At 34.6% G+C, this 71,181-nt stretch overlaps 8 protein-coding genes across 8 annotated transcripts; 1 reads left to right on the top strand and 7 right to left on the bottom strand.

The window, feature by feature from the left end:
- Window positions 1-7,344: 7,344 nt before the first annotated feature.
- Window positions 7,345-7,887, bottom strand: LOC110725416 (protein FAR1-RELATED SEQUENCE 8-like). The gene has a single exon (XM_021904897.1). It carries the CDS (start codon window positions 7,885-7,887, stop codon window positions 7,345-7,347), a length of 543 nt encoding a protein of 180 aa, XP_021760589.1.
- A 986-nt stretch (window positions 7,888-8,873) lies between these two features.
- LOC110725415 lies at window positions 8,874-10,434 on the top strand. Its single transcript, XM_021904896.1, has 2 exons — window positions 8,874-9,069; window positions 9,548-10,434. Exons 1-2 carry the CDS (start codon window positions 8,874-8,876, stop codon window positions 10,432-10,434), a joined length of 1,083 nt encoding a protein of 360 aa, XP_021760588.1.
- Window positions 10,435-16,053: 5,619 nt separating this feature from the next.
- LOC110725736 (O-acyltransferase WSD1-like) lies at window positions 16,054-19,752 on the bottom strand. The gene is made up of 5 exons (XM_021905203.1): window positions 19,184-19,752; window positions 18,512-19,087; window positions 17,541-17,891; window positions 16,799-16,936; window positions 16,054-16,555 (listed from the first exon to the last, which is right to left on the bottom strand). The coding sequence occupies exons 1-5, from the start codon at window positions 19,400-19,402 to the stop codon at window positions 16,409-16,411; spliced, it is 1,431 nt and encodes a 476-aa protein (XP_021760895.1). The 5' UTR covers window positions 19,403-19,752; the 3' UTR covers window positions 16,054-16,408.
- A 9,724-nt stretch (window positions 19,753-29,476) lies between these two features.
- LOC110725735 (O-acyltransferase WSD1-like) lies at window positions 29,477-33,017 on the bottom strand. The gene is made up of 5 exons (XM_021905202.1): window positions 32,802-33,017; window positions 32,125-32,703; window positions 30,998-31,342; window positions 30,293-30,430; window positions 29,477-29,866 (listed from the first exon to the last, which is right to left on the bottom strand). Exons 1-5 carry the CDS (start codon window positions 33,015-33,017, stop codon window positions 29,720-29,722), a joined length of 1,425 nt encoding a protein of 474 aa, XP_021760894.1. The 3' UTR covers window positions 29,477-29,719.
- Window positions 33,018-35,850: 2,833 nt separating this feature from the next.
- On the bottom strand, window positions 35,851-37,361 carry LOC110725414. Its single transcript, XM_021904895.1, has 3 exons — window positions 37,107-37,361; window positions 36,759-36,896; window positions 35,851-35,997 (listed from the first exon to the last, which is right to left on the bottom strand). The coding sequence occupies exons 1-3, from the start codon at window positions 37,359-37,361 to the stop codon at window positions 35,851-35,853; spliced, it is 540 nt and encodes a 179-aa protein (XP_021760587.1).
- LOC110725413 (O-acyltransferase WSD1-like) lies at window positions 36,620-38,715 on the bottom strand. Its single transcript, XM_021904894.1, has 2 exons — window positions 38,500-38,715; window positions 36,620-38,416 (listed from the first exon to the last, which is right to left on the bottom strand). Exons 1-2 carry the CDS (start codon window positions 38,713-38,715, stop codon window positions 37,730-37,732), a joined length of 903 nt encoding a protein of 300 aa, XP_021760586.1. The 3' UTR covers window positions 36,620-37,729.
- Window positions 38,716-40,224: 1,509 nt separating this feature from the next.
- On the bottom strand, window positions 40,225-60,620 carry LOC110725733 (histone-lysine N-methyltransferase ASHH2-like). Its single transcript, XM_021905201.1, has 19 exons — window positions 60,011-60,620; window positions 59,801-59,843; window positions 57,366-59,579; window positions 57,025-57,232; window positions 53,753-53,910; window positions 53,574-53,653; window positions 53,055-53,186; window positions 52,849-52,965; window positions 52,590-52,682; window positions 51,374-51,451; window positions 50,791-50,847; window positions 47,224-48,010; window positions 47,073-47,128; window positions 46,822-46,901; window positions 45,941-46,023; window positions 45,783-45,862; window positions 43,404-43,483; window positions 42,384-42,429; window positions 40,225-41,661 (listed from the first exon to the last, which is right to left on the bottom strand). Exons 3-19 carry the CDS (start codon window positions 59,551-59,553, stop codon window positions 40,558-40,560), a joined length of 5,427 nt encoding a protein of 1,808 aa, XP_021760893.1. The 5' UTR covers window positions 59,554-59,579; window positions 59,801-59,843; window positions 60,011-60,620; the 3' UTR covers window positions 40,225-40,557.
- Window positions 60,621-64,679: 4,059 nt separating this feature from the next.
- Window positions 64,680-70,467, bottom strand: LOC110725732 (floral homeotic protein PMADS 2-like). Its single transcript, XM_021905200.1, has 7 exons — window positions 69,975-70,467; window positions 69,789-69,855; window positions 68,820-68,881; window positions 68,550-68,649; window positions 68,339-68,368; window positions 68,101-68,145; window positions 64,680-66,712 (listed from the first exon to the last, which is right to left on the bottom strand). Exons 1-7 carry the CDS (start codon window positions 70,160-70,162, stop codon window positions 66,566-66,568), a joined length of 639 nt encoding a protein of 212 aa, XP_021760892.1. The 5' UTR covers window positions 70,163-70,467; the 3' UTR covers window positions 64,680-66,565.
- Between the last annotated feature and the right edge of the window lie 714 nt (window positions 70,468-71,181).

The following is a 71,181-nucleotide window of genomic DNA, read 5'->3' as shown; positions in this document are numbered from 1 at the left end:
ACCGAATTAAATCAAAATCAAGCACAAAAATCATATTTTAGGGCTAGGATTTTCTAAAAATTCAAAATTTAGGGTTAGGGGGTTCGAAATTTTCGAACATATTAGGGCTAAAAACGGTCATCTTCATGGCTATTTGAGCATAATTAAATCACATTTAATTGATTCCAAAAGTTTAATCACATTAAAAATAATAATTGAACCATAATTAAATTAATCTCCCTCTTAATTGAATTAAAATTGTGGACTATCAAAGAATTATAGTCAATATGCGTAAATGCACTAGGCTAACTGATACCACTGTAGGGGTTTATAGGTACTACGCAGCGGAAATAAACATGAATCATATTCATATAGTACCTAATCCCAAGATCTAATGCATAACACATAAAGAACATATAATCGTACATTTGAAGCGTGATTCCACGTGCGATTGAGCAAGAACAATAGGAGATAAAGAACCCCAAGCGTGATTCCTCTACTTAGTCCACGAGCATGGATTAAACCTCCACTAATGCTAGTTAGTTATGACTGAACACTTCAATCAATCTTCAACAGATATTTGAGCCACGAACACACCACAACACCACCCACGAGCCACCACACGCGCCACCCGAGGAGGAGGGCGTGGACAGCGAGGAGAGAGAGGTCCGAGTAGAGAGAGAAAGAGTTAGGGTTTTTGGGGAACTTGGTTGCTTGTGTGACAATTGATTGTATGTCAATTGTTCTGTCATGCAACCCTAGGCATGGTTTATATTTATAGATCATATCTAGAAATAAAACCATGTCAAGTCCAAAACCCATTAGACTCTTCTAATTATCCAAGCCCAATTATCAATATGGTATGTCATGAACTCATGAGGCCCAATAATGGGCCTCTAACTTGTTTAACCCAATACTCTTATGTGTGTCCTTGTAGGATCCATTCTATAAGGCTTTGGGCCATTAAGCTAGCCCAAAGATCAATTGTCATATCTAGCACCAAACATTGACGACCCTATAGAATGAACTTATTATCTCCATAATAGTGATCCTTGATATATCTAGTAATTGCACTTATCGAAGACATAACTCCTTCACGTATTCGATAGTCAATACACAGTTTGACTCGATCTAACCCGATCTAAATAAATATTAGACCTGAAATGACCTAATCTACACTCAACTCAAAAATGTCCAGTCTACATGGACTCATGTAAACATGTAACACCCCAATAATTCTCCCTTTTCCAAACCAATTACTTTAAATAAAAATAGAGGAGAACCATTGGCATGTTACCGCCACGTGTTAAAACGTTAAGGCTTTATCAAAGTATTGCAGCGGAAATCCAACTTAAATCTTAAAATAATATAATTTAGAAAACCAATAAGTCAAAGCTTACAAATTGGAACCATAAAGGCCCTTATTTAAAACCAAACCAATAATCAAAGTCCCAAAACATAATTAAAGTAGTAAAACATAAATAAGTTCAACGAATACTCTCAATCACACCTATTCCTTGACAATGCGTATGTCAAATCCCCGAACTTCACATCATCAAGCTAACCTGTGTAATACTGCTCCCCAATAATACAAGTGTAATAATTGGATCATCACAGGGTCATTGAAAGGCGAAGGCCATGACCAAAAGAAAACACACACAAAAGCACGCAATCAGCAAAGCTGAGTACATACAAGCTACAACGCACAAAACCTAGCATGCTCAACTAATTAAGGTAAATAAACACACAACTCGAATTCATTAATCAAGACTCCACACTTAAACAATTTAATTGACTCAACATACTTTCTGATCAATTCTAAACACTTGACTCTTTATATTTAATTAATTAATTTAATCTGGAGTAAGCAATAGACGAGGTTGTCCAATCCACCAAATCATTTTGGTCCCAAATGACCATTTGAAATAAAAGTTTAGCGCGATGCAAGAATGGGCGCGACTCCATCCTCACAAAGTTAGTCTAGGATCCCATCTAACTTTCATTATAAAATAAAATGTAAATACCAAAAGAAAAGATGACATGTTGATCAAACAAGGCTCGGAAATCCACAGGCTACCACCGTGTACCCCAACCCATAATTGTCAATACTCTAGAAGTGCACGCTTTCTAGAGTTTTATTGCTCATCCATGTTTCACTTTACGTGATTACAATTTTAATTAATAGCCGACTCAATCCAATAGACCATACATAAAAATCATACATCAATTTATTTTTAATCTTATTTAGGACAAGGGTGATCACATCACAAATTGACCTTTAATTTCATTAAACTTCCAAATTATCCAAATTGTTGAACATAGTCAACCCACCTAGCCATTTCGGCTTAGTCCACTTTTACTCAACATACTAACAAGTCATACTTGATTAATAAATAAAATAAATAACAACCTTGTGGAATAATTAATAAATTCATTCCACTTAAACCATTCAATTCCAATCCTTTAATAATCCAACCAATCCAATAAAATTATGCTTGTATCAACATTCCATACAAACAATTACTCCAATATAATTCAACATGTTTGCATCCATAATTCCATACAAATATAATCAATTCACCAAAACATGTCTCATAAACATAAGCACATGAATTAATTAAATGTATAACCAAACAATTTTCATCCAAGTGTTCTCTAATCATGAAACTAAGTTCTTTTCTTTGGTACCTAAACATGATACTACTTACAACGAAGTAGACATGTACGTACCTCGTATAAACAATCCTTTGTGCCACTTTTAATCACTTAAAGTCTCCCAGGGAATAATCACCTCCTAGAAAACAACCAATAATCACAAATTAATACTTAAACAAATTTCCAGCAATATAAATTTGATTAAAAGTCCTTAAAACTCCATTAAAACATGTTTTTATGGTTAATTAATCATTATAAATACAATAGGAACAAAAGCCCCAAATTAATTGTTCATTAGAACCCTAAAATCCCAATTTGATTAAATTAAAACCCTAGGTTTATAAATTATAAAATCTGAAAATATATAACACAATTAAAATCTGAAATTATAGGCTTAAGCTATCAAAAACATGATTTTGATACTAAAAATATAATCTTTATACTAAAAAATCAAAACCCCAAAACAATTAAATCAATTCTAAGCAAAACTAAAAAAAATAAAACAAAGGAGGAGGGAAGGAAGGCCACGGCGGTGGCTGGGCTGGTGGGTCGCCGACGGCGGGCGACGGTGTGGCAGCAGCCAGCAGGCGGCAGCAGCACTTTGTGGGCGGCAGTGAGGTCTTTCTCACGTGAAGGAGGAAGGAAAGAAAGAAAAAGAAAGAAAAAAAAAGAAAAAAAAAGGAAAAATAAAGGAAAAAAATAAAGAGAAAAGAATTTACTAACCTTTTTGTGTGGGGAAAAATTTGGGGATGTATGGGGTATTTATAGGAGAGAGAGTGGTGTAGGGCAAGTTGTAAGATTGAGCCTCATAAAATTAATGGGCCAATCAAGTATATAAAGTGGGTTAGGTTTGTTAGTTGGTCATAAATTATAGAATGATGGTCCATAAAAATCATATTGTAATAAAAATAATTTTCCACCCAAAATAATTTGAAACTTTTGAAATTAAATTCCGGAAAAATACAAATAAATATTATAAATAAAATATAATTTCATTTATAATATATTTAAAAATGCGGGGGATTACAAAACAAGTCCAACAACTTATAAAGAGTTACAATAACATTTGATATATATTCCCTCCGTTTATATTTAAGTGTTCCACTTTGACATTGACACTATTCATATGCATCACTTTGACCATTGTTTGTGCTTTACACGTAACATAAAACGTAATCAATAAATATTCATTAGAATCGTATCAAAGCATAGTTTTCAAATATCAATTTTTTTATAATTCATACTTATTGATAGTTAAATATTCCAATATATCATTAGTTAAAGACTTAAAGCTACATACTACATAGTCTACATTGACAAGTGAGCCAATCAACGAATCAAAGTGACGCACTTAAGGGCATGTTCACATTTACTTAAATTTAGTTCAGTTCAACTCCAATTAGTTCAGTTCAACACTTAATTTTCCTCTTTCATAAAATATTCATTTCACCTCAGCTCAGTTCAATAAATGTGAATAGACCCTAAATAAAAACTGGAGGGAGTCTCAATACTTCAAATCTCCGATACTCTCGTAGTACAATAAACGACAATAACACAAGTGAGTAAAAAATTTGGGAGAAAACTTAATTCACCCACTAGGTAGTCTACCCATGTGAGTTGGCAAACAATGTGGCATTGCTTATAATATGTGGCATGTACATGTCATTGAAAGGAATCAAAACACAATTAATGCTTTGTTGGAGGAAAGAGGATAATATTTTGGTATTTGTGGCTTTTGTTGTTCCTTCTCTCCCAATGACTGATTTTACCTCATCAAGCTACTAAACTAATGATTCAACAGGTTGCATGGTGAATAACTGAGAATCCCTTGGCACCATTAATTTTCATTCTTAATTTTATATATATATATATATATATATATATATATATATATATTTGAGAAAGATTAATTGGTAGACTTGGTCTACCCCTTTATCGTACTAGTGGAGACAACTCTATTTATATGACCATGACTTAGAAAGGTATTTCTTATACGATCAACTTTGTTTCCTATGATAATATTAATTTCTATTATTAGTTGATACATAATTGAAGTATATTCAAGAATGAAGTTCTATCAATTGTTCTTCGGGTGCTTTTGGGAGGAACATTTGTTATATTAATTCTTATCAAGATACATTTGTTAATATTAATTCTTATAAAGATACATTTGTTAAGGAACAGTGCTTCGGGTTCTTCACATCTTCAAAAGATTTGAATAGAGAGTACCTCCTCCGGAGTTTTTAAAATAGAGGATACGAGTACAACGTATAATATATTCTTAAAATTATATCTTATTAAATTTTCAATAAAATTTGTTATGAAATGTAATAGTAAAAAAATGTTAAAAATTTAATAATTACTTTACTCATAAGAGTATGATTGTACGAATGCATATTACGCGAAATAACCAAGCATTAAGATAAGGTATAACATCCAATAACATACGATTATAAAAAACGGTGTATACTAGTATGCTACTACTCCGTACCTTATTTAAGGAAAAAAGGGTGAACCTTCATAGCAAAGAAAACTTTATGTCATGATTGCTTATGTTATGAATATGAAAAATTGTTTATATTTCATCATACATAAAGTTGTTTCATGCATAATTATTAAAACATAGGGCATGTTCACATTAACTGAACTGAGCTGAATTGAACTTATTGGAGTTGAACTTGAATTGATTGGAGCTGAAGTGCTAAACTGAACTGAGCTAAAATGAATATTTTATGCGAGAAGGAAATACGGAGCTGAACTGAACTAAACTGAACTAAATTGATTGATTGGAGATGAACTAAACTGAACTGAAATTAAGTAACTGTGAACAGACCCATAATTTTGTTAGATACATTAAATATACTAACATTTAGGTTTAACAGAAATATAACAAAATTGAATTAGAAGGGGACGTGATGATGAAGTTTAACAGAGGGAGTACGACAATATAACAAGCAATTAACTTAACCAAGATTTTGGGTGTGTTCTATTTTCTTTAATTTCACTTATTTGGATTTATCTGAACTTAACTGAACTTATTTGAAATGAATTGAATTGATTTCATCTGAACTTTTTTGAATTTAGGGCATGTTCACTTAAGGTTAATTTCAGTTCAGCTCCAATCAGTTCAGTTCAGTATAGTTCAATTTAACTTATATCCTAATTTCCTTTTCTCATAAACTATTCATTTCAACTCTATTCAGTTTAGTTCATCTCCAAACAGTTCAATTCAGCTGCATATGATCCAAATTTATCATGTTTGTTAGAATCTGAATTTGAATATTGTTACAATCGAATGTTTTTATCGAAGGTTCTTATGAATCCATGACACCTATATATGATCTGTCTTTCAATAGCATCAAAATTTTAGATCATGCAAAACTCGAATTGCCAAATTGAAGCTTCAGTTAAGTTTGACTTGAGCTCGAATAATCCTAATCAAACCTAGGTCAAAGAACTTAACATGTGCTTGGTTAGAAGTCAATCTAGCTAAATTATGTCATGGGATGCAATCATATGATTGACTTGGTAATTAAATACCAAAATCCAAAAGTATGATACAAATCTAAACTAAATACAGATCCAATTAGTAATTTTGATGAGTAGATCCAAATCGGATTATCAGATGAACTGTTTTCAAAATTAGGATCCGATTAGACTCGATTTTTCCAAATCCAATCATTATTCAGGTAAGATTGGAATTGGTTTAAATAAAAACCGAACGATTTCAAACCTAAATGCATTTTATATCTCGTGTTGTTATCTAGATTATATATTCTAATGTTACATTTTACTATTTTTTTTTAAACTAACCTTTATGTATTTTCCCAGATTTATATCAATGAATTTCATCGGTATACTACTAATTTCATCTTTTAGTTTGAACAAATTTAAACGCAGTTTGTTTCATTATTTATGTTATAATCACTTTAACTTAACATGTATTGATAAACTATTACATTTTTCCAAAATCCCAGTTCATATGCTAAATTTTATTTTTTCTCATTTCTATTATCTTCATTTTTCAGTTAGAACAAATCTACCTGTAAAAAAAAAAAGTTAGAACAAACTAAAAGCATTTTCTTTCATTATTTAAAAAAATCACTTTTTTTCAAAGCAATTAAAAAATAATCACTTTACCTTAATATTTAATGTGAATTTTTTTTTTCCATTTCATGTGCTTAATTTCCCCCCCCCCCATTTTTATTAGTTTCATCTTCCATTTTGAACAAATTTAAACACACTTGATAAAATTTTTGTTTCCCAATTGATATGTTATTTTTTTTTAACGACCTGTATATGTTATTATTTAGTATTTTGTTTATTTTTTTTAAAGGGTGTATATAGTTTAATTTCCTAAAAAAGGCAAACCTTGTATTTAAAAAAAAAACGAAAAAAAAATTTTAAAAAATCCATTCATGTAATTATGTCGCAACCATATAGAAAAGAAAACCAAAATTACACTACATATTTTTTTTAGAGTAAAACGGTTATACCCCATTTATTCAAAATTTATCTCAAAAAAAAATTATAAATATAATAATAAAAAAACAAACAGACGATTGACCCCTTCCCAATGTTTCTTAGAAATAATGGAGTTTTTTGGAAAACTTGAAAAAACTTTTGGTATCCACCTCTGTACAATTCCCAGATGAAATCAAATATTGAAAAACAAGAGAAGACACTTCATATTCCACTCTTACTTTGAATCTAATCTTTGATAATTTCCTCTAACACTACCGTGGTGAGTTTCCATTCCCCGCTACTTTTGTCAAATGTAGCTATAACTTTAGCTTTACAACCGGTAACTTCACTTCGTGTAGGCTTTGATAGATCCTTCCCCCTAGGAACAAACTTTCCTTCTTTCTTACATACTAGCCTCAACCTTGTGCAATCATACTTATTACCACATTCAGTACCTTTGACATTTTCTCTACTTCTGATTTTCATTTGGAACCCATTTTGTTTTCCAAATTCATGATAATACCCAATGACATCTTCATAAGACGCAAAAATCATCCCTACATTTGGAGGAGCAAGTTTTTCTAGCATAGGATGACTTTCATTAGTTGCATTTGTATCATCATCATCTCTCAACACATCAATATTTTCATTCACTTCGTCACAAATAAAATCCGGTTCCGAATTAATATCAAAGTCCATATCGGAACTATCGTATTCACTGTCTTCACCTTGATACTCCATATTAAGATCTATTGTGGATGGTACTACTTTAATACCACTCTCATCCATTTTCAAATTTCTGCATACAATATATATTATAATTAGTCAATCATTATTAAAGGGAGAAATTGAAAAAAAAAATTCATATATTTTTTTTAAAAAATAATGAATCTGTTTACTTGAATAATATTTCAACAGTCAAAGACTTTTCTTTTTGGTAAAAAATTCTAAGCTACACGTTATTATTCTTATAATTTTTTTTTGTTTGTTTTTTTTTTTTGGCAAATGAGGGATACATCCAAAAATAAAAGAAAACAAAATAGAACAACCTAAAAGTCTAAGCAGGGGGTTTGACGTATGAGACAAGGGAATTGAAAGTTATTCTTATAATATTTAGTTTTCATGATAATACTTATCTCCTATTATTTGCTTTTATCATGTACTACCTCCGTTAAATATTATCTGCAACTTTGGAGCAGATTACGGTTCACGATGCAAAATTTGAGGGGTGAAAACTAGTGGAAGTTTAGATGATTTAATTAAAGTAGAGGAGAGAGAAAGGCTGACCCCCCACTTGCATTTGAGTGGGGAAATCTGTCAGTTTTTTTAGGGAAATAGATTTCCCTCTTAAAATTTCCCCAAAATTTCAAACAATTTGAAATTTTTGGAGATTCAAAACTCCCACCAAAATCTAAAAAAAAACAGATTTCTGCATTAAAGATGAGCATTTAAGAGGCATATAAAAGGAGCCTCATTCATTACAGAAGCATTCAATGTTTCTCCCAAAAGACAAGCCATGAAATTTTTAAGATTACACCATTAGTTTTCCAAAAGTTAGCACTAATCACAGTCATTAAGTCCCTAAATATCCAAAAAATTATCCTAACTAAAGTCAGTGCTGCACATGATCTTCACAAATCAGACGCTTCATTGGCTTGGCACCTCCATCATCCTTTTACCCTAACAGGAACGCCCCTTCTTCACAAAAAAAAAAACCAGCAGGGACTCCTGTTTTATCAATCTTGAGCTGGAAAAATTCACGTGTAGTAAATGTCATGGCAGAGTTAGAAGAAGGGGTGTTTTTGGAGGTTGATCAACTGTTAACTGAAGAAGAACTAGCAGAGCTTTACTATGACTATGAAGAACACATGCAAGATTATGGCTTGTATGATGATTCTGATGATGAAGTAATGGATGAACAGGGGCAGCAAGACAATGATCAACAAGCACAACAACAAACAGAAGATCAAGGCAACATTCAAGCAGCAACAAGCAGAAAATAACTTGATTTGCACAAGAAGAGGGAGATTGTAGATGCAATCTTACTTAAAATGCATAATGGCAACTTACCAAGAGGGTACATGCAAGAATTATCACACAAATTCAATGTACACAAATCAACAATCACAAGGGTTTTCAAGGACATTCAAAAACAGTTGGAACAAGGTGATGTGATTGATGTCAGGTCCAAGAAGTATGGCAGAACAGGGCCTAAACCAAGGGAATTTACTGATGAATTCCTACAGTCAGTGCCTCTGCACCTTAGGCAGACAGAGAGGAGTTATGCAGCAGCATTGAAGATATCTCATGTTACTCTTCACAACTTTAAAAAAAAAAGGAAGGCTCAGAACACATACAAGCAGCAACAAGCCAACTCTCACAAGTGACCACAAAGTTGCAAGACTGAAATGGATTCTGTCTTACATTAATCCTATCATTGGGAATGAAGACCCTACATTTGATGATATAGACCATGTCATCCACATAGCTGAGAAATGGTTTTATCTTAATCCAGATAAAAGGAGATTTTATCTCCTTCCAAGTGAGGAAGACCCACACAGAGTTCAACAGTCAAGAAGATTCAAACTAAAGGCAATGTTTATGGCAGTAGTGGGAAAGCCATTGTATGGGAGAAATGGGGAGCTACTACATGATGGGAAATATGGCATGTTTCCTTTCACAGTCAAAGAGCAAGCAAAAAAATCAAGCAAAAACAGGCCTGTAGGAACATGGGAGACCAAGGCAATACAAAATGTGAACAGGGAGGTCATTAGAGAAATGTTGCTCACAAAAGTAATACCACCAGTCATCTCAAAATGGCCACAAAGTCTAAGAAAAAATGTCACAATACAATGGGACAATGCAAGAACACACCAGATACCCAAAGATCAAGAATTCATTGAAGCTACTACAGCAAATGGGTTCAACATTCAACTGGTGTTTCAGCCACCTCAGTCACCAGACTTGAATGTGCTAGACTTAGGATTGTTCAGGTCTATTCAGTCACTGCAGTACCAACCATTTCCTAGCAACTTGGATGAGCTAGTGGACAAGGTCATTGAGTCTTATGACACATTCAAACCAGAGGTGAACAAGTACATTTGGATCACTTTGCAAAAATGCATGATCATGATACTGCAAGCAGAGGGGGGTAACAAGTACAAAATTCCTCATATGAACAAAAAAAAGCTTGAGAATTTGGGCATTTTGCCAGACAAGGTGGAGGTGCAAAGGGACATAGTGCTGGGAAGTGTAGAGTACCTAAACACAATGTTTAGGCCAACCACTCAAGGGACTCAAGATGCAGCAGAAGATATGGAAGTGGATGCAGATTAGGGGACTCAAGCCACAAACCAGGTTTTGTACACTGACAACATTGACTGCCACACATAACCACTTAACCTTTTTTTTTTCCCCTTATGCTATGGTTAATGAATAGGTGGTTAGGTGTATTTTGGTGATTTAGATTAAACTAACATGTTAGGCAGTCAAATGTGAAGTCTTTTGTTTATGTGCATCAACTTTTGTAATCACTGTATGAATGAAATGACAAAGACAAGTTTTTGAAGTGTTATGGCAATACATGTCCATCATAAAGGTTATCAATGGTATTGAATACTACACTTCACAACATTGTTACCTCAACAACAATCTCAAACAAGAGATTGTTGGAGCAACTCAAATGTGTTAAGTGAAATTCAATGGAGTCCCTTCATCATTTGAACCATACAAGTCACTAAGGGTGGAATTTCATACAGACAAGGGGGACTCCACACATTCACGGGGAAAATAACAGAAGGGGGGGACTCATTGAAGCACTGCTATAACAAGAACACCAACCCATAGACATTGTTCTCTACAAAACATGATCATTGAGAACATTGTATATACCACACAACAAAACAAACAAACCAAACTGAACTCAGCATTCATCATTCATCAATCACAATCCCTTATTCCATCTTTCTTAGTACACAAACAGAGAGATCAAGGCAACACTCTTTCAATCAGACAACCAGCATAAGGCAACATTATCACAGCCAAAAATACAGAGTACACCATATCATTCATGAGTATTACTCACAATATCACCATCATTATTACTAAAACATAATATGAACAACATTCCAGCCACACATGGTCTATAATTAAGCCACATGCATGCTCATCCAACAGATCCACCCAAAAAAAAACAATCCACCAGCATATGGGCAACATGACTCATATAATTCACCCACTAACAATATAATCCAGTAAAAAACAATCAAAGTAGCCCAGAACACATGCAAAAAATCAAAGCAAACCAACCAAGATATATGAGGGACTCAGGAATATAAATGAAAGAGATTAGGGTTAGGAATCGTTACGAAAGCAGTCACTCAGAGGGTTGAACCGAACGGTTCATCCGCCTCACATAGCAGTTGACCACAGGGACTGAAGAACATCCAGATTCAGGCTGCTTGGCAGGAGAAGAAGAAGCCTCCTCCATATCCTCATCCTCATCAGAAGAAAGGATGATGTACTCATGGTCTGGAAGCCCACGCATCCTCCGAAGAGCAACACGCGCCGCCTTCCTGGTAGATCTGACCTTGGGGGGTGACCTAGGCCTCTTAGTTCTGGCCTTTTTTCGGAGCTACAACAACCCCCAAAGCAGATTCAGCCACCAGATCTGCAAGAAGAGGACAAACAGAACCCAGATCTGCAGGAGCAGGAGCAGCAGAGCCAGATTCAACCACCATAGGAAGAGGATCTTCCTCCCTCTTCAACTTCCCCTCCTCCCTCTTCAACCGTTCCTCCTCATCAATACTCTTTAGGACTTGACCCAAAGCTCTGTATGTGTACAGAGTACAGTAGCCACCAGTTTCAGCGGATTCGTAGAAATCACGAGGAAAAGGGTTGCCAGTTTCAAAGCAATGGAGGAAGTGGTTGATCAGATTCTCCTCACCCTTATCATTTGTTTCTATGTACGCATCTTTCAAAGGATCAAGGTTAGGCATTTTCGTAGGGGACTCTTTTTTCTCAGAAAATGGTGTGGTGAAGAGTAGATCTGGAAAGAAGGAGAGGAAGAATCGAGGTAAAAGAGGAGAGAGAAGGTGGGAAACGATGAACTAGGGTTCATCTTCTAAAGAAGATTCATGAACATAAAGGGAAACCCAACCATCAGAAATTAATTTTTGGTGGTTGGGGAAGTCAGTAAATGAGGAGAGAAGGAGGGAGATGGGGAAATAAAGGGAGGGAATCATTAGGTTAGAGTAGATCTGATTAATTTTAGGTTTGTGAAATAAGATTAGTTTAGGAGATAATAAGGTAGTAATTAAAAAAAAATAAAACATAAGTAAGGGTAAAATGGTAATTTCATGCTTTTTTGTTTACTAAAAACGGAAAAAAATGGAAAGTTGCAGATAACCCTGATCATCCCGAAATGGCAAAAGTTGCAGATAATATTTAACGGAGGTAGTAGATATTTTAAGAATTTGTTTCCTATTATCTTGTTCAATAATATAGCTATATGTTTATTCCCTCAAAAAAAAAAAATTGTAGTTATATGTTTTTTTATTGTTTGATTAAAAAAAATCGTTTCACATAAAAATATCGTGTAAAAAAAATCGTTTACAATGTTTTCAAATATCATAAATAAAATGTTATAGAATAACTATCAAATAAAAAAAATAACTATCAAATAACTGATTTTTTAAACTAGTATTATTTTGATTAAAATTAAAATATTGACTATAAAAAAAATCGTTCTTAATAATTTAAGTTATCACATAAGTATATGATTAAATATAAACTATATCTGCTTTCAAGAAGATTATTTCATACCACAACAAATTGATAGATTATGACATAAAAAATAGTTTACTAACCTGTGATAAACTCCTTTAATATTGTTATCGGAAGGACATCATCACTTGAAGCCAAATTACAGAATAATAATTGTTTTGATTGAAGCTTGTATAATTATGGAGTATATTTTTTTGATAACGAAAATCATGCAAGACTTTATCAATAAAGAGGAATAGTTAGCACCTTCTTGTTGTACTCATGAAGAATGCAAATGGTCTTTTTTTAAAAAATAAAAAATAAAAAAAAAATTATTTAGTGTTGTACAGTAAATTAAAACTTCACTTTAATGATTTAGATTTAGAAAATTGGAATGCATTAAATATGTTGTCTAGTTCCCTGTATTATGCTTATTGGAAAATTAAATTGCATTATTAATGATTTTATGGTGTTAAGAGCACTCCCGGCAGTGAGGAAAAAAACCCTCACGAGTAAAAATAAAGGTGTAAAAAAAATACCCGAGCATTACGTTAGTGAGGGAAAAAACCCTCACCGTTGAGAGCTATGGAAAACGCACAAGAGTTGAGGGGAAATACTCGTGAACAGTAACCGGTGGGCCCCACATGTACACGCTGCTTTCCCTTTTTTTTTTTCCTTTCTGGCTTGCAAAACGACGTCGTTTTGCCTTAAAGAAGGGCGAAACGACGCCGTTTTGAGGGGCAAAAAGGGAAAAAAAATAAGGGGGCAGCTGGCCTGACGCGCGTCAGACCCAGCCAATGGGGATGCGACACGCGTCAGGCTTTGTCCTTCCAACCAATCAGATTTTTTTGCTTTTATTACAACGGTTATATTTTTGTAAGGTAAATATAACCGTTGTAATTATAAAAAAAAAAAAACAAAATTCACCAACGGATAGATTTTTTTTTTCTCTATAAATAGACATGCATTTTGATATATTTTGATATACCGTTATTGAAGTTCCCATGTGACTATTTAATGTGTTCATTACAAAAATGTGCTACTAATTCAAATGTTAAATTATAAATAAAACGTAATTGAAAAATAAAAAAAATATTATTAATTATAATTAAAACGTAATTGACAAATAAATAACAATCTTATTAAGTTATAATTGAAACGTAATTGAAAAATAAATATAAAAATTATAAATTTTTATTATATTATTTTTAAACGTAATTGAAAAGTAAATATAAAACTTATAAATTGTTATTAAATTATACATTTTTATTAAATTATTTTTAAACGTAATTAAAAAATAAATTATTTTCACATATTTTAATTGTATTGGAAAATTAAATATGTAGTATAAACATTATTTCAAAATAAAGATAAAATAAAAAGATGATGTGTATTATGGTGGGGTATAGTAAATAGTGGAGGAAAAAGTGATGAGAGGTTTTTTTTTCTCCTCATTGATGTAGTGAAAAAAACATTTGATGAGAGAAATTGTATGGGAGGAGTGAGAAAGTGGGTAGAGAGAGATTGAGAGGTTTTTTTTTCCTCACTGCTGATAGTGGTCTAAAAGTGGGTCAAATAAACAGTTTTTATTACACATCATTGCCACGTCAGTTCCACATCAACAGGGTAAACTACCCAGTGGGTAGGTGTATCCATGCCCAAAAATTTGTACCAAATACACAAGAACCTTTCCAAAAAAATATGAATTTGTTGAAAGAATTTGAGCATAGGAGATTACAAGTACGTAAAAAACCCTAAATTTCCCCAATTTTAGTGAAAACGAGAGCATTTCAGACCAATGTTATCTGGGCAGAGGCTAATTGTTGGCGAATTTGGTATGGAGATTTTAAACCTTAACTTCCGGAATTCAGAAAAAATTATTGTGAGCATGCAAATTCTTTATTTATTTACATGAATTTATTGGAATTATTTGCGACATTGATGTTAGGTTCTTAAGTTCTTAACTAATTACCTAACTAATTGTAATTGTACATGTTAAATTTTTTTGGTGAAGTAATTGTGCATGTTAATAGCTTAATGCTGAAATTAATATCTATATTAATGCTAATTGTAATGCTGGAAGTCCAATTCTAGAACTTGTACCTTTTTTTTAAAGGTAAGATAAAGGACTTTACTGAGCTGGTACCTCTCACAAGTTTGGCCACTGCAGCTTCGCAGGACTTTACTGAGCTGGTACCTCTCACAAGTTTGGCCACTGCAGCTTCGCAGGTCATCACGGGAGAGTAGAGGGGGAGGTGAGGGAATTCCCCTACGGCCCTACTCCAAAGCATTTGTAGTTGGTGGGGCTGGAACTTATGACCGGGTGAGTTTCCCACTAACTCCACCAAGCATGCTTGGTTAGAAGATGGACAATTGTATTACCCCATAGTTTTATGTAGACAAATATACAAGATTGAGAGTGTACAAATTATATGGCTCAAACTCTTAATATGCAAGGAGACTCAACTGCATAATTCTTTCACTCTATCTGTTGCTCTGTAACTCATAGTAAAACGGTAACCCTTTTGTGTTTTACAAGTTTGATTGCAAGATTTGATATAGTTGGTTGAGGATTCATCTTGTAATCTTGATGTCCACGAGTTCGAGTCCTCCCAACTGTAGGTGCTTAAGGGTGTAAGTATCTTTGACCCTTCTATGATTGGGGTTTAGAAGTCAATAGGCGGAGTTAATGAAATATGCTTTATGCCCTTAAAGTCATATATGAGCTACCAATGTTGAAAGGCTTCAACCTTGTGAGAAATAACATGCAGGGGTGTTAAATACCATAATTAAACTTCAAGCAAAACTATACTTTAATTTGTTGAGTTATTTTTCTTCCTGTGACAGCTCTATGCTTCTAGAAGAGATCGGAAGATTTGGGCTTTTGTCTGTAATGCCAAATTGTCATAGAGAATTTAAGGCATAACACAACACATTTCTTATCAGTATAGTATGTTAAAATTCCTAGATTTTAATTGGAATTTTAACAGTAGTGCTACTTTCTTTTAAGGGTAGTTGAGCCACATTTGACATTGATCAGTTGTCCAAACTTTGTAACCTTACACAAATTGGATCATAGTATGAAGTTAGCACCACTAGATATCGCCTTAAGATATTTTCATGTGATGAGGGATAATATTGCTCTAAGTTGACAATGTTTGAGCACAATAGTATAGAAGAACAAGGTCCTAATAGCATATAACATTGAGGATTTCATGTAATTATCGATTATGCTATTACAGTTCCTCTTCCAAAATGTCATTCATGACAATGAATTACGCATAATGCCACACTGATACAAGGAGAAGTGTACATATATATAGGCATATAGCCATGAACCACTTTTTTTTTTTTTTTTTTTTTTTTCTTAAAAGTTTCTTAGAAAAGGATCCAAATGCACTCCTCTTACTAGACTAGACATGACATAGTAATTGCTGATGAATAGAGCAAAGAATTGCAAGGCCTGAAATGTCATATATATGAGGTGAGTTGCATCATTCCCAAATCAGCACCTTGAGGATAAACTTTATGCTGTTTGAAGTTCTTTTTATTGGCTCTTTGAAGCTGCCTCGTACGCCAGATCAAAAGCATTCTTGATGCATGAGGTCAGCTTCTGTGAGTCTATGAGGCCCTTTTCAACTCCTACTCCAATCCTCACAGTTTGCATGTAACTCATGATTGTTATTACTAGGCTCTGCAAATCCGCAGAGTAATTGTTAGTGGTGGATGAGGGGTCAAGAGTTAACTAAAGCATTAAATCAGTACTGATTCTGAAAACTGTTAATCTACATGAAGGAATAAGCAATTTGTAGTTAAATTGAGGATGACATAGATCGATCAAGCAACATATATAACTGACAAATGTTTAGGAAATGATGTTTAAGGTTTGCATTATCAATCACTTAAACTGATGGACAGAAGTATTATGAACCCTTACCTTAGGAGTGCCGCAAACCATGAAGTATATGCCTTTGACAGGATGGTTAACCAAGGCCACTTTTTCAATTGGACCTATCATATTTGTCATTCCCATGCTTGATTTATTCATTGTATTGTAGATAAGTTCAGCTGCTGCCTGAAACAGAATTTATTTTGTTTTGTTTATTAGTCTTTCTTTTTATTAGTATAGTTAATCAACAAACTACCATTCTAATATACAAGCTTGATTGATTAAGTATACAAAGGGAAGTTATCGGACTGGTTCTGTTTAGTTTTGGAAACCTGTAATAAGTCTAGTGTCCTCAAATTTTATACTGTACACGCCAATATTCAGAACTGCTTAGTTTCAGTAAGTATGATAATAAGATTGTTTTTTATGCTATTTGCTTACATAAGACTAATTAAAGATATTTATGTCAGTATTTTAAGATAAGCCAATATCACTTGTGTATAAATTTCTGATCGTCAATAACGTGCATTTAATCTGGACTTCTTTTCAAATATAGGTAAATGGAGACGGAGATAAACGTTCCACTTCACATGTGTTGATAAAAAAAATTCATTGATGTGGAAACGTCTCTGAATCATATTCACTTGTGACTGAAGTTTGTTTGCCCACCAAGAGAATTTCTACTAAGGCAAGTACACTTTTATCTTGATCTAAGGCATCCTGAAGTCTAATGAAAGCTTAAAAAAAGACAGCATGTGCATAAAGAAATATGATCATTAAATTCATGTACCTCAGGTCCTTTGCATTTCCTTTCAATCTCTAGGCACTGAGCTGTGAGATAAACTGCTGGTGAATTTCTGAGCCTCGTAATCTGTTGCTGTGTTTTATAGACAAAATCAAGGGGGTTGGAGGAGTTATCATCAATTAGTTCAGGAATCGCTACATGCAAAAATGCAAATTGGTTCCCCCACATCTTGGTACTTGCTGTTTTCATTTCCTTAACTGAAATATATCTTGTGATGTTCCTAGTGTTGAGCAGCACCAAAGCTGTAGATTGTGAAATGCTGGATTCTGGGTCAATTTCTTGCATGTATACTCGAATTCCATGGAAAACTATGCCTGCAAGAATGTCATTGATTGTCTGCAGGAGTAAACAGAACAGTCAGTACCAAAGTTTTTCAGTTCTCTTAGCAAATCCTATGCCAATCATTATTGGGTGATCTTGCTTTTATGAAACATTGATGAATACTAGATTGAAATAAATAGAGGGAGCACAACAAGTACTACTTTTTTTTAAAAGAATTGTTTGTCTGCAACTACTTTAGTACTACATCAATTAGAATTCATGTTTTCTAAGGCTGTTTTATGGGATTATATGCCTTTATGGTTGGATTATAAATTTTTGTTATAAAGTTTAGGATGCATCATCCAATTTTTGGAAAGAATTTATGCCTCCGTATTATAATGCTAATTAGGCGTCAGAAAAATCAGCTAAAATACGGCCTTTACCATCTTTTCTGGACTGAAACTATTTGTATTTATTACAAACATTTTTACTGATTAAAAGTTATTTCTTGCGATATAAGTATATTTATTTGATTTATTGCTGTATTAGTTTTGTCATATTGATACGAGTAATTTTTACTGATTTGATTTGCACTTACTAAATAAAACTAATAATTACTACGGAGGAATATTATTTCTTAAACTGTTTTAATTAAACTATACAAAAAGCAAAAAGAAATAGAAAGAACAACGTACCGTTCCTACTCTTGCTTTGATTAGTTTAATGTGGTCTAGGGATAGTTCAATAGTAGAGATTTTGGTTGGTTGGAAACCCTGACTCTTTCCGGACCTGATGGGTGTCTTATCATCAGGATTGTAAGTGCTTTTCAGAATACTCCATCCAAAATCATAGGCTCCTTTGAAGATTGCAGATATAGTTTGTGGCACCCATTCGATAATCCTTGTCGAATTGCTGCTCTTGTTTGCTGAGCTTGATCGAGTAGTAGGAAAAGTTAACGGAAGAGAAGGATTATCTGCTCTTTTTACGCAGGAAAGAAGTGCTCCCATCAGAGAGTAGCCGTCACCAAGTGCATGGTGAAGCTTGAAGATTATATGCCCAGCTGCTTTGCTTGTTGGGTACTTGAATATGTGAACTTCCCATAAAGGTCTATTTTGTGGCAATAAGTCTGAACTAGTTTTTGTCAGATATTCGTCGAAGTATTCGTTGTATGATTCAACTGATACGCCCTCTGGGAATCTGGGAATTATAAGGTGATCTTGAAGGTTCACTTGTACTTTTTTCCATTGCTTTACACCTTTCTTGTCATTTATCTGCTTGAAGTAATTTTGCTAGTCAGTAACATTGTAACACTACTATTTTAAAGTAGAAGTGAAAAACTAAAGGAAGATATGAAATGTATTTATTACCATAATAGAAGAAAATCTCGGGTTAATTGGAAGGAAAACATCTCGTAGTTGTGGAATTGCACAGGAGTCATCGACGGGAACTTCTGATTCCAGAACTGCAAGGATGCAAACTGACAGTGATTTGCTGTTGAAGTATTGTCCGGTAGGAGATACTGGTTCTGATGCATCCTTTTCCTGCAGGTTGATTTTTTCCGTTTTTATTTGCAACTTAGACTTCATTTTCTCTTATATGGATGTATTACAACTATCAATGAACAAGTTTTTTTTTTTCCTTTCGTTTGTAGGTTGTGAAGGTGAGAAGTGGAACAACGTTAGCGGAATTTATAGGACGAACGTTTGGAAGGAATGTAGAAAAGGTGCTTATTTCACTGGTTATGGTCATGTTATTTAATATTATCTCAATCAATCATCGAGTGCATAATTTTCTTTGAATTCAACATCATGCATGTAAATACGAGTATTAATTTCAACACCTAACTGCCATGATTAATTTGTTATATTTGTCAATTGTTACAATTTTTCTTAGTACTCCTTGGCACATGACACTGCATCATTATTAGTCATACTGCTTGTGAGGTTCATATTAGCTAATCAAAATATTACCTTTTAAGTAATTCCTCATATGCTAAGGATTACTTGCTGAATTTAGTAAAATGGCTTAGGTATTGACCGAAAAATGATAGCTGTTCTAATAATTACTCTGCAATGCTGCAGTATTGTTGCCTGAGAGGCTATGAAACTGCATTACCTGCAATACATTCAAGTGTGTATGTATAGAGTGTCTAGACTGTCAACTATGAATTAACACGGCCATATTTGCTGTCTGTCTTCATGGCACCGTTTTATCCCTGCAGTTTTGCTGTCGGTACCATTATAGCATGATTAGCATCGCCGTGCATGTAAAAGTTACGTTAAGTCGTTAAGCAAGCTGTTTGTGATGTAAATTGTGTCGCTTATCTATAGCTCGGTTCATTGTGTCTTCTGGCCGGCTAGGAGTGTTCAATTGGACAAGCTCTTGATGAGAAAACTGTAGTCTACGTTGAGGGCACTAACGGCATTTCACCCCCTTGCTACGTGTCCAACTGTTAGACAATTAGCCGGATATTGATTTTTACCTGGAGATGGTGATTATTTGTAGACTAGTAATAAATAGTCCATTAGTCGGTGTAGTAGTAATTGCTGAAAAAAGGGCACGGGTTCCAGCACATGTAATGCTTTAATGTTATGTGTTGAATGATCAATTGATCACAGTTTTGTGCTGAATATTGACTATTGAAGCAGGCCATGACAATTGAAAATTAATGTACTGGGTTCATTGACTTCATTCTATGTAGAAATTAAGGGGATAAGATTGAAGTACAGTGAAATCTGAACCAGTTACTGCTGTACTATTTTTTGGAGGTCAAAAACATGAATGTTCTGAGAAGTAATCTGAACAATTGCCAAGATTGTGAAAATCACGGTTTCAGTTGGGTGAAAAAAAGTTGGGCATTTACTGATATTGATTGTTGTCTTGTTGCAATTCAATTTTTTTTTTTATTATCACCTTTCATACTTGTTATGTGGATGTCATTTGCCATCTTGTTTGGTTGATTAAAGTCTTAAGGGGTAATTTCAAAGACTTGAGATTGAATCCTGTTGGAAAAAAATACATGTTGATTCCATGAATGATAATAGACAAACCCAAAACTTCCTTGGAACAAACTCTACCGCCATACTCGAATCAAAGACATGTCCTGCTTCGGTTGTGCTATGGTTTGGAACCCACTGCCTTAGAAGCGAAATACGCCATCACCGGTATAGGTTTTCCGGTGACGCGCCCTCCCCCCCCCCCCCCCCCCCCCTCCCAAGTTTTACACAACAACCTCCACAATTCGTTACTCAAGAACGGTTCAGATGTCAAAAGGATAGGTTTGTGTTTATATTTTAGAGTTCAGTATATTATTAAATTTCAGAAAAAAAAAGGAAAGAAGACAATACTCGTATTTATATTTATCCCAAGAATAAAACTCAACCAAATTAGGTGGGCCTGGTCGGGTGACGGCCCACCTAGTCAACCGCGAGTAGAGACATTTAATCCCCAACGAGTGCGGATCGTCAGGCTTTGTAATTATCCAATTGCATTACCATTTCCAACAAATCCCGACTATAATAATATTGTCTAATGTGACTTTCTCACTAGTTTCTCTATTTCAATCTGCAAATCGAGATCATAGTTATGAATTCTCCAACCATGGATACTAGTTTGCCGTTCTATTTGCAATTGTGTGTTGGTGTTAGTACAAGCACAACAAATAATTTTGAGCAAATCATGTAAGCTTTGGTTGCATGCCTTCATACCAAGCAACAAAGTCATAATATAAGAATACAAGTGCGCTAGATACCATTAGTAATACCATTGCATTTTATTTAGTTTGTTCTACATGAACAAGAATAAGCATATTACATAATTATTGGTGAAGACGAGGAGAGCTAACTGATAACTTGAGCAGAGCCATATCAATCCCATACCAACACCGCAACCTCCACAGAGATCTATAGACCGATAGTACATATACGAAGTATTTTGTTACTCAACTCCCTTATTTGGATAGACCGATAGTACATTTCTATTAGGACAGAAAAGGGCCAAAAGGCTGGCTCACGTATTTGGACTGTCAAAACAGAAAGATAGAGAACAGTATGTACGTAGTAATTAGTAACCCATTGGTTGTACGTTTTTTCTTGGTATAAAAGACTCGCAACAAATGTTATCTACTTTGTATATATGATTTGCAGGTCTTAGAGATCAATTCTAAATATTTTAACCAGCTAAGTTAATTGACATTTTTAAAGCTACTAGTAACAACCAAGATCAAGTAGAGGAGAGTTCTTTCCATATGAAATGGTTAGACTTTTAGACGTCTTGACATAAGATACACATAATTGTCGTAGCCTCGTAGGTGACAGTGCATTAATCTACTTCGTATTATGACTTCTTGGTCCAAACTAAGCCTAGGCAAAACGTTTATTAGGATTGGGCCTACATTTTTTAAGATAAATTGGTACTGGCCTAGACCAAAGCCCATATTGATTAGGTTGCAAATCTGTACAGTATTTATTTCCTTCCCCCCACACCCCCCTTCCTCCTTTCTTTAGAAAAATACACCAAGTTTAGAGGGTTCTCTCAAAGACTCAAATTTAGAGGTGTGTTCATTAGACGGGGCGGGTCAAGACCGTAAATAAATCAACCCACTTCTCGGGTTGGGTTTGGTAGGGCTAAGCTTTGGGCCAAAATTTTTGTGCCAAAATTCGTCTAAAATGTCCGGGTTTTTTCGGGTCATTTTCGACCTGGCCAAAAAAAAAAAAAAAACAACTAAAAATGCATAAAATCGGCTTCCCAAACCCGCCCTTAAAAATACTATACTCTCCCCATATTTTTAAACTTTAACTATACTCTCCCCATATTTTTAAACTTTAACTATACTCTCCCAAAGCCCAAAAGATGTTTATTTAGCATAATTAATGATTTTTAAACACAAATTTTTGATTGAGGTCGCGCTTAGCCTAGCTATGGTCGCGTCTAGCAAATGAGCATCTACTAGCAAAAAAAATGAACTTTTACTAGAAAAAAATGAATATTTAATTCTGAACATTGCATTAAATAAAAATGAATATTTATGACATGGTTTTGAAAGCTCTAATCAACTTTCTTCCTTTCTCCAACTTATTTCCTGTCAATTGCACAATTGCAGAAAATATGCAACTTTATCTTATTCCCAATGCTATGTTCGACCAAGTATATAACTTTTAAAAGTTTTAATGATAAAAAACAACTTTTTTGATTTTTTTTGAGGTAAAAATAAAATAAAATAATAATACTTCCTCCGTTTTTTTATTATTGCACTATAAGGGTTGGGTACAAATTTTTTGGTAGTGGAAAAAAGTAATCCGTAAGAGAGAGAAAGGTAAAAATACAAAATTGCCCATGTGACATATTAACAAACTAAAAAGTAAGTGTGAAAAAGCAAAGATATGTTGGGTATTTGTAGTGTGAACACAAATAATTTTTTTCCTAAAGAGGAACTGATGCAATATTTGTGAAACTTCTTAAAATGACAAGTGGTGCAATAATAAAAGAACGGAGGAAGTATTAATGGTATTTTTTAAAAAAACAAATGAGACTAGACTATCAATAATTTTTATTTATTTTTTTTTTTTTTTTTGAATAGACTGGACTATCAATTAGGACACAGGAAACTAGAGATTAATGATGACGCCGGATGTCATGGATGGTAATCAGAGTTCAATTAGATGATCAAAGCTCAGCGGTTCCCCGATCATCTTCAATGTATATTATCACCGCCAGGTAGTCATCCTCTATTCTCTTCCTTTCAACTTCTCTTAAATCTGTTTTCTCAATTGAATTGCTTGTTTTATTGTTTATCTGTTCTTGATTTTTTTGCAGTTTAATTGTGTTCTGCCAATTATAATTCAAATATTTTGAATTCATTTGATTATCAATTACGGCTTGATGAAGTCTAAATTCGTCTGTAATTGGGTTTGTTTTATGTTTGTTTTGTTTGTTCAAGTGAATTTCAATAAGCACTGAAATTGTTGATTTTTATTGCTAAATTATTGTTATTTTAGATTTTTAGTTAGAGTTTATAAATGTTAAGTTCGTGTTTTAGAAGTCAAATTGGTATAGCATTTTCAATATTTCATCGTATCATGAAATTGTCATTTTGAGAATCTATGAGCTTAGAAGATTTGGTTGTGCAAACTGAAGCTGCTTCTTTATGTGTCGATTAGTTTTGTTGTATGTTGTGTTCTTTTGAGTGCTGATCTTTGGTTTGCTGTTTTACTTGGCCCGTTTTATTTTGTTTATCCTTTTTGATCATCAAGATGGTGCTTTGGAATTCTTTGTTGCTTTATGTTTTTCTCTTGTCTTGCCTCTGTGGTGTATTGACGATTTTTAGCTTGAGGGTTCAAAGATTAGCTAATACGGAGTAGTAGGCCGATCTTAACTCAAATATGAAATTAGCAAGGTTAGTGAAGCAGGACTAAATATTTTGCTCGAATCTACTACCGCTTTCTAAAAAAATACTGACATTATTTTTACTGAACTAAATTATTTTTGTTTAACTTAGATTATTTTTTCTGAAATGAAGATAATTTTACTGAACTGAAATTATTTATACTGATTTTCTATTACTAGTACTACGTATATTTATTCCTTTTTTTTTACTGATTTTTACTAAATTGAAATTATATTTACCGAACTAAAATTATTTTTGCTGAACTGAACTTATTTTTACTGTACTAAAATTAATTTTACTGAATTGAAATTATTTTTACTAAATATTATTTTTATAAGGTGAAGTGAACAGTGCCTTATATAGGTACATAAATGGTAGAAAGCTTATAAATATTTGAAGTAGAAAATCGGGAATATCCATGTTTCTCTTCTTGATAAACATAGAATGCATTGCATGGAGGTAATTTTGTACTTTTAGGAAGACAATTTGGAAATCTGTCTAATTTCACCTGATAACTGGCTTGACAGACGTTAAGTTGTTCTGTTGACGGAGTCTTGTGAGATGTTAACAAAGTTAGACCCCTAGACTCCCAGTTACTCCAACCTCCAACCTCAACCACAATTAGAGGTGTCCACCGTGCGAGTCGTGCGAGCTGGGTTAGGGTTAGGTGGGTCGCGGGTTGGGGTTTCATGACACACGGCACGACACACGTAGGGTAGGGTGGGCCGGGTCGTGGGTTGGGTCGGAGAAGTTGGACACACCAGGGTTAGGTTCGTGGGTTAGACGAGTCGTGGGTGGGTCGAGCTGGGTTTGTGGGTTAGACGGATCGTGGGTGGGTCGAGCTGGGTTTGTGGGTTAGACGGGTCATGGGTGGGTCGAGCTAGGTTCGTGGGTTAGACGGGTCAAGGTGGGTTAGTGAGTTAGGGTGGGTCGAAGGGTGGGTTAGTGGGTTAGGGTCGGGTGGGTTTGTGGGTTAGGTGGGTTAGGGTCGGGTGGGTTAGTGGGTTAGGGTCGGGTGGGTTTGTGGGTTAGGTGGGTTAGGGTCGGGTGGGTTTGTGGGTTAGGGTCGGGTGGGTTCGTGGGTTAGGGTCGGGTGGGTTGTGTGGTGTTTTAATTTTTACAAAATTAACAATTTGATGGCTTGCTCTTAATTAAGATGCCTACGTATCCTTATATTATAAAATAAGGAATCAAAGCCAGCGTAGTTCTTATATTGTACTTCTTTTGAAATTTGGGGGGGGGGGGGCTTGGACCTATCTTTAGAAAACTAAAATTTAATTTTGCAATTAAATTGTAATTTTCGAAAAATAAGTTGCCTACGTATCCCGAAAGAATCAAAGCCCACGTAGTTCTTAGCGTACCTGATTTAGACTTTTCTAGCCACCCATGTTTGTTGCATCATCATCCCCGGAAGCTGCATCATCCGTTGACGACTCCAATATCATCACAGGATCATCTTCATCGTCTTCGTCTTCCTTTAAACCTTGAGTTCTTCTTTCAGCTTGATCCCAATCTTTCTTACAAACACAAATTTGAATGCTTTCCGGAGTTAAGCGAGATCTTTTTTCATCTAACACTCTTCTACCTGCACTAAAAGCAGACTCGGAAGCAACAGATGAAGCGGGAACTGCAAGTATATCTTTTGCAATTCTCGCCAATATAGGAAAACTTTTTTTATGTTCTTGCCACCATTTTATAATTTGAAAGTTGTTGTTGGTCTCATGTTGATATGACAAATAATCATTAATAGCAAGTGTTGAAGAAGATGATGATGAGAATGATGTAGATGCTTTGTGTTTTTTTTTCATAACTTTATCAAGAAAACCAAATCTAGAATCGGAAGTGCTAGTAGTAGTTGGTGTTGCCAAATCAAAACCATAAATAGATGCATAATGATCATAAAGGTCTCCCAAAACAGATTTGCATTTGTTAATATATTCACTAACATCATAATCGATACTTAAACTTGTATAATAAAATTCTAAAAGATTTTCCAAACCTTCAGCTTTGACACCGGGGTCAAGAATAGCAGCAATTCCATAAATGATTGGAAATTCACTAAAATAAGTATGCCACTTACGTTTCATGCTATCAAGAACGGGACGAAGTCCATCAATCTTCATATGCTCTTCGATGGTGTGAACAACTTTAACACACTCAATTATGACTAAATGAACGTTAGGCTCATAAATATAAGAGAAAATATGAGTTGCACTATCAAAAGCATTTAAAACATCACGAACAAAAGAAGCATTAGTCCAATGACTTTCGGTTATTAACTCAGTAGGATCAACACGAGTCTCATTGTAAAGTTGGGTCAAAATATCACGATACTTTATAGCATCACTCAACAACTTGAAAGTAGAATTCCAACGGGTAGGGGTATCAATAGACCATTGTCTTTTCTTAAGACCTCTCTCTTTACACATAGCTATGTACTTTCTTCTAACTGACTGAGTAATCCTAATCCATTTTATAACTGTTCTAATTGGGTTTAGCAATGGTTGCAACTCAGCGAGACCCTCTTGAACAGACAAATTCAAAATATGAGCACAACATCTAACATGCAAGAGACTACCACCCAACAACAAATTCAACTCGGAGTCATTTTTCAAATAGTCAATACACTTTGTGTTTGCAGTTGCATTATCAAGAGACAAAGAAAAAACTTTATTATTCAAGTGAAATTCTTTTAAACAATCCAAAATACGAACTTTGATGTTAAAACCGGTATGCCTTTCTTCCATAGCTTGAAAACATAGTATACGTTTTTGAATAAACCAATCATCATCCACCCAATGAGCAGTAATGCAAAGAAAAGGTTCGCCAAAACTAGAAGTCCATGTATCACTTGTAAAACTAACACGACCATCAAAAGTATGAAATAATTCAATCAAACCACTCCTATACTTATAATAAGAAGTTTGTGTATAACGTCTTAGGGTATTTCGGGGGACACGAGTAAATGCAGGTTGTAATGCAACTTTATTAAAATGCTCAACGTTTGCATTTTCACCGTAACTAAAAGGGTATTCATTAGCAATAACTAAAGTACTCATTTCATCAATCATTCTATCTTTATTATAAATGAAAGGTGTACCTCCGCCGGGTTGGTTCATGTATCCACCCAATTGTGTTTGGACGCCACCCCCCGAAGGACGGGGGCCATTTTCGAACAAGTCGTGTTTATTTTGCAAATGCCGACTCAAGGTTCCGGTTCCATCTCCCGTTTTCCAATTATATGACTTGACATTTGCACCTAGCGCCTTGCAAACTAGGCATGTACACGTGAACCTCTTTGGTTGACCAGGTTGCCATCCCGGGGGTGTGACCTCAACTCGTTCAAAATGTTTCCACACCCAAGAAAAATGTGCTCGACCTCTACTTTCACCGCCACCACCTTTCATAAATCAAATTATTAAAATTAATTTTTAAATGCTATTCATGAAAATAAGCTTTTAAATTTTAAATATTTTAATTATACTTATTTAAACGCATTTTTCATGGTAATTAACTAATTGTAAATCATAGAAAATTGGAAACTAAACTAACTTTATAATCATTAATAATAGTTTTTTTAAATATTCATAACAATAAAAATTTAATTAGAAATTACCTTGAGATGAAGGTTGAGATGTTGGTTGCGATGGAGGTGGCATAGTTGAACTTGATGATTGGTGGGACTCGTGGGAGAAATGTTGTGGTGGAGACGTTTGAATATTTTGCCTATCTCCTAAACCATAATCTCCATATTCATTGACAAATTGGTTTAAATTTTCCGTATTAATTTCATACGAAAAATTTGCACCACCACTCCTTTGGCTACCACTTCGACCACCACTTTGACTCCTTCCCATTCCTCCTCTTGAGCTCATTTTTTTTTTGTATGATTACTAATTATAATATGGAGAAGAACTTTTTTTTTTTAGAATCTTAAGAATACTAATAATAATATTAAGGAGATTTTTTTTAACAAAAATATAACTCTATATAACACTTGAGAATTTGAGAACAATAAGAATTTTTAAGTAAGAGAGAAAGAAAGCTTGAATTTGTGTGGAAATTTGAGTGAAATGGAATTGGTATTTATAGGAAAAATAGAATGGATGATCATACACTTAAAAAACTAGCCGTTAGATACAAAAAACTAGCCGTTAGATACAAAAAACTAGCCGTTATTTTTTTAAAATGGATGTTAGGCCGTGCGGGCCGTGCGGGTCGTGCGAATTGTGCGGGCTGTGCGGGCCGTGCGGGTTGTGCCGGCCGTGCGGGTTGGGTGGGTCATGCGTGCGGGTTGGGTGGGTCATGCGTGCGGGTTAGGTGGGTTGGCTCGTGCGGGTTGGGTGGGTCATTCGTGCGGGTGGGCCGTGCGGGCTGGGTTGTGCCAGGTGGGTCGGGTTAGGTGGGTTCACGGGCTAGGTGTGTCGAATTAAATGAGTCAAAACGGGTTGTGCGATTTGGGTCGAATCAAACGGGTTAAACTGAGCTGGGTTGAAATGGGTTGTGTCGAAAATTTTGGACCCACGACACAACCCGGATTAAATCCGAGCTGTGCCGGGCTGTGCCGGATTGAAACCGGGTCGGACCCACGTGACCCACCAGCCGTGCGAGTTAGGGTGGGCTGGGTCCAACCCGGCCCACTGGCCACCTCTAACCACAATGAAGATCTAAAAGAGCAGAAAAACAATCTAAAAGCAAGTTAACTGCGTGCAAATTCTCATTCAAACCCATCAGGCTCAAGTGCTCAACACCTACCAAGTTCATCTGTCTTAAAAAATCCTGAACTTCATGAGGCTTCCCATTCAAAACAAACCCATTGATAGCAGAATTCTAAGTCACAGATTTATAACAAGCAGTTTATCAAACATCTTGTATGAACTCTCAGGAAATTCACAAGTATCATATCATACAAATGCACCAACCCCATTTTGCACAAAAACCAAGGATTCAATCCCAGTTTTAATTGCAACACAATTACAGAACTATACCAAAAATTAATCAACTACGTAAAAGGATTCTGTCAGCACAAATAAGATAATAATAAACAACACTGCATAATTATTGTTCTTAAATGATAGTATTAAACCAGAAAAATTCCCAGGTAGAGTGTGCTTCATTTGATTAGTGTAGGAGTGTAACCTTTAGTTGTTTACTTAATGCTAAGTTGTGTTTTCTCACATTCTCTTCCCTGCATGCCTCACGTGTAGACACATGGATGGGAAAAAGAATGTGAAAGAATGTTTATGCAAACCCAGTATAGGATGGGCACCCTTCGTAAGAATACAAGCTTATATAGATAGAAGTTGAACATTACCATTGTCGTCTGTGTTCAGCATTTTACAGAATAGAAAATTTAAGACAACCTTATAAATGACCCAAAGATTAGAGCTAATTAAAATGTTTAAGCATAGTCACATCCATCCCATAACAACACCCATATTTTAAGTAGTATTTGAACTAATTATTGACTTAAAATACTAAGAGATAATTGTTGACCATTTTTCGTTGTTTGATGATCTTATCCAGTCTTTGTAGCTGCCTCTGATACTAAATTGAACGCATTCTTGATGCACGAATTCAATCTCTGTGAATCTATGAAGCCCTTTTCAGCTCCTATTCCAATCCTCAAAGTTTGCGCATAACTCATAATTGTTATTACCAGGCTCTGCAAGTCCCAACCATAGAACCGTTAATTGGTAGGAAAAACAAGCTTAAGAGTCAATTACAGGAAATAGATTGCTGACACAAATAGAGAATTTATAGTTAGTTATGTGCACAGATTTTTAAGTATTTTAACCAGGTAATAAATAGAATCAAGATAAATAATGCATGTGTAAGTAAGAGAACTGAGCTATTTTCATATGAAATAATTAGGGAGATTATATAATGTCAACATGTAACAATAATTAAAGTTAGATTTTTTTTTTTTTTTTTTTTTTTTTTTTTTTTTTTTTTTTTTTTTTTTTGGAATTGTTTTACAACATGACATGGTAGAAGGGTCTCTCACTTGGTTTAAATACTTGAAATTACGAAGAGAAAATATTGGAAGTATAAAATTGTTGTCTGAATGACTACATTTTGCTTTGCTTACCTGAGGACTGCCCACAACCATGAAGTACATGCCTTTTATTTGATGATCAGCCAACGTCACTTGCTCAACTGGACCTATCATGTTTGTTATTGCCATGCTTGATTTATTCAGTGTACTATGGATGAGTTCTGCTACTGCCTGAAAGACAGTATAACCATGCTTCAAATTTTCTTGGTGTTCTTTTTCAACAAAATACCTGTTTTGTTAGTGAACAACCACCCTCCAAGCTTAAGAAATAAATAAATATTTATTATAACTCTCAACTTCCTTATCATCAACCATAGCTTCCTTAAATTTATGATCGACAAACGGATTCCTTAAACTGCCTTGGGAGTTGGGAAATTAAGGAACACTGGTACTATGTCGATTACACCCTCTGTTTTTTAAGTGACTATGATTTGTTGCACTTTTCACATATTAGCTTTGACTTACTTCCTGTATACTCATATATAAAAATGTTATTGTATAGTATGTTGTTGGATTAGTAATGTATATTTTCATAATATCAATTTTCTGAAATTTTACTGGTAGACATTTTAAGATATTATTGGTCAAACACATGGTTCATCATGTATAATAGGTGTTACTGTGTCATTACCTCACTTTAACAGTTTAACTTAAATCGAGATCAAAGACTAAGCGTGATCAGGAAGACTACTGTAAAAGGAGATATATCTGCATAAATAAATTTGATCACTAATGTACCTCAGGTCCTCTGCATTTCCTTATAAGCTCTAGGCACTGAGCGGTGAGGTAGACTGCTGGTGAATTCCTGAGCCTCATGATTTGGTTACGTGCTTTATAGATAAAATCCAGGATGTTGGAGTTTTTCTCGTTGATTAATTTAGGCATCATTATATGCAAAAATGCAAATTGGTTCCCCCATGAATGTGTTTTTTCCATTTCCTCTACTGACATATAACCTCCAATGTTCCTTGTGTTTAGAAGCACCAATGCTGTTGATTGCGAATGGCTGGATTCTATGTCAGTTTCTTGCATGTATCTTCGAACCCCGAGGAATATTATGCCTGCAACAGTGTCATTTACTGTCTACAAGAAGTAAACACAATAAAATCAGAACTGATGACCCTTTAATGACAAAATCTTTCACTGACATAAGGAATAGTAACTTTGTTAGATTGTTAATTTCTTCCAGTCTTTTAGCAAAGCCTCTATAAATCTGGACCTGCACAGATATCCCCTTCATACATGCTCTTTTATGCAGAACAACATTTATGGAGTTTGGGAGTAAGAAAGTTTGACTTTTGAAGTTTAAACATATTTATAATTTCCGATTTTATTATGCCGTTGTTTGTTCAGTGTTAACCTTGTTGAACTCTTTTGGAAATGTTTTAGAGTTGCTTGTGCTCTAAAAAAAGGTTTTAGGTTGGTGGCCAACTCGTTAGGGTAAAACAGCTGGTGTATTATCACTATCAAATTTGCTACATTCTTAAAGATTAAAGTGATTGGTCAAAAGTGACAGACTTTTACGACACCCCTTAGAATTTTTGTTTTCTATGATTGCTTCTAGTCATTCTGATCGATTAAGGATGAGTTCTGCATATATCTAGTCATCTAGACCTCGTTATGGGTTAATATTGGGCAGTTGTTAATTTTTTATAATGATGATTCATTATATATTTTTATATGGTGGGAATATAGATATGTGCTCTAAGCTTCCTAAGCTTTCTTCATTTTACAATGGCATGCTATTATAGATGGTTTAAATTAGTTTGTTATTATGTTATTTTTTTTCTGTTCTTGCACTCTATATATTGAATGGGCTGCTTAAAAAAAAAAAAACATACTAAGAAGAGAAAAGGAGAACTTACTGAGCCTAATTTTGTCTTGATCAGTTTAATTTGGTCTAGGGGTAATTCTATGGTAGAGATCTTGATTTGGTTGAAGCCCAGACCCTTATTCTCAGATCTGATGGGTGTCTTATCATCTGCCTTGCAGGTACTTTTCAGAAAACTCCATCCAAAATCACAGGCTCCTTTGTAGATTGACGACATAATTCTTGGCATCCAGTTGATGAACTCCATTGTATTATTGTTCTTGACTTTTGTGGTTGCTTGAGTTGAAGGAAAAGTTATTGGAAGGGAAGGGTTTTCTGCTCTTTGCAGGCAGGACAGAAGTGCACCCATCAGAGAATAGCCGTCACCAAGTGAATGGTGAAGCTTGAAGATTATATGATTAGCTGCTTTGCTTGTTGGGTACTTGAATATGTGAAGTTCCCATAAAGGCCTATCTTGTGGTAATTGATCTGCAGTGATTTTCGTCAGATATTCATCGAAGTAATCGGTGTAAGACTCAACCGATAAGCCATCAGGGAAGCTAGGGACAACAACATGATCTTGCATGTTCACTTCCACTCGCTTCCATTGTTTTACATCTTTCTTGTCAGATACCTGCTAGAAGCCATATTTTAACCAGTTAGGGACACTTTTTTTGTTTAGGTTAGTGATTGTTTAAAGTTGAATAACAAATGATTAGAAGAAGATATTACCATGATAGATGAAAATCTATGGTTCAGGGGTAGGAAGACATCTCGAAGTTGTGGCATTACACAAGATTCATTTATGGGAACTTCAGTCTCCAGAACAGCAATGATACAAATAGACAACACTTTGCTGTTGAAGTATTGTCCAGTAGGAGATACTGGTTCTGCTTCATCATTTTCCTGTTTGCCTCCTTTTGTTGCTATCTTCAATTGTGTTTTCATTTTCTCTTAACAATAAGAATTTTACAGACTGCAGTTTATTGCTGAGCAGCTGAGAGGATACAAAATCAATTGAACGGGGTTTTTGACCTCTGAATGGTGTGGTGATGGAAGGGAAACAACTTAGCTGATATTATAGTATGAAGATTTGAGTTGAAAAGTTAAGTGTGAGACGTAGCAGAATGCAGAAACAATAGCAACAAATTTGAAAAATATAAAGGAGCTGAGTATGGTCTTGCAGCAGGACCGCGACATGTCAGATGCTGACTCTACTGCCTATGTTAAAATCTTGAAACTCTAAACCAATCATAAGTGCAAACTTTGTGGGAGGTAATTAAACCTGACAGTTGAATTCCTTTTTGTGCATTACATTTTTGTTGATGGCTTACTAAACCCATATTAGTTACATTTTTTACCTACTATTGTTTTCTTAGTCGTGCTACTGCCTTGCTGCCTTCATGATCATTATAGTACTATTGTGCATCTAAAATTGTATAAAAGGTGTTTTAAGCTTTTAACATGTTTGTGAGTTTCATATTAGCTGATCAAATTACACACGTGAAGGACTGAAGGCTAATAACCTCAAATATAAATTACAACTAGCTTCTTGTCTAACTTTTATTGCTAATATAGTATATTGGTTTTTAATGTTAACTAAATAATAATATTTGTCCTAATGCTTCCCTTCATCATTTAATGTTTCGTCATTTGTCAGATGTATATTAAAACTGGCTTCTTGTTAGACACTTGATTGCTAATCTAGTACTAGTATTTCGGTTTTTATGTTAACCAGAAAATGATAAGTCCTAATGCTTCTCCTTACTAGTTAATTTTTCACCATTTGTCATCGACTACTTTAACTCTACTGCGACTAGTTGTTGCCTGGGACCGATATATTAGACGAGGTTGCCTGGGACCAAAATATCTCATGCTGTGTTGATGATGATCAGATTGATCACAGACATTTCTGCTGAGACAATTGAAAGTACTATACTATATTTATCCATTTTACTGGGGTTGTTCCGGTTTAAGCTGCTTGTGAGTTCCCAAATCTGCCGATAAAAGTCTGTTGATCAACAACTTGCTAGGTGAGCAGCTTTATTAAGCTTGTAATTGCTGAAGCAGTTGTCAAACAATTACAGCCATACCGTTCAAAATTGTACTAGTATCGATCGTGAGTCGTGACTATTTTTCTGCTGTGTAAAAAACATATAATTGAGGCATAATTTGCTGTATATTGGATAAGTTACAAGTTACAACAGATGAATCGCGACAAATAACATGCCTTATTGTAACAACAATGTCCCTATATGTTAGAGAGCAATATGAATTTATGCAGTAGAGAGCAATATAAATCTATACTTTGGAGATAAACTAGACGAGTCCTTGAGACTAGAGTAATTAGTGCCTTACTAATTGATTGGTATTTGGCTTATTGAAGACTTTTGGCTACTCTAATGTCTCAGTTTACTTTTCAATCGCAAGATAATTCTTTATTTTTTCTCTCCTCATCTTGTGTTTCTCCCCTTCTCTCTTACTATTCCTTTCCTCTCTTGGAATACTACAATACCTATCGTTGAAATACTACCTCCGTTTCTTTTAGGTTGACACGTATTCTTTTTAGAAAGTTTTTTTTAGTTGAAATACTACAATACCTATCGTTAAAATATATAAAAAAAAAATAGAAAAAAAAGGGAAAAAAAAAAAAAAGAATGGGTGAAGTAATTTGGCTTTACTAGAACTTTGTAGTTACCAACTTACCATCACTTGTTTCCAAATTTTGTAATTATGAATTTTTTTTTTTTTTTTTTTTTTTTTTTTTGAAAGCATGAATTTTTGACTACTTGAGTGACTATAAATAATCGGTTTTCTACCGTTTTCACTGAAAATGACAGCCAGCTCAAAATTCATTGTCCCGCAACTCAACTATTCAAACATTGTACAAAACTTAAATTTTTATTTTAGGTTTGAAGACTTTAAACCATCCATGACATGACTAATATGTCTATCTTCGTCATAATTTTGCAGTACGTTATTTTGTTTTATACTACTTCTGTCCTATAATATATTTATTTTATTTTTCGTCTTAATTTTACAGTTTGTAATTTGTTTTATACTATTTTTTCAGTCCTATAATATGTATATTTTATTTAGTATGGCTTTTTCTTTTGCTCTATTTCATTATAATGTTTATCTAGTTATCTTGTGTTGAAGATGCTAGGTCACAAGCCCACATATGAATTAAAAAATATTCATAAAAACGTTTGTTAATGTAACAAAGAAAGAAAATATTTTCTTTTATTTTAGTATTTAGGAGGAAAACATCTCAAAATGCCCTACTTAAACAAGAACCTCATCAATGCCTAGTAGAAGGCTTAACGCTTAAGGTAGCTTACATGTATAAGTAGTCACATACATACCATACCGTTGCTTTGTAATCCAAGAAACGAGCATTGAATCGTATTCAAAGCATCTTGTGATCTTATACTTAGGCCTGATTATAAGAGCAGTTCACATTAAACATTCTCAATTAACATAGTTATTATATTGCCTTAAAGTTAGATCTTGTTCTTTTTTCAGATGGTAGTGATGGTTCTTATGCCCCGGGAGTGTTCTTCTTGGTTCTTACGCGCATAGCTGTGATAGATTGTCGCCGTCTTAGTTTCAAACTTAATTGCATAATAATTGATGATGCAGGAGTTATACATAAGAGATAAATTGTTGCCATAAGAGTATTCTACTAGTTTTGGTCTTTTGGAAACATTCTTAATCTCTAATAAATTCTAATATAGGATAAACTCTTAGCTTACAATAATAAATATTGTATTAGTTGTCCTTATTTGCTCTTTGTTGCTGCCTCATTGATCAACTCGAAAGCATTCTTGATGCATGAATTCAACCTCTGTGAGTCTATGAAGCCCTTTTCAGCTCCAACTCCAATCCTCAAAGTTTGGGTGTAACTCATAACTGTTATTACCAGGCTCTGCAAGTCCATAGAATGATAGAACCATTAGTGGTAGAAAAAAGTTGACAAATTATGTAGAAAATAAGTTCTAGTGGTTGGTTACTTGCATTGATTTTGGAAACAGACATTTACACTTTCTTTGGATATCAAAACAGAAGTGAAAAAAGGGGAGGGAGAAAGTGGGGTTCATTTTTCTAAAGAATCTCTCCAATTTTGGAGGGATACTGTATTACTGTTTATTGAAGGGGGGAGGAGGAGGTGGGGGAGATCTTTTATCTGAACATCGAAATTGTTCCCATCTCTTTCTTTATCTTCATTTCCTTGTATCCAAACAAAGTGTACGTTAACAACTGAAGGTTAAAGATATCTAAAATGGATTAAAGGGGAAGATTAGATCAATATATGAATTTAATACAGAAATTTGTAGAGGTGATCATGAGACGGGTTGGACTTCAACAAAAAGTTTGCCTGTTTTAGGAAGTATTGTGTCTGACACAAATATAAGGCTGTAACAAAATTAGTTTTGGATCTTGGTCAAAAGTTGCAAAAATGGGTTGGGTAGAAATATTTCCTGAAGCTTAGCTGAGTGGGTTGATCCAGTTTTTATCAGCTTCTAGCTATTGATCTTAAACTTAGGTTATTTTTTTTTTTTTTTTTTTTTTTTTTTTTTTTTAGAAATTTGTTGTGTTACAAATTGTCAAATTATCTGATTTGAATACTTGAAGTTTAAGAAGAGAAATTTTGGGTGTATATATGACTAAATATTTTACTTTGCTTACCTGAGGACTGCCAGTAACCATGAAGTACATGCCTTTTATCGGATGACCAGCTAATGTTACTTGCTCAACTGGACCAATCATGTTTGTCATTGACATGCTTGATTTACGCAATGTACTATGGATGTGTTTCGCCACTGCCTGAAAGAAGTTTCAAATGAATTGAGGTTAAATACTCCATTCTCAGTAGTCAATATGACAGATGATCTGTGACTAAAGCTGTGTAGTCACTTAGGAAACCTGCAAGAATTTTTCACTAATACTTCTACACACGCCTTAAACGAAGATGTAAATGAAGTATGACCGGAAAAAACTTAGAAGGATTATGAACTGTATTTTCTTAATGTGTACCTCAGATCCTTTGTACTTTCTTGTAATCTCCAAGAACTGGGCAGTGAGACAGACTGCTGGTGAATTTCTGTGCCTACTGATCTGTTTGCGTGTTTTATAGATGAAATCAAGGGGGTTGGAGCATTCAGTGTTGATTGATCTAGGAAGTGCTATATGCAAAAATGAAAACTTGTTTCCCCATATTTTTGTATGTGCATTAGTCATTTCTTCAACAGACATGTAGTCTCGTGTAATCCTTGTGTTGAGCATCATCATTGCTGTGGACCGTGAATTGGAGAATTTTGTTTGAGTTTCTTGCATGTAGAGTCGAGTCCCCAGAAAAATTATGCCTGAAATAGTGTCATTTACTGTCTGTAGGGGGGAAAAATGCAGTGTTAAACCCTGTTATTTTACTAACATCAGGAAGTATGGATAATGAAATTGTATCGTATATTTCTGTTTATTGAATTTTAAGGAAATGATGCATGAGATTATAGATTTTTTTCTCAACATAGAGCTTCTGATTCTAAAATATTTACTTCAAAAGTTCAAAGTGATCACATAGATATAGTCTCAAATTGCCTGATTAGAATTTCAATTCAGACATGAATATATATTACATCATGGCAATGTATATAAGAATGCTAAAACAGGCATTGGAGAAAGCAGTTCATACAAGTATACAATGCTTCAGTTTTCATATTCAACATAATACAAGACAAAAAGACCGAGATGGAAAGAGAGAAACATACCGTGCCTAGTTTTGTCTTGATTAGTTTGATTTGTTCGAGGGAAAATGCAAGAGTAGAGACTTTGAGAGGATTGGAACTCGTTCTTTTGCTTTCGCCTCTGATAGGTGTCTGATCATCTGCAATGCAAGTGCTTTTCAGAAAACTGTATCCAAAATCAGAAGCTCCTTTGAAGATTGCAGATAAAGCTCTTGGCACCTTTGTCATGTAACCCTTGCTATTAGTGTTCTTAACTTCTGATCTTGCTCGAGTTGAAGGAAACGTTAACGGAAGGGAAGGATTATCTGCTCTTTTTACGCAGGAAAGAAGTGCTCCCATCAGAGAGTAGCCGTCACCAAGTGCATGGTGAAGCTTGAAGATTATGTGCCCTGCAGCTTTGCTTGTTGGGCAGTTGATTATGTGAAGTTCCCACAAAGGCTTATCTTGTGGCAGTGGTTCCACACTGATTTTTGTCAGATATTCATCAAAATAATCGTCGTAAGATTCACTTGATAAGCCTTCCAGGAATCTAGGAACGTAAACGTGATCTTGAAGGTTCACTTCCACCCTTTTCCACTGTCTAACACCCTTCTTGTCATATATCTGCTAGAAGAAAATTACCAGTCAGTGACATTTTGTATTAAGCTGTGTGTTAGTGACTGATAGAAATAGAAGAAGATGATTACCATAATAGATGAAAATCTGGGATTAATGGGAAGAAATACGTCTCGAAGTTGTGGCAATGCACACGATTCGTCTATGGGAACTTCAGATTCTAGGATGGCTAGAATACAAGAGTTTAAGGCTTTGCTGTTTAAGTATTGTCCTGTAGGAGATACAGGTTCATCAGCTGCATCATTTTCTTGTTTGCATTTTGTTTCAATTTTCAATTTTGACTTCATTTTTTTTACTATATGCAATGTTGCAATATTGAAGGATACATATATTGTTTGATGTTGCAGTAATATGTTGCCTGATAGGCCTAATATCAACTAAAATTATATTGTTATCTCTCGGTGACTGTAGCAGCCAATCAGGAACGGGAATAACTTGGTTTGATGGAATTAATAACGTTTGGCAGATGGTAATAAATTGTGGTAATTGAAATAAATGCAAGTATGTAACGAATGTAACATTTAGTCATGTCATCAATATACAACTATATCCCCGAGTATCCTGATCATGTACGTGTTTCATGTACATACTTTTTTTTGGTGAACTTATTTCCATTACTGCTTGAGTAGGCTGGTAAGGTCCCGACCTTCACATAATGTGATTATATCGTCGAGAGTAGCACGCCGAACCATGGCTATGGACATTGCCATAGAACTCGCCTTGCAAAAACACTTCCCATATCAGTATCAGGATTCCCGAGGACAGTAAAGTGTTAAGAAATGTCACATGATACTAGTACAAGTGATATAAATGGGTTTGATGGGAAGCCAACGACTTATCAGACAATACTGACATTACAGTCCATAATTTTTGACCAATTATGAGTAATTTTTTCCTCTAAAAGGTTAATTACTTAATCAAATGACACACTCAAAAAGTAACAATTTCTTTACTACTCTCACTGTTGCCTGGAATGCTAAACATTCTGTACAATAGTACTCTTCTTCACCTGGTTCTAGTAAAGTTGAATAAGTTATTTTAATGTTGTAATAATTACTAATAAGATGCACCACACATTTTATGTTCTAATGGTGATGAGTCACTTCATGTCTATGTTGGTAAGGACAGATCAATATAAATTACTCAGTTGTGTAACAAGCTTTATGATAAGGAGGAAAAAAAAAAAAAAAAAAAGCTTGATTTTTCCTCACGGCTATAATATGGGATCTCATCAGTAAGGTGAGAATGATATGTGGAGTACTTGGGAGACTTGCAATGAAGGGTAGTAATTTCTATAACAGTTATTGACTAGCTATAATGTGGGACGACTCAAATGTGAATTGTTTGTGGGATCTCATCAGTAAGGTGATAAAGATTGGTCGAGTACTTGAGAGACTAGCTACGAGGGTAGTAATTTCTGTAACAATTATTGACTAGCTACAATGTGGGACAACTTAAATGTAGATTGTTCGTGGGATTTCATCAGTAAGGTGAAAATGATTGGTCGAGTACTTGGGAGACTAGCTACGATAGGATAGTGATTTCTGTAACAGTTATTGACTTGTAGTTTTACAGGCAAAGGACGTTTCTTTTTCTGAGTTGTGTTGATAAAGGATGCTGCATGGTAGGTGATACATGAATTTGGAAATAAATGTTACGCAGATGAATCACTATTTCTGGTATAAAATCATAAACTTAGTTTTGTTTTCTATTTAGTTTACTAAATAAGTGAAGGTTATTTAGTAAACTACATCAAATGGCAATAAACATAAATACATAATGATTAAATTTTGAAATTTCAGTCTTTGAACATTCAATTTTTTATAGATGAAATTGTTCTTTTTTACAATTCCAACATTGTGAAGATGCCTAAAAGTATGAGCAAGGCAATGACAGGAATAATTATCCCACTCTATACAAGATTGACATCCAATTACAAAACTCCCTAATACCAACTGACCTTCACCCTTCCGAATCTGTCATGACACGAACCCAGCTTGAAGATGCTGTCTCAAATGAATCAATCGATCTCCATCAGTAAAAGGCAACTAGGAATGAAATAATACAAAATCAAGGAGCCTGTGAATGTTTTCCTAAAAAATCAATGAAATTAGATGCTGTAAAACCTATCAAGAATTGCCTGCATACTCTATACTATAATTTACATCAGCTAAATGCTGATCATTAAGTTCATCAGCTACTGTTTCCATATTTATGTCAAATGACCCATTTCTGGGATGCGAGGGATGATTCCCTTTGAAACCCCAACCATCTAGATTCCGAAGCCATGGCGGCCTTGGCTTCTGGTTGTTCCACTTCTTCTGTCGATTATGCCTCTTCCCTGGGAAATTTCGCAATCCCTTTTCATGATGTAATGCATTCTGATTTGTGGCCACAGAATTTTGTGCATTCAACAAGCTTGCCCCAGATGTACTCGGTATGCCTTGATCCCTTTGATCACCAGCATGGGAATGGTAGCCTTCCCTTGCTTCTTCCTGGACACCCATCAGACTCCTAACACGTGGATAAGGCGGAAGTGGTGGAAAGGGTTGAAAAGGCATGGCAGGAGCAATTGCCCAACTATCAACAGTTCCACAATGAAGGGTTCCAGACTGTTGTATAATGGACAAGGGAATGCCATATGCTACAGGCAAACGTGGATTGAATCTCTCCTGGAGAAGGCCCAATGGAACTGAACACTGTAGAGAAGAAGAAAATCCAGGGGGACTATCAACAACAGGATCACGTGGATAAGAAAACCCAGGAGGTGCATCATCATCAGAGTTCTGCATCACATCATCTGTTCCCTTGTTACTATGCTTGGGTAAATTCTGAGCACCAGAGCAACCACTATCTTCCTTTGCCTCGATAACATGGGGTTGCCCCCCTTCACTAACTTCAACTTTAGGGCTTGTTCTAATATTCTTGGGTGACCTTGCAGGCTGATCCCATCTGCTTTTACGCTTCCGAGGTCTGCTAACAACAGTCTGGTTATCAGTTAACTGAGAACAAGAGGCCTCTTGCGTTCTAGCATCAGCAGGATTGTTCGTTATTCCTGATTGATCAGAACAACTTATGCGTTCTGTTTCCATTGCTCCTTGCTCTCTCCAATGATGGCATGTTCCAAAATATCTATTAGAGTTTGAACCTCTACGAAACTCTCTCCTTCGATCAACTCGATTGAATTTTCGAGGAATCCACCTATCCCGAAAGTTCCGTGCAATTTGATGGACCTGGTGCAGAAGAAAAACTAGGGATTCAATTTTCACAAAATAAATCAAATCCTGGACACAGGCTTACAATTATTGCACTCAATGGAAATCTTCCATTTTTTGGGTTGGCAGAAGCTGGAAAGTGTTCGGTTAAGTTGGCATACCACATTAGACATGCAGCGACATGTACAAATAAATGAGAACAGTAGAAAAACAAAACAAGAACACTATCACTAAACAGATTGGACCTTTTAGGAAATATGGTTCTGCCAGACTGCCACTGTGATGGTTAACATTTAGTTCCACAGGAAAGACATAATACGCATAGGACAGTAAACAATCCATGAAACAGAATGGCATATAACGGTAGGTCATAAAAGTGTCAATGCATATGGTACCGCAAAACAATTGGTCGAGTTCCAAAAAACAAAAATATTTAGAATACAAAAGCCCATATTTGTATTGCGCCCCATAATGGTTAATGATTGAGCCACATATTACTCGTTTCAGAAATATTCAGATTGAACACTTTATTTCAGGTGAAAACAGGAAATAGCCTTTATCACAACATGAAAATCTTAGGCTTCTTTTTCATATTAAGATAGCCAAGACCAAAATGAATGTAGCACAACATTAAAAAAAAAAAAAAAAAAAAAAAAAAAGAGAGAGGGGGGGGGGGGGGGGATTTATCAAATTAAACGTATATCACATGTATAATTCATATAAGAAAACAGGAACATTACCTGGATATCCTTGTGGTTTGTGAAATATAATATGGATTCCCTCAAACTGCAGCAGATAGTTAAAGTTTAATTAGCAAATTAAATATGACACCAGTGAACACTTAAATTCAATGGTATACATTTCATATACATTTCACTTCACAGAAAATGTTGAGCATAAGAAGATTGACTTGACAGAATGCATGAAAACTGCTAAAAGGAGGGTTTGTATTTTACTTATAAAAAAACTTGATGAAAACAACATTGTAAAGCTCCGTGAAGCAAATGGATAATCAATCAAAAGATAGCCAAGGCACTCCATCATCTATATCTATATATTCATATTAAATGTCTAAACTACAGCAAATCAAGTTTTCCCTCCTAAACAAGTTAATTAAGCTGGACATATTTTAGTGAGTTACACTAAATAAAATATTTTATTGCATTGATTTATATGTATGAGTATTAGAGAACAATAATTTTCTACCACAAACGTCATTTCCAATGAAAATATTTATTTTATTATTTAAGTCTTGGAAATTGTTTTGATACAAAATGCCCAATATCTATTTCATAAATGGAGTACTATACAGTGTTAATTTTGGAAAATAAAAATATAAACTCAGTATCGCTTAAAAGATCACCTAGTTATTCGATATTTTAATTTACAAAAACCAAAACCAGATATATGAACCTTCATACTTTTTCCTTGAGAAAACAGATATCAGCATTAAAACACTCGGAAAACTAGAAAGTATTCAAAACCAGCAAATTCTAAATCTGGACTTCATACCTCCTCTTTACAGCCTCTTATTATATTTATTTATCGTAGATAAGTCACAACAGCCTAAAAGTAGAGGCCAAAAAGAAAAGACAATCCCAGGAAGAAAAAAAAATGTGAACTCATTGAAGCTATCAGTGATTCAGCACAATTAATCAGAAAGCATCCAGTAGACTTCTTCACTTGCAAAGTTTCTAAACCATTCATCAAATGCCAGAAAAGAAATTGAAAAACAAGCTAATTAAATTATTTTCTCTAACCTCTCAACTCCAGGATGTACAGAATCTTCATTAATGCGATCCACAGTCAAAATCTCCTTCTTAGCCAGAAATTCCAAAGCCTGCAAAACACATCCCACATTGTTTAACAGATGCATTATCCGCACACATTTAGACGTAACTAAGAAGCAAACAGCATCACAAGGAGCTATAAGCAAGTAGACAACAGAATAGAACTTGCTGCTTGGCAAAGGTTGCAGTTACATGGAATCAACCTTAATTAACCAGTAGATGTCCTACTCCAAACACAGTTCAAGATATGCATCATCCACTTGCTTTAAACATAACTAAGAAGCATGCAATCTCAATTAAATCCTTTAATTAAAAAAAAAAAAAAAAAAACAGCAGGAGGGATAATCTCCAGGAGTACACAGAAGCAGCCTTATCCATAACCAGCTAAGCTCTTAATTATTCAACAATGCTCAAGGATATGAACAAATCACTTTAACTTCATTTACCGCAGATCACAAAATGAGAGCAGTTTAAGGCTAGAAGTTTCAGATGTGCAATTACCTTTAGTTAAGGATAACAATAATTTTAGGATACAACGGGCATAGCATATGCAGGATTGGATGACTTCTCATTTGCTACTTTTAGCTAAATTAGCCCACTGTCAACACAATATTACGTTCCTCATACATATATGCTAATATGCTCATTAATCTCTAACAAATCTAAACTTAGATCCAGCTGTGACATACAGCAGCTGTATAGGCTAATAGATACAGTGCTTTTTTTTTAAGACCGGATACAGTGTTTGATCTAATAGAAACTGTAGTCTGCTTGGAAAAATAAAAATACCCAGTGTCCCCTATACAGGTCCACTTAGACTTTTCATGGTCTTTGAAACCAAATATTAACCAATGAATTTGTCACAAATGTAGAAGTATACTCTCATGAAAGTACTCAAAAAGTCTCTTGAAAGCACTTATAAGCATATAACACTGTAATGCCGAAATTCAGCATAAATTAAACATTAGCAGTCAACATTTGTAAACTTCGAATCAAGAGTAGACATATATCAAGGGGTGACAAAGATTCAAAATTTTGGCAGAGGTCAGAGTCAACCTTCAAAATGCGACAGTGTTGCAATGAAGTATACAGCAAGAAATTCAGCAAACAGAAACCAGATATATCGGAATTCTACTGTTTGGATTACACAATTAAATTATACTCCAATCTACTGTCACCGACACACACAGTGAACCTGAATCCCTCCCAATTAATACAGGATAAATTTAAACATATGTGATAAATTAAAGAATGGGACAACAATCTTCAGCTGTAGGACTCCCACATCAGTTGGTAATGTGTTACTAGGACAAGAGAATGGATACATAGCACTTCATTTAGACCACAACCATGCAAAAATTTTCTTTTATTGAGTAACATAGATTGAACACAATCCGATTAAAAAGACCATATCAATGATATATCATAGCAGCAAGGCATCTAAAATGATCAGATATATGTTCAAAAGCAAGGAAATGTATGAAAAAATATATCTTAATCATCCATGAAAGATTGCTGAAAATAGTAAAGAAAACTCCTTGGCATTATGGGTGAATTATTGGTATGTATGTTGAAAAAATTGTCCATTGAGAGGAAGGGGAAAAAAAATAAATAAATAAAAAACCTCATAAGTAAAGGCTACTTTTCTGTTATATGGTCATTAGGTTAGAACCTTGGACAGGTTGATAGAAGGAAGTTTTATTTGACTAGTAATGGCTTCTTTTCTGTTATGCACCTAACTCAAGAGGATTTTATTAACATAAATCAGACATAAACAAAAGAAGTATTTTGATTCTTTACAGAAAATAGTAATAATTAGAAAGAAATGCAAATTTTTGCTTCCAACTTAAAAGACAGTGTCTATTCTAATTTTCTCTAGCCTTCTTTACTTAAATCACCTCTAATCTCAAAAAACAAAATACTGTCATGTTATCCTGCAGACCTGCAGTGCCTGATAGAATAAAGGCTAAAGAATCCATTAGCTAATTTCCATGATGAAACTTATAAAATCCTCCTATTCCAAATGAAAACAAACATGTATTTATTCCTGGATAAACATTTGGTTTTTTTTTTTTTTTTGACATCTGGATAAACATTTGTAGATAATACCCAGATATTCAATATCCATGAAGTAAATACATCACTTTTTGATCAGAAAAGCGTCAATAAACCACATCAAAGCTATTCTAGATAATAGCCATGTCAGTCATGTGATTTACAACATAACTAATCAAATACATGTAAGACCAAGATATTTTATCAAAAACAAATTTGTAAGATAGAATCCAAATTTGTCAAAAACAACAGATTCACCATACTTTTATCAAAGACCAAGAGGTTCATGCATACCTTAAGAAGTTTCCGTAAGATAGGAATCTTCTGAAAATCGCTTCTGTAAAGCTTCATCATATTATGTAGCATCTGCAAACCTGGAAAACAAAGAAGTTTCACGCATCAAGGAATGCAACAAATGCAGGGCAGATGCTACATCAATACAAACAAGATACCATTTTTGTTGATTATGTCCAAAAGCACCCCGCGGGATGTTGTTTTCAATATCGCGTCAAGTATCATTGAAAGATCTCTATTGCTGCAGCAAACAAAAGAAAAAATACAGTGGGTCACAAACCCAGGACCAACAAAGAGAGCAGAATCACAAGCTCAATTCAATTCAAACATTCACTCAGAATAGCAATTTTCAACCGAGAGATCTCCAAAATCTTATCTTAATACAGTGTCAGCTGGCCTACAGAGTCATACAATCATGTACAAAAGAAGCAAAAATCAACATCTAGTAAGTTTCAAGCTGAGATCAATTTCAGCCAATTCAATACAATTGACACCAAATATTCCAAGACTGTCCATTTCATTTAACTACAGAATATTAGCCACAATGTTACTAGCTAAACCCCCTAACAACAATATTACTTGCTTTTATGTGATATAAAGAGAGATAGAGAGGAATATAAAGAGGGATCAATGTGAACACGACATAGATAGAGAGCCTATCAGCCAAATCATATAATGTTGCACTTATTTTGAAACTTTTTAGAATGGTAAGTGTTGCAATAGTATGAGAACATAGGGAGTTAGTTACAAAAAATCCCCTTCTTCGAATCGATATGAGATCAAATTCCATTTTGCCAACTCTAATAAACCATTAGTAGAGTACATAAAGTTTCCCTCTCCAAAGAACCAAACTCTATCAAAACCATTTTGATTTCTCAATAAAGGAGATTAGACCTTGTTGCCTGATATTGGAAGAATAACTTAAGTGACCAATACAATTAAACATGACATAATAGAAATTGAAAGAAAACAGTGTTACACTGAGACAGATGAGAAATTAAAACAAGAAAACCAATTCAACAGTTAAACCATAACTCACCTCTGAATTGATCCCCCATTGCCACTATCACCAGAAGCTGCAGTTAGAAGCAAAAGTTTCAAGTAGCCTTTAGAGGCATCCTACAAGGAAAGAAAAGCAACAAACAAACATTCAGCACCTGAATCCCAACAGTTATCTTATCTATTGGTCTTTTATCTGTGGTCATTTAAGAGAGGGAAGTAGGGAACTATCATTGTCAAGGACAGAAAGTGTTCAAACCATATCTCAAAACAACAGTCAGTTAACCATACCTTCTTTTTGCAGATACCACCATCAGCATCAAGTAATTCGTTGAGCTTCTCTTCAACTGTGAGTTACATGAATTATTAGTAAAAAGGTATTATCCATATGGTTAATCATAATATAAATAACTAAATATATAAATATAAAAAATAAACCTACCTGCTTCAAGATGACCATTGACAGAACCCTCCAGTAATTTCTTTGGTTTGCAGGACAAAATCTTTGATCTCTGGGCTAATAGAGGAGCCTTCCCAACATTGGCTGAATTGCCACTAACCTTGCGGTTCTTAACAGATTTAGACGGACGAGAAATTTTCATGCGAGAACGAGGTCTGGCAATAGGTGGTTCACACTCAATGTCAACTTCAGACACCCTACCATTAGAATCAATTGAACCGTATTGAGACTTTTTTATTGCATTATCCACATGAAGTAAATCCGATTCTGGGGAAGATGTTAGTGTGCCTGTATGTGCTGTTTTTGAAGTATGATTTTCTACAGCAGATATATGTTCATTTCTCAGATTCTCAGGTCGCAAGTCTAATGAACTATCTGTAGATTCATGAACTTCATGAACGGAGTCCTTAACTAGCACGATCTGTGATTGCCCAACATCATCAATCAGAGAGTCTACTTTATTCACCATTTGTCCTTCAACTATAACTTCTGAATTCTTGAGAGTCAAGTTATCTTCACTCAGAACCTGTTCAGCATCCTGATAACTTGATTTAGCCTTCATATCCTCTAGGGTACGGTCAATTTTACCATTTTCATCAATGACAACAGGTTCTGGAAATTCCTCATCTGAGTCTCCTTGAACAATTACTTGTGTATTGAGTGGATCACCTCCAATATAACCCCGACACTTACGAGAACCACAGTGACATTTCTTAGCAGCAGCACCAAATACCCGTACATAGTTGTAGTCAAAAGTCAACTCTTCACCCTGCATGTCAAGTTACAACCTTGTGAATATTCATCATAGCACATCAACTATTACATCAATGACATAGTTAACCGGAAATAATTAAATTAACAAGATCATACTCAGTCTACAGAGTCTATGCAGTGCCTCTTTGAGGTTCAGGGTGTCTTTTTAACCCTCACCTCCTCTTGTAAACAGGGGAAGACGCTAGGAATCTTTTATTAAAACATATATATTTATCTACTCTCTAATAAATTGATTGTAAACAGCCTCCTAAGAGTCTAAACCCACCAAAAGTGGAATCTATTTGTTGTCCAACTGTTTCCCATAGTCTGTCAAAATTCATCAGTTACACCAATCAAGATCAATGTAGCCATCCAGGTCAGGCGGTTGAAGATATCAAGCAGGAGTGTGAAACGGAAAGGCAAACAGGCTTTTCACTGAAGCTGAGGAGCAGTAGGATGTATAAAGACAGCAGCGATTGATACTCTGACTCATCGGGGTTGCCACAAGGTTTGAAACTTATTGGTCATAGGGCATATCTGATGTATGGAATTATTACACACATCCCCTGAATAGTTGTTTCAATAACATTTCAAATGCATAAACGATTTGGAAAACAAAATGACTGAGGAAAAACATGGGAAACAAAGTTCCCCTCACAGGGTAACATGTTTTCCAATCACTATTGCAATATGTATGCACACTTTCTGGCAAAACAATAGAAGACTTTCTGGCAAAACAATAGGAAGTAAAATAGAGGTAAAAGAGATAACTAAGGGGCCACAAAATGATCTTTTACACGTTGGCAATGCCAAATATACAGTTTACGGCAGCTATCATATCCCAGGCAAGCCAGTGCAGATGACGTTTACATCACCACAATTACCAGCCCATTCTCTATCTTGGAATGAGAAATAAACAGAGCATTTACTATACCAATTACAGATGACGGAGAATTAACATTTTGGGGGCACATGTTTAGGAGGAAAGGAAAAAAAGGGGGGGGGGGGGGAAGTAAAAGAACACGAATGATTCCCTTTTTTTTATTATAAAGGTCATTTAATCTTTCCCTTTAACACTATGTTTCCCCCCACATTCCTCTCCCATGACTACCCTACCTCGATCCCTCTAATGGAATTACACCAATCCCCAAACTCCTCTACACCAATCACCTTGACCAACATTTACCACCAAATCACCTTGAACAACATCACCACCCCATCACACCACCACACCATAACCCAAATCACCCAATGAACCAACCACCATGTATACCCACCCTAACACCTCGAAAAGGTGAAGTCCACCCCACCCTCCCCAAAACAACCCCTATTACCACAAAAACCCACGCTACCACCCCGAAACCACCCCTAAAGGCTAAAATAATCCCAACCAGGCAACCACCACAACTACCCTACCCCCATCCACCATTCACCCAATTATCACAAAATCCACCAAACCCTTGACTTCGCAATTCTGACCCGACTCGAATGATCTGACCAGCAACCCAAAATTGACCCGAAATCATTGACCCGAAAATGACCCGAACTGAATTTTAACCCGTACACAGCCCGAAATGGAGTTAACCTGAATGCGACCTGATGCCCGAAATAACCCGGCCCAAAATTGACCCGAAACCCAAAGTTAACCCGACCCAAAGTGACCAGAATTGATTGACCCGAACCGACACCACCCGATGTGACCCGACCCGAGATGAGACCCGACACGAAGTGACCGAATTAGTACTCACATTTTTTAAAAAAGAAACTTATCTTAGATTCTAATTATTATTAAAAAAAAAATGTTACGACTATAACTGAAATAAAAGGGAATCCTCCAACAGAATTTTTAAGAGAATTTATTTTTGGCGACTCGAACTAACCCAACCCAAACTCAACCCAAAGGTTGACCCAAAATTGACCTGAAAGCTGACTCGACCCGAACCCGACCCGAATACTAGCGACTCGAAAACGACCTAACCCGACCTGAACCAAACGGCTTGTTTGCCGGGACTCACCCCCACGAAAGAGGGGGAGAGAGAGAGAGAGAGAGAGAGAGAAAGATGGCCACTCTCTATTGTTGCTGCCACGTTGCCCAGTGAGAAGGGGTGTAGGGTGGGGCGGTGGTGGTGGTGGTGGTGGTGTTATCGTCATGGTGGTGGTAGTGGTGGCAATGGTATGGATTGCAATCCCTTTCTCCCTCTATATCCACATAAATAAGTAACATTAGAGAATTTTTCATTCCTTTCCCTTTATATCCCTATTTTACTCCTTTTTACTTCCCCCTCACAAAAATAAGTAACATTTAAGAACTTTATTTTACTTACCCTTTATATCCCTTCTTTAGCCCTTTTCCCTTTCCCCCTCATACAAAACCATCCTACTTTCTACTAGTACTTCTTTGTATTCCATTTTCCATACAAAGTGGGATGGTCATAAAGCACATTGCTTAGACAATAGAAGCACTTGATGCCAACTATGACCTAACATCAAATCCATTGACTCAATTATAGCATAACATAACTATAATGAGTGTCAACAGAGATTTGGAAGGGAAAAAAAAAAAATTCCTTTCTTCCATCATACAAAGATTCAAAGAACATAACAAAGCACTTCCCCTCTGGCAATTCACTCAAAGCACCAGTACAGAATAGAAAGTAAGATAACATAAAGAGGTGATATTCTACAGACAAACACAGTAACTGTGGTATACTATGTTTCTACTTAATGAACACTTCATACTAATGGATTAGAGCATTAATGGGTTCATGTAATAGCAGAAGAAAAGGAGATAAGTACCTTCTTGATATTCCTCAATGCAAAGAGGCCAACACATATTTCTCCATTTACTACCCACTGTTTCAAAAAAAAAATGTAGCTCAACAAAAAGAAAAGGATATAAAAACACATTTTCATCGATAGAAATAAATTAAGGTAAGCTATACTTAAACTTCCAAGTATAATCAGACTGCAAACTTTAATACAAGAATTCAATGGGGGATAAAACCAAGCCAAAAAAAAAAAAGGAACACACCCAATGGCTTAACTAATAACTATAATATGTACCATTCAACCAAAATTTCACACACACACCAAAAAGAATAAATAAATAAAAAGGGCAAGTCATCTTTTTAATATATTAATGACTTGTCACATTATGAGAGTCCATCAAGAAAAAACACGTATAACTTCAGACAAATTACAATTTTCAAATAGTTTAGAAGGTGCTAGAGTTTTCACCAGACATTTAATATTATACAAAATACCTTAGGTAGCCAGTAAGAGTACTTACCCCCATAAGTTAAAATAAATAAAAATGTGGAAGAAAAAAGACAGTTCACACCACAGGTAAAAAGAACAAGTTAGTCGAAAGTAAATTCACCTTCTCAGTACGACAATTAGGATCACAACTATGGTTAACAAAGCGACCTAAGTTTCCTTTGGCACTTGCATCTATAACCTGTGATTCAGGACAAAATGAAGCACATCAAACACGTGACAGAAATATTACATATCCGTCAAGAACCTGCAACACATAAACTAAAAAAAGTTTTAACACTTAACAGAGACCTAGAAAAATAATCAAACTATTTCCAGTCCCATTGTTCCAAACCCCTGCCTCCACCAGCTTACATGGGCAGGGTATTAATCAAGAAGAATACCATCCAACATAGAAGAAAAGATGCTCCATCATTTGAACAAAGCAACGTGCAATGCCCCATAAACTTCTTCAAGAAATTACATTTACTCGAAGTTTGCTGATAATACTGCTATTTTCTTGTCAGACAACCTAATTAAAATAAAAATGCTCTTTTTCATATTTAAGTTTCTTTCAAGTCATATGATAATCATAGGATATCTCAGTGTTTAGGGGTGTCATCAAGAGCTTGCCCATCTCTTACTTCAATCTCCTTTTAGCAGATCTAGGAATGACTTTTCAGACTGCAATGAACCAAAGGCCACCCATCATACGGACGTACAGCAGGAGACAACACCAACAGAAGACAGCAGCAACAGGGCTCGAGCAGGGCACAAACACACCACAACAGCCTCCCAGGGCAGAGGGGTAAAAGTGCAGGGGACCGTTACTTTACCTGTTCTATTTTGGAAGCTTTTGGAAGAGGACAAAAATAGTTGTTGTAGTAATTAAGGCTTTGCCACTAGTAAGTAGTATAAATAGCAATGAATAGAGAGAGCTAGAGTATTCAGAAAAATTGAATTGAAACCTTGGAGATTTATGGTTTAAAGCCATTAAATTTGTAACTCTTAACCTTTCGGTTAACTACCTATCAATCTACTCTAGCCTTCTTCCTTGTTTGTGTTTGTTTTCCCCGCATATTCATACGCTGTCTGTTGCACAGACTTTGGTGAGAGGGTTTTTGAAAGCTAGATAGTAATTCGAATCCCCATATATTTTCCTCTACTTTATAAGCTTCCAACAAGTGTTGCTAAGACTTTAATAATTAGATATAAACAATGAGAATGACTGTAAAATAAAAGTACCATAGGGTACTTAAATGCCTACAGCAACTGCATTAGTTGTTGTACACCAAAAGCATGGGGCCCATAAAGAAATTCACGAAAAGAGCAGTACAAACCTCGTTCCCATTCAGGGTCATAAAGTAGAAATGCTTGTGGCCCTTTGCAGCATAATCTTTTTGCCGTGCCTCATAAGATTGCAAATCCAGCACCTAGACAAAAATGATGTGAGACTTGTTTCAAACAACCTCAATACATAAAACAGAGCAAATACTCTGACCATTAATGACAGCATTTTTTTTTTTTTTTGAGGTATTATACTTTATATTACTAAATATAATGTTACCAAAACAATAATCAAATAGTTCAGATATGTACCTCGCCAACATATTCAATGAGAAACTTCCCTTCAGAGATATTTTCCAAGACTTGCAATCCATAACCCTTTTTCCCACAACGAAACCAACTCAACATGGCATATTGCTGCTTTTGAAACTGCAGGAAAATAGAATCTTCACAACATGTCCCCAAAAGATAGAATTTCACCGTATAGCATGTAGCACTGTTCACAAACAAGCACCTACCAGCTGATTAGAACAAAGATCTCCACATGGGCAAGTTCCTTGAACACACTCAATGTTCAACATTCTATTCAAACACTGACTACCACAGCCCAGCCGACCATCTACAGGAGGTTTGCAATGGCAAACCATTATCTGATTAAAAAGAACAGTCAGAACAAATAAGAGAGGTAATTTATAGCACAAAAGGGTAAGGTAGCTTTACTGAATAAAAAAGTGCATACACGTGTGTAGGACTGTAGGTGTAAGCTTCATTTAAAAATTTCCAGGACATTACTTCAAAATTTTATTTCAAATCAAATTACACTGGAAAAGGCATCAAGAAGAAGAGCAGTTTATGGGATATATATTTCCCCAGCAGAAATCACAATCAAACTGTTATTTGCTCATATAGAAGTCAAGAAGCGTCTTAATTCATCGGCTTCCAATTATTAAAATCGAAATTGTCACATAAAAGAGTATCAGCCTAGTATGACATTACAAGATCACTAAAATTTAATAAGTTCAGGAGAATCATCCAACCTCGTCCATAGATTGGGCCTTGCGACTGCGGTGTAGAAACAAGTTAGACTTTATTAGCATCCAAGTTGACGGCTGCAAAGCTGAAAGACAAAATGAAAAGAAGAGTAAATCCTAAAAACTATATAAACTACAATAACTTTTGGAACAATTATATTCCACTAGCAAAGCCAAACAACAACCTGCTGATTGCCCAAGACCACCACCCTTGGAACCTAAGTGCCCACCACGAGCATCTTCTTCATCAGATATTTGCAACTCAGCATTGATCTCAGCATTGGACTTCTCTTGAGGAATTGAACAATCAGCAAAAGCTTGATCTTGGTTATCTTTGCAAGTCCTATGAGCAACATTTTAATCAATAAAATATAGAGTATAAGGCAAAACCACAAACTTAACTTTTCTCAACTGAAAAGCTATAAATATAATGCATGAGTACCAGCTACCAGACATAAGCCTTCACCCAAATTCACAACCTACCAATGATAACCAAAAAATAAGTTTCTAAATAATACTTGCTCCCTTTTTTTTAGTTGACATATTTGGTTTTGGCACAAAAATAAAGGAGGAATAAGTAAAAATGACAAAAAACATAGATGCCCATATCCATTAACCCACCCACCTACCCTTCTTCTTGACTACAAAAATTTTACAGAACCACCAACATCCCTACCTTCCTCAACTCTTCAACCCCACCACCATATGTCCATCTTTAGATTCTTCACAACCACCAAACACCATCAGGTAACTCTTCTCCCTTTGAATTTCTCTCTTCTTTGAATCCTTTGAACTTTTCTCTACTTTAAATTTCTCTTTCTCTTGAATCAACCCAAATATTCAACAATATATATATAAAATAAATAAACATTTGTTTCAAAGAAAACATAGTGTGATTTCTATTGAGACAAGAGGAGTGTAAAATGGAAAATTAATAATGTGTCAAAGCCCATATCTTGTGACCCATTTTGACTCACTTTCTCAGATCTTTGGCGAATCCAACTCATCAAAGCCCTAGTCACTACTTTACTACAAACCACCGGCAAAGCCCCCGAAATCCTAGGATCTCTCACACCACCTTCAACTTCTAATGGCAGCACTTCCTTCCAACCCCCAAATAACTCTCTTTCTTGTGGAAAAGTGACGAGGGGTTGGTGGTGGTGTTGGTGGTGGTGGTGATTGGTGGTGGTGGTTGTAGTGGTGGTGATAATGGAAAATGGGTGGTGATCTTTGCCTCTGGGTTAGGGAAGATGATGATAGGGGTGTGAGAGTTCAGGTATGGTGAAGGGAGAGGAGAAAGAAAATGGAGTAAAAAGAGGACCCTTAAAATTTTTGAGGGTAAAATGACAATTTAACTTTAAATATTATCCAAAATAGAAACATGCCCACTAAAAAGAAACTTCCCATAAAGTAATACGTGGCAACTAAAAAAGAACAGGGTAGTAGAAGATATGGTGCTACGAGCTTACAACACTTTTGATTTGCCCAAAAAATACTTTACAATTCAAAAAACCATGAACATTTAAGCAGTTCAATTTAGGCCAAATGGAGAACACAAAAAAAAAAAAAAAAAAAAAAAAAAAAAAAAAAAAAAAAAAAAACTTCTCATACTCCGCATACAATACCACCCCTCCTACATAATCTAAACAGATTGTTTTTCAATCCCTTGTCAAACTGAGGAATAACGAACAAATTTGTAAAATTTTTAGCATCACCAACATAGATGTAAAGAGCATTCGAAGAGAAATGAAAGAAAAGGCAACCATCAAGCACACATAGTCATAGCTAAGAATACTTTTCTCCAGCCTAATTTCAAGCTCAAATCCAGGCTACTCCTCCAAGAAGGCAAGAACTACTTCATAATGCCACTTTTGTTGCCATCGCCAATAGTGTATTAGTATTTCATTTTTTATTAGTTGATATCTTTACAATTATTATTACTCCTATTATGCTTTGTATTACCTTATATAAGTTTGCTCTTGCTTTTGAGGTTTAAAGAACACAGAGGTCAAGTAGTCTATATTCTATCCTTCACAGGATCTACTAAATAATGAAAGATATGGTACTAAAAGCCTACAACTCTTTTCGTTAGCTGAGACAGATACTTTACAATCCTAAAAAGTACACATATAAGCAATTCAATTGAGGACAAAGAGAGCACAACCAATTAATATCATATTCCGCATACAAACACCATCTCCCTCCTAAATGGTATAAACTGATTGTTTTTCAATCGTCATAATGATGAATAACAAACAAAATTGCATAATTTTTCACATCACCAACATAGAAGCAAAGATCATTCAAAGAGGAATGACAGAGAAGGAAAACATCAAGCACACATAGTCATAGATAAATCCCTTCCTCCAGCCTTATTTCAAGCTCAACTCCAGGCTGCTCCTCTCACTTCATAATGCCAATTTTATTACCGTCAACAATGTTATTATTGTATTTTTATTAGTTATTGTCATAACAATTGTTATCACTTACCCCTCTTATGCCTTTTATTACCTTATGTAAGTTCTCTTTTTCTTTTAAGGTTTAAAAAGCACAAAGGTCAAGACAGTCCATAACCTACCCTTCAGAGATCCACCTCCCCCCCCCCCACCAGCCCCTTACACACACGCACACTTACACACACAACTCCTTACTAGGTGGAGATAATTTCCATAGATAAATCAATAATTACAAATGGACAATGTGCAGTTGATAAAAGAATTTAAGGCATTACCATACAATCTTTGACTGACCAAATTAATATCATATTCCACATACAAACACCATCTCCCTCCTAAATGGTATAAACTGATTGTTTCTCAATCGTCATATTGATGAATAACAAACAAAATTGCATAATTTTTCGCATCACCAACATAGAAGCAAAGAGCATTCAAAGAGGAATGACAGAGAAGGAAAACATCAAGCACACATAGTCATAAATAAATCCTTTCCTCCAGCCTTATTTCAAGCTCAACTCCAGGCTACTCCTATCACTTCATAATGCCAATTTTATTACCTTCAACAATGTTATTATTTTATTTTTATTAGTTATTGTCATTACAATTGTTATCACTTACCCCTCTTATGCCTTTTATTACCTTATGTAAGTTCTCTCTTTCTTTTAAGGTTTAGAGAGCACAAAGGTCAAGGCAGTCCATATCCTACCCTACACAGATCCCCCCCCCCCCCCCGCCAGCCCCACACACACCTCCTTACTAGGTGGTGATAACTTCCATAGATAAATCAATAATTACAAATGGACAATGAGTGTTTGCAACATAAAAAAATTTAAGGCATTACCATACAATCTTTGACTGACCGATAGCAAGAAATGGTCCATTACACATAAAAATCCAGCTATGTACGGCTAGCATAAACCCAACAGCATATTATCACTAAATGCAACCTAGGTTTGTTTGTAAATAAAGTATCAGCATATTCAGCAATATGACAATACCATCTGCAGTCTGTTTCTTCAATGGTATCTGCTAGGTTAGCAGGTATGCAACGCCACTTTAGACACTCATCACAACAAACCCATGCAAGACGGGGAGCCAATGTCTGGTTCGCAGCTCCAGTTGGTACAGGATCCAGGCAACATGCATTCTCCAGTAGCACTTCATTGCTAGAATATGTTCTTCCCACATCAACCAAATCATGATTCCCTGAAACAGTTAGCAATATCTTTTAGCTCGAATAGCAAAGCTATAATCAAAAGATTCAAAAATAGGAGAAAACATATAAAAGGCACCAAGTAGAAACAGCCAGAGAGAAACGTAACCAATAAATTTTGGATACCTGTCCCTGCTTCGGCCCTTATCGTGTATGCCTCATTTAAAATGCCAGAATCCCTCACTTTGTGCTTACTCTTCAGCTTACTTTTACTTTTCGGTAGGCTAGAAAGTTCCTTTTGATGATCAATGACATCCATGTTCTTAGACTCATTCTTGGGTTTCCCTTTGGCTCTTGAACCTTTGGAATTTTTCGTTTTTTGAGTTTTATTATTGGAAGGAACCAACTGACATGAACTCCCAGAATTTGCAGATTCAATCCCAATGTTCATACTAGGACAAGTATTGATATCAGAACCATTGTCCAGACTTGAAGCCCTGTGACAACCTTCATCAACAACCGGCAACAACTCTGTTATAGCTAGCTCACTGCCAGAGGTGTTACTTGGAGGATTTTCACTTTCCCCATTTACATTATCAGTAAAACAAACATCATTAACTGAATTCTGCAATTGTCCACCATTAGTAGGCACCTTATCTCTATCAGCACTATGTTGGTACTCCAAAACAGGATTGCCTGCTAGACAGAGCTTGTCTTTCTTGTATCTTCTGCTCTTACTCTTTACAGAAGAATCGGGGAAGCTGTGACTCTTGGGACAGGCATTGCCACAGGAGGCCCTGGGCCCAATAATAGAGTCAAGTGCCTGGTCAATGACCTCTGAATCAGGTGATGTACCAGGGTCTGAAAACTTATCAGCAACGGAGCTGTCCCGCTTTTCAAATTCCAGTTGAGAAGCATTTGCAAGACTACACTTGCCTGACTCAGAACAAATCTCTAGGTTTGAACCTGAAAACTGGACATTTGATGTAGAATTGCTGCATGGTATTAATCCAGGCATCTCTTTGGGAACTGAACTATCCATCACATTTCCTCCAGCACTATCAATATAGGGACATAAATTCAGTCCCTTACCTTCATTAGAAGGCTGAAAGCCAGGTAAAGCGTCAAATACTACTGGAGGCATGCCATCCACCTTACGAGACTCTTCCTTTTTCCCAAAAGTAACCTTAATGCGAATAGGACGAATAGGAACTTCTTGTCTGTCCTCTGAAAAATTTGAGCTTGCAACCATCTTAAGCTTATTTTTCAACCTGCTCTTTTGGCCTGCCTTCTTTTTTCTTGATCTTTGATCTATCATTAAGTTTACGGAAATCTCATTGCTCTGTTGAAAGTACTTTGACAATGTGTCTGACATCCCCCAACCAGATGAACGATTTGATCTACTCAAGCTACTACGTTTTTTTCTTGTAGCCTCTGCAAGAAAATCAATGTTTCGACAGAGTGACACTTTAGAGGCCTTTTTTGTGCGTTTAGTTGCATTTTTTGCCTTTTGAACTTTCTGTACTGATTTTTTACTCCTAGAACTCCTTCGCAAAGGCAAAGAGGAAGTGTCAAGAGATTTCAACTCACACGTATCACCATCTGTTCCAGCATTATCCTTTTCTGTGTAACCGCCTTGGTTAAAAGTATCAACTGCACAGGTAAAATTAGGAGCAGCATCACAACCCTTCAATCTAAATGTACTTGGCATCACCAAGCTCTTTGAAGATCCATTAACCATAGTTCCAGAATAAACAGCCTCCACAGAACCTCCATCAGTGGAATTGACACAATCTGCTTTAGTATCTGACATATGCTCCTCTGCAAAACCACTCAGAAATGAGTTTATCTCACGCTCACATGGTCCCCCATCAAGACATAAGTTGTTCAAGCAGCATTTGATGTCTGATGCATTTCCCAATTCAGAGTCGTTATCATCGTGCTCACACTTCCTCACAGTAATCGGTTCAAAATCTGTATCGGGAAAAAAGTCTCCTGCATTTTCGTCTCTATGATCCAACTCGGACAAACCCTCCTCAGAAGAGGATACCAAAGCAGTGTCCTTTTCACCTCTAGGTTCCTGTAAACTAATGTCCAACCCCGAAACTGAAAGGGGCGTAAGAATCAACTCATCCAGCCTCTCACCTAAAGCATCACACACGAGCTCCTCAGTGCCATCAGTACATTCTAAACCAGCATTCTCAATAAAAGCCTCAGAATTCTTATCAGCAGGCACAGGACTATCAAATGTTGTATGTCTATCTTCCATTCCCAATTCACCTAACCCAACACCCGAGTCCGATATACAATGCTGCTGACAGGCCCGTCCCTGAGCCAGGGCAGGAGGGGCGGCCGCCAAGAGGTCCAATTTCATAGTTCAATACTAACATTCAAAAGGTTCTGCAACACATTAGCAACAAATTTTGATTCCATTATTAAAACAAGCTCGAAAAATCACATAATTTTAGGAAATTCAATAATCAAATTAAAATCAATAGGTTCAAATATTTTAACCCTAAATTAACTATATACTGACAATTAAACTAAATCAAATTAGATAAACAATTAACCCTAGATTGTGAAATTAACATGATTATTACAAAAAGAAACAACCAACTAACCTCGTAAGCTGCATCAATGGAGGATACAAATGTCAATGGAGAACTGAAAGAGAGAAGAACAAGTAAAGCTACGTTCAAATATTCCCAGAAAAATTTACACATAAATAAAAATTAAATTAAATATAAATAAATTTAAAAAAAAAAACCCACAAAAATTAAATTAAAAACAACAAAAATAACAAAAACAAAACAAAAAAAAAATCTGGGTACCTGGTTTTGAAGAAAGAGAAAGATGAATTAAGTCGTTGAAGAAATTTTGTTGGTTTTTCTATTTATTTTTTTTTATCCTATGACATTATTTCATGAATTAAATTTTTTATTTTTTGGAGGTGACCTTAATTGAGAAGAAGGGAGGAGAGAGAATACGAGCAAAGGTGTGTCAAAGTGAATAAAACGGTTTATATGATGAAAAAAAAAATCCAAAAAAATCCCCAAAAAAAGGAAGAAAAAAAGTGTCCTTAAGAAGAAGGGCACTGAAGGAGAGGAGAGAGAAAGAGGGAGACTTTGTTCGTAACAAGAACAAGACGACCTTTTTAACTCGTATTCTTTGTTGTTTGAAGATGAATGTGGGTGTGGAGGTGGAATAATTGGGTACTTTAGGGGAATTCTTCCAAGTGTTTCATGATTGTTATACTTTCTCCGTTAGTCTTTTTAAGGGTATCTTTATCGGTGAGATTGAATATGGTAAGATGGATGGGTTGGTTAGATTGAATTTGATATTAGTTGAGTTTGATGGTTTCGACATTGTTGATTACTGTAAATTGGAGGATTTTGACGGTGGTTGATTTGAGGTGTTAAAATTCGTTAAATCAGTTGTGTTAAAGTTCGTTAAATTTGTTGAATGATATTACCTTGTTGAAACATATAGTAAGATATTGTATATTTATTTTAAATTCATATCAACTTACCAATTATAATACATTCAGTTATTGCTGTTAACACTCGTGTGCAAGTTTAAAGACATTTGTAATCATAATATATGATGATTTAGGGATTAACTTAACCTGGCAGACCATAGGTGTTAAGATTCGTTAAATCAGTTATGTTAAAGTTCGTAAAATTCATTAAATGATATTACCTTTTTATTTTAGTAAAATGATATTACCTTGTTGAAACATACAGTTTTATATTGAATATTCATTTTAAACTTGCACACGAGTGTTAACAACAAAGTCATATTGAATAAAACAATTGCCAAAGGTATTACAATTGGTAAGTTGATATGAGTTTCACGTGTTAGCTTTAAGATAATGTATGTTTTACCACTTTTAAAATATTGTGATTGGTAATTAAATAATCAACTGTTGTTCTTGCCTTATTGGATAGTGACACTCTTATCAGCTCTCACAATCCTCTTTAACTACGAAATATTTGTTTAACTTAAAAGCCGAGATATTTCATTTTATATGAACCTTCTTCCTGCCAACTATACAGGATAATGCCGACACTGTTAAGATTTCGATCATTAAAATGCGTTACGCTGTTAATTTTCCATTATTACGCATATATCGGCTTACTCTTTATAATGACCTTAGAGCTGTTTTCAACCACTACGTAAGCACCTATTGCCCACGAAGCACCAGTTTGGTTGTTTTCCTATAAATGCTCAAGCATTGTTCATTATTAAGGTAGGATCTCTCTCTCTCTCAAATACTCTCTCATCTCTTCTCTTGTTATTCTCATCAATCAAATTGCTAACTTTAATATCGGAGCGGTTATCCCCGGGTTAGCTAATTGCATTGACTGTGCAGATACTTAATTGGCCGATAAACCTTTACGGATGTCAATACTCAAGTTAATGGAGCTCACTCAGAACACTAACTTTAATTTTTCTGACAAAAATAATAAATTAGATCTTTATCATATAGTGAAGGGGAGAGGTTGTGGTGTCACCAATTGTCTACCTTCATCATTTCATATTCGCAAATTAATATATTTATCTTTCATATATTATTTTATATTTAACACTATTTCCCATTACATATAAGGGTGAAAGTAATTCGGATTAAAACCAAACTGAACCGAAAACCAAACCGAATTAGTAATTCGATTTGGATTTTTTTTTTATTCGGATTGGAAAAATTAAACAATATGGATTACGGATTGGATTCGGTTTGGGGTTTAAGAAAGCCGAAATTCGACCTAATACTTTAAGCGCATTTTCTTTTTCAAATTATCCAACCACTTTCCCTTTTCTTATATAAACTTCAAAAAAAAAAACTAATTCTCAATCTCCTTTCTCAATATCTTACTCTCTCACAACGAATGTAGTTAACAAGAAATAATTGTAGGAATTTTCTGGGTGAAGACCGAATTTCAAGTTTGAATGTTGCAAAAGAAGGGAACAAATTTCGGTTTGGATTGGATTCTAATTTGAAAAACCGAATTAACTCGGTTTAGAGTGGATTGGATTGAATCTTAATTCGGTTTGGATTTGGAGATTTCCGAAACCGAATTAATTCGGATTGGATTTGATTTTGGCTATAATCCAAACCGCAAACCGAACTTTCACCCCTAATTACATATGACAAAATTGTAAAAAAAAATAGTTAGAATAAAGGAAATTTTGAATTTTGGTACCTCGAAAATGACCCCAATTGAATTTTCGCACCCGTTTAAAACCTTTTTTTTTTAAATTTTGGTACCCATCAAATGTAAAAAATATAGATTTTGGTACCTCCATCCAACTTTTGTTAAGTTTTCCATTAGTGTGGGGCCCAATATCTAATTATTTAATAATTTAATTTATTAAAAAAAACTTTAAAAAATAACTTTAAAAAAATAAAAAAACCAACCACCCACAGCCACCCTCCCCCCTCCCTGGCAGGCTTCCGGTGCCCAAATATTCCTCCGACACTGGCGAGCCCACCTCCTCCCTATCCCTCCTCGGCTCCTCCGATCTCAACCTCAAAAGCTGCTAAACCACCACACACCACCGCACAACTGCCCCTTCAAAACAATCATCGTTCGCCAAAAACAATCCCCCTCCCCTGTTCTCCAACCTCCTCCCTCCCCCTAAAACAACCACCCTCCCCTTTTCGCTGCCCCTTGAAACCCTAAAACCCACCTGAAACAACCCGAAAAACCAAACCCGTTTAGGGTCATTTTCGAGGTACCAAAATTCAAAATTTCCAAAAATAAATAATTGTTTCAAACTACCATAGCAGACTAGCACGTACATGTAAGGGCTAGTTTATCAGATGGAAGGCCCAATTATCATCTGATGCAATATCTATACCAAATCAAGAACCCATCACGTTTAAGTGCTTGGTTCAAGGGGAGAAAATCATTTGGTTAGTGATCTTGATTTCCTTCCATAGCCACTCTCTTCGTCCCTAATATTTTATCTAATTTGTTTTTTCAAAAAACAGTTCTTTGGCGCTGTTCACTTCACCTTAAAAAAATAATATTAAATAAAATTAATTTTACTTTAGTAAAAATAAGTTTAATTCAGTAAAATTAATTTCAATTCTGTAAAAATAATTTCAGTTCCGTAAAAATAAGTTCAGTTCAGTAAAATTCAGTTTTTTTAAAAAAGAATTATAATAGAAAATGGGATCTTTTACCAAAACGGCTAATTTGACAAAAGTATTTACCAAAATGGCTAATTATGAATTTTAATTCCAAAACTAGCTAAATTATTGAGCTGGACGTAAATTAGCTATTTCTTTTCCTTTTGAACCAATTTTGTTCAGGGTTCACTTAATTGATATTTTTTTTTTAATTTTGTTGTTTGGTTTTATTTTGATTTTGTTTTTAGGAATTTTTTTTTATTAAGTTGAAAAATTTGACGATATGCAGAGTAGAAAAATATTAATTTTTTCGGCTAGATCGTATCATTTAATTTTGAATTTCAAGCGATATTGTTCTATCAATACTACCGCAAATTTATATAACAATAAGGGTTTTTAAGGTATTATTCATCTTTTTCATGCCTATAAATTGTATACTTTGTTAATGTCAGCTAATTTGAATATTTTTTAGTTTAGTGTGTATAATAAATCAAATTTACACATAGTGATACATTATGGTAAACAATGAATATGTTCTCTTTTTTTTTGTTAATTGGAAATTTGGAATATTTTTTGAGTTTTGTTTTTCCCTAATTTTTTTTAAATGTTAATGTTTGCACCTTTGAACAAAGTAGAGTACAGTCTCCAAAGAATTGTTGCAAATATATTATGTTGAATGTTATTTTTCAAAATAAATGGGATTTTTCTTTTTTCTTTTTTCTTTTTTTTTGGTGCAAAAGAGGGGAGCTGAGAACCCCTAACAAAAGAAAAACACACTAACAGAAATTAAAAAAAGAAAGAAACAAACAAACAAAGCGAAAAATAAAAGCACACCCTACGAAAAACAAGCTAGCTACCCTCTCATCATTGGATATCTTAAACTATGGCATTCGAATTTCCCAAAAAAAACAAAAATTAGAAAAAAAAAAACAAAAATTAAAAAAAAAAAAACTATTTTTTTTCTTTAAAAAAACCCATAAAGTGAACCAAAGTAGCTAAAAGGAAAATAAGAAATAAATAAATTTCTTCCAAGTTAATAAGTTACCTAGTTTTGGAGTTAATATTTGTAAGTAGCCGTTTTGGTAAATAGTTTTGTAAAAGTAGCCATTTTGGCAAAAGATCCTAGAAAATCAGTAAAAATATTTTCATTTCAGCAATAATTATTTCAGTTTAGTAAAATTAATTTAAATTCAGTAAAAATAATTTAAGTTTAGCAAAAAGTAATTTTGTTTCAGTAAAAATAATTTCAGTTCAGCAAAAATAATTTGTTTCAGCAAAAATAATTTGTTTCAGTAAAAATAATTTCAGTTCAGCAAAAACAATTTTGTTTCAGTAAAAATAATTCTAGTTGTAAAAATATTTTTAACAGGTTTGAGTGGTTTATAGTGTTACATGTCTTATTTTTATTAGTTGTAGTAAAAAAAAAAAATTAATCCTCCAAAACTCTCGCTTTAGTAATAATTAATACAATGGACAACTGAATATTCAACACATGACAATTTACTCACTAAATATTCATCAACGTCGGATCTCATAAAAACAATCGTGGTTAGTTTTGGTTGATTAGATTCTTATTTGATTGGAAAAATGTAATCTAATTATAATCCCACCTTTAGTCGGTATTCCATAAACAATCCCACTTTTTGAAATTCCAGAAACGATCCCACCTTTTACATGGATCTTCCACTAACGATCCTTTTAACCTATTACCGGTTAAACCGGTCAAACTTTTTTTATTTTATTTTATTTTATTAATTCATCTCCTCCCACCTCCCTCCATGTTTACCAACTGAGCTGCCACCCAAACCACTACCTCCTCAATCCTTACCAGCCACCAGTCACCCAGATCCAAGCACAACCCTCACAAAAACCCCACCAGCAACCCCCTGCCACCCACACACTCCTCCACCAGCAACCCTCTAACACCCACGCACTCCTCCACCAGCAACCCTCTAACACCCACACATTCCTCCACCAGCAACCCTCTAACACCCACGCACTCCTCCACCAGCAACCCTCTAACACCCACACATTCCTCCACCAGCAACCCTCTAACACCCACGCACTCCTCCACCAGCAACCCTTTAACACCCACACATTCCTCCACCAACAACCCCCTAACACCCACACATTCCTCCACCAACCATGACTTCTTTTGCCGCGGCAAGTTCAATCCACCAACCCAACCATTTCCCCTAGTTGCAGCCCCACCCTCACCTACCTTAGCTGAAACCCGACCCCATTTGAAACCCTAACCCCCACATGAACTGAACATCATTACCCAAAACCATATTTCGCGTGTGAAATTGTACGGTATGAATGAAATTGAATCAATCCAACTGCCATGATTGAGCTTAAACCATTGATGAAAGATGTTGAGGATCATTGATGATGATGCGTGGTGATAATGAAGTGCACGACCAAAAAGAAAGACGCGTGGTGATGATTAAATCAATCACTCGTCCATTAGGGTTGCCGGGGAAGAGATGATGCCTGAGTTGGGTTGCCGGGGAAGGGATGCGGCTGTGACACATTGTTGTGGAGGGGTGGGGATGACGCCTGAGTTTTGTTGCCGGGGAAGGGATGCGGCGGTGGTTTTGTTTTTTTTTGTAATTACTTTTATTTTATTTTTTTTAATTGGAAAAAAAAAAAAGAATAAACCTATTAAACATCAACATGTGTCATAAAACCTAAGAAAACCGGTTACCACAACAATTCAACCGGTCAGGGATCGTTAATGGAAGATCCATGTTAAAGGTGGGATTGTTTCGGGAATTTTAAAAGGTGGGATTATTTATGGAAGACCGACTAAAGGTGGGATTATTAGATTACATTTTTCCTATTTGATTCTATTAATCGTGTATTGCTAGTTTTAATTTTGTTGTAGATGTCATTTAACTATTCTATCAGTGAACTAATTTACTTTAAAAAAAAAATCATGTTCTTAGCCAAAGTTGCTTTTGAATTATATATTACCAAGTTAAATTATACGACCAACAAGCTAATAATGCATAAATTCACATACGAAGTAAATTACAGCACTCTAGCATAGAGAGTTGCTTAATTAGGAAGATCAATCAATTCAGGAAATAAATCCTTACACATTACACAACACACACATATTAGCTTGCTAGCATTTGTTAAGAATTGTATTGTCACTTGCATATACGATCCGATCCGATCCATAATTTTGATACGAAGAACAGAAGTAGAAGTAGCAGCAGCAGCAGCAATTGAACTATTGAAGTTCATTTTACATCCTATCATGGAAATTTGGTTGCATTGATAGTCCGAAAGGCGGTATCTGGTAACGATAGTCTCTATCCTGTGGATTAATGCATACACCACCCTCAATTTCACCCATATCTCCTTCCATCACTTCTTGCTTGTGCTGACAGTGCTGTATAGAAAATGGAAAACATAATTAAAGATATTAATTAGGGCATAATTTATATAATATACATACAGCATGTACTCTGAATTGTATAAATTACGTATGTAGGAGTAGACTACAGAAAGTGCTAGAAATTGCCTCGTTATTTTTTCTGTGGACATGTACAAGTAGATGGTACCATTGGTACGTAATCAAAGATTTATTATATATATATATATATATATATATATATATATATATATATATATATATATATATATATATATATATATATTCAAATTTCAGGTCCATTTAATGCATACTTACAAAGTACGAGTAATTGGTCTTTAATTGGTTAGGGAAGTCTTTAACGCCCTCATTTAAAGGTTGATTAAGGTGGTTTAATTTCCTTCAATAATAATCCTTTAATCAAAACCCCGTCATCATTAGCTATCTACTTGTCGTACTGTATACAGTTATTTCATATCCCAACATGTCAGAATTGGCACAGAATTAACTACTACCTTCGGTCCAAATTACTTGCAACTTTAAAATTTTTAATATCTCACAAATAATACCCCAAAGTTGCGAGTAATTTGGACCGGGAGAAGTATAACTTTGTACTAAATTAAATTCAGCTTATATGTTCATGAATTTAGGGTTGTTTGATTTAACACTTGATTTTTTAGTCAATGTATTAGACTAACTATGGATCAAGATATCTCTGTTATTCCTCTTCATTATCAATAATAATTCATCTAGCAAACAACTCTACAATACCAATGCAGCTTAGTTAACTACTTAAATGAAAACCTAAAAAATATTATGTATACATATATTATTTCCATTGCGAGTAATTTGGACCGGGAGAAGTATAACTTTGTACTAAATTAAATTCAGCTTATATGTTCATGAATTTAGGGTTGTTTGATTTAACACTTGATTTTTTAGTCAATGTATTAGACTAACTATGGATCAAGATATCTCTGTTATTCCTCTTCATTATCAATAATAATTCATCTAGCAAACAACTCTACAATACCAATGCAGCTTAGTTAACTACTTAAATGAAAACCTAAAAAATATTATGTATACATATATTATTTCCATTGTTAACAATTGTTAATATAAAGTTGTACCCTTAATTATGAAGATTCATAGGCAGATTGGATTTAATTTGAAGTCGATAATCAGTCAAATTTGAGTACACTACTATACAAAGTGATGTTGCAATTTAGCCCATAATAATAGATGTATGTAGCTATATATCTACTTCGTAACTAATAGACTGAAAGAGGCTTCTATTTACACTATCACCGTTCAACATAGCTACTAATTCTAGGCAAATAAACGTGATCGGAAAATATGGAGGTAAACAAATTAAATTAAAACATCTTGGAGGTTGGAAAGCTTACCAATACATAAGTGAGCTCCTTTCTCTCCTCCTCAAGCCTCCTTACCTGATTAATTTCAAGAAATAAAATTAACATCAAGCATGAAATCAGCAAATCAAATATATATACATATAATTAATTATATATTTTCGTTAAAACCATTCGTTCAATTCAATAGCATTAGGCAAGAAGTGTATGATCTTATAAGACCTGAACGACGAAATTAATTAACAAAATATGCTATAAGAATTACACATACATTCTTTTGGAGCTTCTCGTAGATTTCCATCTGTTACAATAAAAATGTAGTCCTTAATAAGTAATACATACAACAAAAGACAATTTAGGTTGACAAAGATTATTACAAATTGCAATTTAATTTACAAACTCTAGATAAAATCACAAATAAAATATGTGTAATTAAAGGGTTTTAATTAACAAATTTAGGAGAAATTTAATTAGTTGCTTGCCTCCTTGTCGCGTACACTAGTAATACCATGTTCAAGAGCATCCTCTAGCTGCCTCAATTCTGTGAAGGGTAATGTTGCAATGTCCTCTCCTTTCAAGTGCCTAATTAATTTGAACAAACAAAATCGCGCTTAAACTAAAAATTTTCCCTTAGTTTGATTTATATTACTAGGGAGTACTAATTAATTAAATATTTTTTGTGATTAATAACATATGATATGATTTTTAAAAATAGAAGATATAATTAGCATATATCATAGATTTATAATTACCTGAGTTCAATATGCATATTGTCATTCTCTTTCTTGTTCCTCTCTATCTCGTTGCTCAGATTCTGTACATGTGACCATTTACATCCATTATGCCAAATTAAAAAGAATATGTTGATATAAAATGCACAAAGTTTCAAAAAATTAATTAAAATAAAATACGATTACATTTACACCATTATGTTACCAATTTGAAGTGTATAATAAACAAATAAAACACCTTGTAAAAAAAAATGAAAGTAATAATTTTTACAAAAATCAACCTATTTATGATTTACTTCATTTAATTGAATTTTCTAGTTAACTCTTCCGTTTATTGTACTAGATAATTAATTTATATACCAGTGATACTTAATTGCATAAAATCGGACAAGATAACAAAAAATTAAAATTAAAATTAAATTGTATTCTTGGGAAATATGTGGGAATTTCAACATCAACAAGTTAAAATTATGATTTTTTTTTTTTTTTACTTGGTTATTTGAAGAAAAGTGATGAATTTCTTTGATCCAAATAATAATAATAATTTTTTTTTTTTTAAAAAAAAGGAGAGAGAAAGAAAACCAGATCAGATCTGAAGGATGTAACATAACATATACAGATCTAGGGCATGCAGCTATATCTTTCCCTTTTGTCCAATAAACTTTAAAACTATTGTGAATAATAACTTATGCCATTTATAGATCTGTTCATATGATGATTTTTTTTTATATTTCTTTCATATATTAGAAACCCAATAATAAGATTAATAGCTTTGTTTAACAAAGTGCATATTATCCCCTGAAGAAAAACAAGCACTCTAAAATTGATTGAGAAAAAAGTTTTTTTTTTTTTTTTAAATAATAAAATAAAATTATAGATTTATTAAAAAAAAAAGGAAAGGAAATTATATTCATTGAAACGAATTAAATTAAACTTACTTAAAAAAAAAAAAAAAAAAAAAAAAAAAAAAAAAAAAAAAAAAAAAAACACTTCATGTTTAGCATCCCAAAGCCTATTGCTAGAAATCCTGTGGTATTCTTCAAGTATATCTTCCACCCTTCAAAACAAAATATAAAGGTTAAAAAACATTAGCAAAATCAAGCATATAAATATGTCAATTATAATACCTTTGACCGAAACTAATAAATCACGTTGAGTAAATTAAAGATGACTTACGAGGTAGTAGGACTATGGTAAGCATGCAATTTGCCAGTGTTAGTAATGATAACCAAAGAAACCTTAGCATCACAAAGAACAGTAATTTCAGAAGCTTTCTTGATGATTCCATTTCTTCTCTTAGAGTAAGTTACTTGCCTGTTTGTTGTGTTTTCTATTCTTTTTATCTCAATCTTTCCTCTCCCCATTTTTTTGTTACTTAGTTGGTAATGAATTGAATTGAAGATGAAGAATAAAAATGAAAGGAGGCCAGAGATGAAGGTGTGGTAATGAAGGTAAGGGGTGTGCCTTTATAAGGAAGGGTTTGAGGACAAGGGGCCTTTAAAAAGTTGGGAAGTAGGGTTTGGTTATATATGGAATAATTAAAAAATTAGTGTAATTATTTTGATTAATGTTTAAACTTATTTGAATTATATTAACTCCAATCCATATAATTATTTTGTTTTAAAATAATTGCACACACAAGTTTTCAGTTTTTTAATTGATACTCGTATTATATGAAGTTGATATTTTAAAAACATATTTTGAGACTAATCCTTATTATAATTTCCACTACAAGACTCTATGCCTTTAGCAACTAGGAAAAACCATTGTTGGTAATCTATATGAAGTACATAGTTTTTATAATTTACTGATTGCTTATGGGTACGGACTAGTAAATCATTTTGGATTTTTTTTTTTTTTTTACATAACCATATTTTTGTATACAAAGTGTAAATAAAATTATGTGGTGACTTCAAAAATATACAAAGTACGAAGTATTCTGTAGTTTTCTTAGACTCGTAAAAAATCAAAATGGTTCAACTATTATAAAACGGAGCTACATACTCCGTATTGAAAGTATAACATAGTATGATTTGATGTCATGGTTTTCTGTTGCTTTTTTTATTAGGCATTTGATAGTTTGTGTCACCTTGTTAATGTGAGATAAAAGTTAATTGTGCAATGTATAAACTATGTTAAGATAAGTAAAATTAAGAAAAACTAATAATAAAATAGTAAAACCTAAATAAAATGTAAAGCATATAATGCTCCTAAATTTTCTATCACTATTTATTTAGGATGAGTTTTTCCTATATAAACTGTAATTGATATCATTTTCAATATAAGAGAATACAATAAAAGAAAACATATTCTTCGGTATTATTTCATTTTCAAGAATAAATATTAGTAGGTGCGGCAGCTCTACTCGTTTCTCATATAGTTT

Source organism: Chenopodium quinoa, unplaced genomic scaffold, assembly GCF_001683475.1.
Source record: "Chenopodium quinoa cultivar QQ74 unplaced genomic scaffold, ASM168347v1, whole genome shotgun sequence".
Taxonomy (NCBI): Eukaryota; Viridiplantae; Streptophyta; class Magnoliopsida; order Caryophyllales; family Amaranthaceae; genus Chenopodium; species Chenopodium quinoa.
This window is presented reverse-complemented; position numbering and strand designations above follow the sequence as displayed.

Bases quoted from the DNA above. Each gene is read 5' to 3' on its own strand.
- LOC110725416 (XM_021904897.1), bottom strand. From the start codon at position 7,887: ATGGATGAGAGTGGTATTAAAGTAGTACCATCCACAATAGATCTTAAT.
- LOC110725415 (XM_021904896.1), top strand. From the start codon at position 8,874: ATGGCAGAGTTAGAAGAAGGGGTGTTTTTGGAGGTTGATCAACTGTTA. The intron at 9,070-9,547 runs GCAACATTCAAG...TTGGGAATGAAG, and splicing joins ACAACAAACAGAAGATCAAG to ACCCTACATTTGATGATATA.
- LOC110725736 (XM_021905203.1), bottom strand. From the start codon at position 19,402: ATGAAGTCTAAGTTGCAAATAAAAACGGAAAAAATCAACCTGCAGGAA. The intron at 19,088-19,183 runs GTAATAAATACA...TACTTCAAGCAG, and splicing joins CGAGATTTTCTTCTATTATG to ATAAATGACAAGAAAGGTGT. The intron at 17,892-18,511 runs GTACGTTGTTCT...TTACTCCTGCAG, and splicing joins TCAAAGCAAGAGTAGGAACG to ACAATCAATGACATTCTTGC.
- LOC110725735 (XM_021905202.1), bottom strand. From the start codon at position 33,017: ATGAAAACACAATTGAAGATAGCAACAAAAGGAGGCAAACAGGAAAAT. The intron at 32,704-32,801 runs GTAATATCTTCT...GGCTTCTAGCAG, and splicing joins ATAGATTTTCATCTATCATG to GTATCTGACAAGAAAGATGT. The intron at 30,431-30,997 runs GTACATTAGTGA...ACTGTCTTTCAG, and splicing joins GGAAATGCAGAGGACCTGAG to GCAGTAGCAGAACTCATCCA.
- LOC110725414 (XM_021904895.1), bottom strand. From the start codon at position 37,361: ATGATGATGCTCAACACAAGGATTACACGAGACTACATGTCTGTTGAA. The intron at 36,897-37,106 runs GTACACATTAAG...AACTTCTTTCAG, and splicing joins GAAAGTACAAAGGATCTGAG to GCAGTGGCGAAACACATCCA. The intron at 35,998-36,758 runs GTAAGCAAAGTA...ATGGACTTGCAG, and splicing joins TGGTTACTGGCAGTCCTCAG to AGCCTGGTAATAACAGTTAT.
- LOC110725413 (XM_021904894.1), bottom strand. From the start codon at position 38,715: ATGAAGTCAAAATTGAAAATTGAAACAAAATGCAAACAAGAAAATGAT. The intron at 38,417-38,499 runs GTAATCATCTTC...TTCTTCTAGCAG, and splicing joins CCAGATTTTCATCTATTATG to ATATATGACAAGAAGGGTGT.
- LOC110725733 (XM_021905201.1), bottom strand. From the start codon at position 59,553: ATGAAATTGGACCTCTTGGCGGCCGCCCCTCCTGCCCTGGCTCAGGGA. The intron at 48,011-50,790 runs GTACTTATCTCC...CTTGACATGCAG, and splicing joins CATTGAGGAATATCAAGAAG to GGTGAAGAGTTGACTTTTGA. The intron at 43,484-45,782 runs GTATGCATGAAC...TGTGTTTTGCAG, and splicing joins TCTTACGGAAACTTCTTAAG to GCTTTGGAATTTCTGGCTAA.
- LOC110725732 (XM_021905200.1), bottom strand. From the start codon at position 70,162: ATGGGGAGAGGAAAGATTGAGATAAAAAGAATAGAAAACACAACAAAC. The intron at 68,882-69,788 runs GTGTTTTTTTTT...TCACATGTACAG, and splicing joins TTTGGGATGCTAAACATGAA to AATCTGAGCAACGAGATAGA. The intron at 68,146-68,338 runs GTATGTGTAATT...GAAATTAATCAG, and splicing joins ACGAGAAGCTCCAAAAGAAT to GTAAGGAGGCTTGAGGAGGA.